The sequence below is a fragment of the Erigeron canadensis genome, chromosome 1 (assembly GCF_010389155.1).
Source record: "Erigeron canadensis isolate Cc75 chromosome 1, C_canadensis_v1, whole genome shotgun sequence".
Lineage (NCBI taxonomy): Eukaryota > Viridiplantae > Streptophyta > Magnoliopsida > Asterales > Asteraceae > Erigeron > Erigeron canadensis.
In genome coordinates this window covers 35,042,437-35,114,525 of record NC_057761.1, presented here as the reverse complement: position 1 = coordinate 35,114,525, position 72,089 = coordinate 35,042,437, and the positions used below count along the sequence as shown (strand labels likewise).

At 32.0% G+C, this 72,089-nt stretch overlaps 7 protein-coding genes, 1 long non-coding RNA gene and 2 pseudogenes across 8 annotated transcripts in view; 7 read left to right on the top strand and 3 right to left on the bottom strand.

Moving 5' to 3' along the window:
• Window positions 1-205, bottom strand: part of LOC122601086 (probable CoA ligase CCL5) — a 5,619-nt gene extending 5,414 nt beyond the window's left edge. Inside the window, exon 1 of the mRNA XM_043773860.1 lies at window positions 1-205. This exon is cut by the window's left edge and continues 1,124 nt beyond it. Within this exon, the coding sequence (XP_043629795.1) occupies window positions 1-107 (107 nt within the window). The 5' untranslated portion in view covers window positions 108-205.
• A 14,370-nt stretch (window positions 206-14,575) lies between these two features.
• LOC122579373 (omega-6 fatty acid desaturase, endoplasmic reticulum-like) lies at window positions 14,576-16,149 on the top strand. Its single transcript, XM_043751542.1, has one exon. The coding sequence runs from the start codon at window positions 14,692-14,694 to the stop codon at window positions 15,823-15,825; it is 1,134 nt and encodes a 377-aa protein (XP_043607477.1). The 5' UTR covers window positions 14,576-14,691; the 3' UTR covers window positions 15,826-16,149.
• A 4,151-nt stretch (window positions 16,150-20,300) lies between these two features.
• Window positions 20,301-22,215, top strand: LOC122590974 (annotated as a pseudogene).
• A 9,514-nt stretch (window positions 22,216-31,729) lies between these two features.
• Window positions 31,730-33,220, top strand: LOC122585710 (omega-6 fatty acid desaturase, endoplasmic reticulum-like). Its single transcript, XM_043757834.1, has one exon. The coding sequence runs from the start codon at window positions 31,783-31,785 to the stop codon at window positions 32,905-32,907; it is 1,125 nt and encodes a 374-aa protein (XP_043613769.1). The 5' UTR covers window positions 31,730-31,782; the 3' UTR covers window positions 32,908-33,220.
• Window positions 33,221-37,564: 4,344 nt separating this feature from the next.
• LOC122590964 lies at window positions 37,565-38,203 on the bottom strand. The gene has a single exon (XM_043763143.1). It carries the CDS (start codon window positions 38,201-38,203, stop codon window positions 37,565-37,567), a length of 639 nt encoding a protein of 212 aa, XP_043619078.1.
• A 2,294-nt stretch (window positions 38,204-40,497) lies between these two features.
• On the top strand, window positions 40,498-46,886 carry LOC122590953 (ATP-dependent zinc metalloprotease FTSH 1, chloroplastic-like). The gene is made up of 5 exons (XM_043763132.1): window positions 40,498-40,651; window positions 40,818-40,955; window positions 41,030-41,213; window positions 45,828-45,999; window positions 46,465-46,886. Exons 1-5 carry the CDS (start codon window positions 40,498-40,500, stop codon window positions 46,684-46,686), a joined length of 870 nt encoding a protein of 289 aa, XP_043619067.1. The 3' UTR covers window positions 46,687-46,886.
• LOC122586092 lies at window positions 41,895-45,157 on the bottom strand. Its single transcript, XR_006321873.1, has 2 exons — window positions 44,844-45,157; window positions 41,895-42,090 (listed from the first exon to the last, which is right to left on the bottom strand). It is a non-coding gene; the product is annotated as an uncharacterized LOC122586092 (long non-coding RNA).
• Window positions 46,887-48,419: 1,533 nt separating the features above from the next.
• Window positions 48,420-50,199, top strand: LOC122585547 (alkane hydroxylase MAH1-like). The gene has a single exon (XM_043757676.1). The coding sequence runs from the start codon at window positions 48,475-48,477 to the stop codon at window positions 50,017-50,019; it is 1,545 nt and encodes a 514-aa protein (XP_043613611.1). The 5' UTR covers window positions 48,420-48,474; the 3' UTR covers window positions 50,020-50,199.
• Window positions 50,200-52,979: 2,780 nt separating this feature from the next.
• LOC122590944 lies at window positions 52,980-54,521 on the top strand (annotated as a pseudogene).
• Window positions 54,522-60,974: 6,453 nt separating this feature from the next.
• Window positions 60,975-64,673, top strand: LOC122585427 (cinnamoyl-CoA reductase 1-like). The gene is made up of 6 exons (XM_043757558.1): window positions 60,975-61,264; window positions 61,730-61,899; window positions 61,979-62,161; window positions 62,727-62,889; window positions 63,093-63,282; window positions 64,185-64,673. The coding sequence occupies exons 1-6, from the start codon at window positions 61,156-61,158 to the stop codon at window positions 64,321-64,323; spliced, it is 954 nt and encodes a 317-aa protein (XP_043613493.1). The 5' UTR covers window positions 60,975-61,155; the 3' UTR covers window positions 64,324-64,673.
• Window positions 64,674-72,089: the final 7,416 nt, after the last annotated feature.

The following is a 72,089-nucleotide window of genomic DNA, read 5'->3' as shown; positions in this document are numbered from 1 at the left end:
TCGTTCGAGGGCAACGGTGGGGGTTTTCGTTTGCTATAAAAGGTAGAGTTTGATTTGTTGTAACCGGATTTTGAGTCGATTTCCGGCATGTTGGTTAAATGTGACATATATATGAAGAGATGCCTTTACAGCAAAAAAGTTATGTATGTGATATGTTTTTTTTTTAATATTTCTTTAAGTTTTAGTGAATGAATGTTGGGACTGTATTTTGACTATTTGGTCAGTATTTATGTATGAATGAAATTTGTTTATAATTATTTTGAAGAACAAGAGATGGGATCGAAACCGTTGATCTGGTATGTGGACCCACACGTTGGTCAAGATGCATTTTTTCGCAACGTGTGTCATGTGTTATTTGTTTTTGTTCTAGCTGCCGTGTTGAAACTTAAAAAAAAGTGTATCTATTTAGCAGTTTTTTTTTTTTTTTTTTTTTCTGAGTGGACGGAGCACCTTGTGAGGGGAGGGTATCAAGCCGGTAAACACCGTCCTGTGTGTCGTTACCGTAATTTGAAGAGGGTGATCTCGTTTTCGTTTTATGACATAAATTGATAAAGATAGTCCCTTAGCAAACATAAGACATAAATTTGTACATTAATCACTCATCTATAATTCTTTTCATTATTTTGTTCGTCAATCTTTGATAGCATTCGTTAATTTTTAATCTTTGTTTGTGTACATTTATGTCGTCTATCGCATTTTCTTTTAGGTAGACATTTTGGGAAAATACTTAAAATCAATATTGAAAATTTAAGTTCAATGTTGAAAATTTATGTAAAATCTGCTTTATAAAATAGTATAGATATAGATTAAATGAGTTTATAGCCGTACTTGCAAGCATAGTTTTGCTTTTGGTTTGGGTGACTTAAAATCTTTTATTTCATCTGTAAGACTGCAAGTCACTAACTTGTAACAACCCATTAGATAAATTTAAAACTCCAGGCCGTGCTAGCCCAGTATTGCTCCAATTAAAAGAAATGGGCCCTTGAAAGCATGTTTTGCTCTGACCCATAAACTATTTTCTATAGTTGACTAGTTGAGTTACGAATTCCTTTGAAATCTAATATCAAAAAGAGTGGATGTTATAGTTTCATTATAACTTGTAACAAACTAAACAATTTATTTTGAAAATAATTATGGGCCTGTTAGACCCCAATTTTGTTCTTACCCATAATAGTTTTCGACCCATTTTCAAAAGATGGTTTCGAAAATATGCATAAGGCTTAGTTAGATTCATTATCTTTCATTCACGAAGCTCCATATGTGTTACACGCTAAATATATGTAACATTTCGAGCATTGTTTGACCCATGATTTTTATGGTTTAAAAAAATATATGTAAGGGGTTTTTTTCACCCAACTTATATGTCTAACAGCCTCATATTTCCTTTCCCCTTTATATAACCATATATATATATATATATACAAGGATGCGAATATAAGGCTGTTAGGTAGCTAAGCTTAAGTGTGGAACACTCATATATTGTTTTTTTTAATTCATAAAAATCATGGGGGTCATTTGATTTAATTAAAATTCAACAAATATTAAAAATTTAGTATGTGAAGGTTCCACACCTAAGCTTAGGTGCCGGACAACCTTATGTTCACTTTTCCCATATACATACATATATATATATATATATATATATATATATATATATATATATATAAACCTTTTGTAAATACCTTTTACTACTTAATATAAAAGTTTTTTTTTAGAATAAATTAAAAACTTCAAATTATTACATTTTTTCTCTTTCAGTTTTAATTGTAATTTAATAAACTTTGATATATTTTCAAAACTTTTTTCCAAAACAATTTTTATGAAAAAACTTTACCATTAAAAATGTCCTTATATAACACATCTATACTATATTATAAAACAAATATGGTTTCAATTTTCAATTTCAACAATGTACACATGATAATACATAATATATCATACATCAATGCCTACAACTTTCTCTCTCCTCCATAAATCATATTATTTCTCTAATTCTTTCAAAATATTTTATCTCAAAAATCGTTCATCGATAAATTATAAAAATTATATGGGTGTTCTTAAAATTTCATGCTCTTTCATTAGAGATGTCATTCGATATACTTTTGACGAATTTTTAAATCCGAAGGCGGAGCCCGTATGGCTAAGACATTTTATGACATATCACCTCTTATAACCTATCATACTGTATGACCTATCACCTTCACCATCTCACCGCCGCAACGCACGAGTACTTGCTCTCGTTATATCTAAATAGTGACAATCATTACATAATTGTAATCTCATTAATGCCAAAGTTTATGAACAGTGCCACGTGCCACGTGCGCGCTGTTCTATTAGTCTCGCATGTACCCCGCGTTTTTCCGAGATTTTGTCATATCGGATTCCGTTAAGGTTATTTTGTGTTCGGTTTTTCTTGGTTTCGTACATATTTTTTTTTGCTTTTGTGTTTTCTTTCTATTGGTCCACCTATACCCCGCGTTTTTTCGGATTTTGCTATATCGAATCCTGTTAAGGTTATTTTTCTTTCGGTTTTTGTTGGTTTATTACATAGTTTTTTTGCTTTTGTATTCTCTTTCTATTGGTTCATCGTATACCCCCCATCACTATTTAGATTTTGCCATTTTGGATCCCGTTTGGGGTTTTTTCTTGGTGTTCATCATAGTTTTTTGGCTTTTGTGTTCTGAATTAATATATTGGAAACTTTTACACAATATTTAATTTTTCCTTTGTTATTTCTATTTTCGTTCGGTTTTTGTTGGTTTATTACATAGTTTTTTTGCTTTTGTGTTCTCTTTCTATTGGTTCATCGTATACCCCCCATCACTATTTAGATTTTGCCATTTTGGATCCCGTTTGGGGTTTTTTCTTGGTGTTCATCATAGTTTTTTGGCTTTTGTGTTCTGAATTAATATATTGGAAACTTTTACACAATATTTAATCTTTCCTTTGTTATTTCTATTTTCGTTAAGTTTATTTATCTTTTGGTTTTTCATGGTTTTTTGATACATTTTTTTTGCTTATATGATCTCTTTTATTGGTTCATCATATACCCCGCATCATTTTTTAGATTCTGACATTACGGATCCCATTTTGAGTTTTTTCTTTCGTTTTTTTTTGGCATGGTTATCAATAGTCACCATGCTTATTAAAACTTGACACGTCGCATCGGTTATAAAGTGACACATCGCACGTTTCCTATAGTTTGGATTTTGACACATTGCATCCTGTTCAGATTTTGTCACGTCTTTTTCTTTTTTAGTTTTGTTTTTCCTTTTCGGATTTTTTATTACGGGTTACTTCTTTTGTTTTTTTCACACTTTTTAATTGTCATTCAACCTTATTGTGATATACCCCGTACCACTACTTGTATTTTGCTATATCGCATCCACCTGATATCTGAACTAATATATTAATATTTTTGTCATATCACATCCCGTTCAGGTTTCTACTACGGGTTACGTTTTGGTTTCTTGCATACTTTTAAACAAACATATTAATGACAAAATTATTTCTATTAAGCTGTCGAAAATTCACAGCATATATACTAAAATAACGAACCGTTTCAACAAAGGAATTGAAACCTCGCAACGCGGGTCCAAAATTTTCTAGTTTTCACTAATAAATAGTGTAAAACGACACTATTCATGGCAAACCGACAATCACCTTTTCATCACAATTGAAGGTATACAATAGATCAATTAGATAGAAATAAAAATAAAATGGTCAGTATAATAGAACTCACTATACATGTATTGATGGTATATCTTATGATTTTCTAGATATAATAATTTTAGCTATCATGTGAACAGTCTTGAAACAGAAATTAGTTAAATTATATTAAAATCACATAAAAAAAATCTACCAATAATTTTTTAAAAAAAGGAATAAAGAATGATGTGTCTATTCATCGACATGTGACGTTTAAAATAAGCAATGTGTATCTTTTAAATATCTATCTTTACAAATTTTATTTTTTAAACTACATAAATAATTAAAAATTCTAATCAATTCATATATATATATATATATATATACCTAATATAATCAAAACTCCTATATTTTTAAACTATATTCATTGCTAACATATATATAAATTTTCATCAATTTAGAAAGTCAAATAACATCTAACGATCCTTAAGACCCGTTAGAGGAAATGATTTAACTCCGTGTTAGAAAAAAGGACTTGATTAGCAACAATATTTGTAACGCCCGTTAAACACCCGAACAAAACTTAATGACCGTCAACTGATGGGGACTACAAGAGAATTAAGTTATAGGGACTATTTTCGTTAAAAACGTTGAAAAATGTGTGCACGGAAATCCATGCACGCCTTTATTATATATCTTATATATATATAGACTATTTTCGTTAAAAACGTTGAAAAATGCGTGCACGGTATATATATTGTAACTTAAAAAATATAAAACCACACTATTAAGGGCAAAACGACAATCACCTTTTATTGAAGGTATGCAATATATAAACTCACAATGCATGGATCATTGGACCATCTTATGACTTTCTAGATGTAAAAAAATTCAAAAGACATAAAAATCTACCAATAATATATTTAAAAAAGGATTGAGGTTCTTTGATCTGACATTTAAAATAAGCCACACCTAGTCATTTTAAACCTATTGTTATAAATTTTAATTTTTAGACAACTTAAATAACTGAAAATTTTAATTAATTAATATATAAAGATCTAATATAACTACAACTCTTATATTATCTGTATTTTAATTAATTAAATTCCTTATATATATTATTTAACTAAAATTAAAATATAAAATTTCATCACCGTTTTTATTTTTGATGGTAATTTTTTTATTTATGGCATATTGTTATATTTATGATAATATAAAAATTAAATTTACTTTAAGTTATATGTTAAAAATGTTAGTAGAGAATACCCCAGTGGTAAGGGTGTTTCACTAAACCTGCTATGCGGGGCCCCGGGGAGTTTATTCAAAGGTTTCAAGTTCGAGACTTGGTAGGTTCTTCTCGACGATATTTTTCAATTAAGGAGATGGTATGGTGAGAAAGAATATTTAAGATCCGCTTAGTGCGGGACTCTTTCGTTGTGCGATTAGCACACATCATACGCGTCTAAAGTAAAATTCACTTGTAAAAAAAAAAAAAGTTTTACAATTTTAACTTATAAATTAATATCATTTTTATGTAGGCAGACTATTATTATACTTATACTCATAAATCACACGAATTATTGAGGTTAAACCTAAGACACTCGAAAGTACATTAATGTTAGATCTTAATTGATATGTTTATGATCTACGTTTTTTACTATCAGATTATTAATTTATTATCGAGAGAGAAAGAACGTGTTCAAACTTCTTTTTTATAATAAATCAATCGTATAACATATATAAATAATTTATATATTATATGGATCATATAATATACAAATAAAATAAGATTTTTACCTTTGGATCATGATAAAATTGATGCACGAAGATTCACGAAATACACATATATATATATATATATATATTGATGCACAATAATTTTTATGATGCATGATGATTTTCAATGAAGAGAAATCTATTGTTTATTTATATTTCGTTAATATTTATTTTATTTTAACTAGAACTTAGATGGATATATTTATACTATATTATAAAAAGAATAACATTTTATTTTTGAAAGTGTTGAAAAATATGTAATATTTTCACTTGATATCTCTTAAAATATTTTCACCTACACTACTCTTCAGAGGCGGTACCAGGAAAAAATCCCACAGAGGACAAAATTAAAAAACTTATATAAAGTAAATCTAAAAGAGAGCAAAATGTTAAAAACCTATAAAAAAATTTAAAAAATCTACAAAAATTTTAAAAATACATGACAAAATTTAAATTTTGAGGGGGGCATTGGACCCCTTGCCCCCCTTTAGAACCGCCTCTGCTACCCTTTAACATTAATGATTAAATCACACTATCAATCCTTATCTTTTTAAAAACATTTTCATTAACATTTTACATCAATTATCTACACCACTCGACCCTTCATCTACCACCAACAGTCGTCCGTACCACCACATCATCGCTGTCACGACCCTCACTGCATTGCGCGGATAACATGCTAGTCTACAATATATATATATATATATATATATATATATATATATATATATATATATATATATATATATATATATATATATAAGGGGGACAATCAAATAAGAACAGTTTTTAAATAAGAACGGTGAGAACACCTTAAAATCATCATTTTGATGCATTAAAAGTCCATAAAACTGACATAGTGCATAACTAATTATCATTATTTAAGTGTTTAACAACACATTGATTTATCAAAAACGAAAAAATCACGTTTTTTGTTGGATGCATCATTCTGATGAATATGCATCCAAGATGGATGCACAAAACAAAAAACATGATTATTTCAATTTTGACGGATGAATGTGTTGTTAATCATTTAAATAATGATAATTAGTTATGCACTATGTTAGTTTTATGGACTTTTAATACATCAAAATGATATTTTTAAGATGTTCTCACCATTCTTATTTTAAGAGTGTTCTCACCGGAATGTTATATATAAAGTAAACGAAAATAACTTTTGCTATATATAGAATATTTTTCTAAAAGCAAGAGAATATTTTACTAGCAACATGTTGAAATATCATAATATACCATATTACCATATGAGTTGGTGCATGGAATTATTTTTTAAAAGACGACAACTAGAGATCGTTTCCTTCTTAATCTTAAACAACCACCTGTCATTCTGTCACAAATCACGTGGGCTTTTATTTCGAGCCAATACGAAGGACTGGCCTAGTAACCAAGCCCAATACTGCAGTTAAAACTTAGAGATTTTTGCATACATCCTCTAAAGTCTAAACTATACGTATTACATATATGGTAATTGTTTATTTGAATCTTTAATTTTTCATGAATCTTAAGAACCAAATCCTAGCTATTTGATCATCTCAATCAATGGCTAGGATTGAAACTTATGCCTTAATTAAAAAAAAAAACATAAAGGGGCAAATATGTAAATTTGCTTAACAAATTTTTTTCCCCTTTCCTCCTCCTGATAAAAACACACAAACAAACAAACAAACAAACACTCTCTCCCTCTTTTCTCCTCCTTGGACGGTGACCACCACCACCACCACAATCTGGATCTTCATCTCAAACACTAGCAACAACAATAACAACAAGTGGAAGATGATGTTTATAATGTTATTAGAGTGATATTTTATGTATTTTATGTTTTTTATATAAAAAATGGATAAACAAACCATTTTTATCCATGATTTGTAGTTCTTTTTTCTCTTATTTTTGTTTTTTATATGATAAGAAGTTGTATCTTTGGTTGTTGTTGTTTAAAATATTTATAATGAGTTTTGCCCACAAAGTGCTTGATGAAATGTCTAAACCAAAATGTATGTACTAAATCAAATTTGATTATATACGTATTTACTGATTGTACAGCCAATCATACTTGATTGTACATCATTCTAAATTTTGAATTTGTTAAATTTGTGTTTTGTAACTTTGTTTGTGCAATCAAATTTGATTATGTATTGAGTTTTTAGTTACCTGTGTGTTTGTGACTATATGTTTATAATCAAATTTGATTATGTGTTGATATTTTAGTGATTTCTATTTTTGCAACTTAATGTCTAGAATCAAATTTGATTATGTATAAAGATTTTAGAGATTTTGATTTTGTAACTTTGTTTGTACAATCAAATTTGATTTTGTATTGAGTTTATAGTTACCTGTGTGTTTGTGACTATATGCCTACAATCAACTTTGATTATGTATTTATGTGTTGATATTTTTAGTGATTTCAGTTTTTACAACTTTATGTATAGAATCAAAGTTGATTATGTATAAAGAATTTAGACAAAACAAATGAGTTCCATATCAAAAACTATTCAAAATCAAATTTGATTTTATGCATATGGTGCAAACTTATACAAAATCAAATTTGATTTTGTGCACACATTGGGACAAAACAAATGAGTAAAAATCAATAAAAATCTTAGGCATACAGTGTAAAAAGCTATACAAAATCAAATTTGATTTTATGCATACATTTTGACAAAAGAAATGAGTTTCGTACCAAGAAACCTACACAAAATCAAATTTGATTTTACCCATACGGTTTCAAAAACCTATACAAAATCATATTTGATTATGTACAAAATCATTTAAAGATTTTGTGTAGCCCATTGAGTCAAACCAAATGGCTTCCATATAAAGATTTTTATGAAATCATATTTAAAAATCATTTATGATTTTGTGTAGCACATTGAGTCAAACCAAATGGCTTCCATATAAAGATTTTTATTCAAAATCATTTTTGATTTTACTCATAAAGTATGAAAACCTATTCAAAATCAACTATTCAAAATCAAAAATGATTTTACGCATACATTGGGGAAAAACTATACAAAATCATATATGATTTTTTATAGCACATTGAGATAAAACCAAGTGAAAGAAAACCATTTAAAATCAAAAAATGATTTTAAGAATATAGTGTGAAAAAACTATACAAAATCATATATGATTTTATTCTTACATCTAGAATCTATAAGCCTATTCAAAATCATACATGATTTAATATCAAATCACATTTGATTGAGTATTGCATAAGGTGTTTGATGAAATGTCTAAATCAATGTTTGATAATATGATTTAATTAACTTTATGATTCTAAATTAAATTTTTTAGTGTATAGGTTTGTGGATATAAACTCCATTTGTTTTATGGGAATGTATGAGTAATATCAAATTCGATTTGTTATCTGTTATTGTTTACTTTTATGTTCATCATCATATTTGATTATGTATAGAGATTATAGAGATTTCTGTTTTTCAAACTGTATGTGTAAAATCATATTTGATTTTGTATATAGATTCTATAAATTTGTGTTTTGTACAATCAAGTTTGATTTTGTATTGAGGTTTTAGTTACTTGTGTTCTTATACCTAGAATCATATTGGATTTTACTCTTACAGTGTGAAAATCTTATATATAATGAACTATTCAAAATCAAAAATGATTATACGCATACATTGTGAAAAATCTATTCAAAATCAACTATTCAAAATCAAAAATGATTTTACGCATATATTGAGGAAAACCTATATAAAATCATATATGATTTTTTATAACACATTGAGACAAAACCAAATGAGTTCCATACAAAGAAAACCATTTAAAATCAAAAATGATTTTGCATAGATTTTTTGGGGTTTTTACATGGTAGCTTAGGGTTTAGGGTGTTTACATTACTTGATCGTTACATAAAGTTAAGTAGCTTACGCTACTTAATCGTTACAAGAATAGGGTTGAGTATCCATTCGTCACAGGTTGGTTGATCATCCCAGATGGAATACTCAATCGACAAACATGGGTCACTCGGGAGATATCATGACTACCCCCTCGTGATCGATTCAGCACACTGATGGTGTGTTTTTATTCTTGTCTTTACATTTATATGTTGTACAAGTAACTATCTAGATTAAACACACGTAACGAGCAGAGAACCGGTCAATGTAGTATAGTCTAGTGATAAGCTACAGGATCGTTCGCAGGGACGCGTTGCTTTACCTAATCTAGTAGTATGTGTAATTCTAGTTGTTTTGGGGGTTTGTCACTAACTCCTAAATAACTAATATTTTAACAGTAAATTAAAATAGCCGCAACCGCTTATTCAGTGAAAGGCTAGTCTGAAAATATTTGGAAAAAACAAATAACAGTACTTAAATTAAAATACTTGTTTGGCATCTCCGATCTCATGGTATGACCAAATACTATCCTACTGGTTTGCTAGTCTGTTGGAAACTTCATCACGACTCAGATTCCCGTTCGATTCACTTAGCCTAATTAATAGTGTTGTCGCTAGACTCACACTACGCTATAAACAAATTCTCGCTAGAAACAAATTCTCGCTAGAATCATTGTTTAAGCATTAATGACCTAAAGTTTGTGTTACTAATTCATCTTTTAATTACCCAGCTCTTAAGCCATGGCTAGATATAACTCTATCTGGTGACCACAGTGCTCATTTCCTAGTCAAAGGATCGCGTCTGACATTGTTAAGCTTCATGTTCAATTCATCCTAGTTACTATGGTTCTGAATCACTCGGTTACACGTGAATCACTTTTTACTTCTAGTTATAGACCGACTAGTCGTTTTCTGTCCTAACATATTAGTGCTAGTGTATGATCATAGACAACCATCAGAATTAAACTAATATGTTCAGATATAAAACCAATAGCAACATGAATTACTAATAAACATGGATCTACGATAACTAGTAAAACACATTCCAACAGAATCTAAACAAACACAGTAAAACAATAAGCTTCTACATGATTACATCAATCCAAACAAGTATTTAGCCTACTAGCCTAACATTATTAAAGGAATAACAAAATTTGAAAAGATGAAAGACATTGTTTGATAATAAAAGTAAATAAAAGATAAAAGATCTACACCAAGAATGAAGATCGGAATGCGTTAGAAGCTATAAAACCTCTTTGGAATATGCAAAATCGATCTAGGGTTGTTGCTGGGCGGCTAGGGCTGCTGAATCGGCTCTCTCTTAGGGTTTTGAGGGTTAGTTCGGCTTAAATAGAGGTGAAAGTCGGTTACTGAACTGGGCCGACCAGTGGCGCTGGTGGGCTCTCCAGCGGCGCTGGTCCTGGACTTGATTGGGCTAGCGGCGCTGGTTGTTGGCTAGCGACGCTGGTGAATCATGCTGCAGCTTTCGCACCTTCGTTCGGCTCTCGAATCACTTCCTTGTGTCTTGTAATCTTCATAGGCTTCGTTCTTGAGTCACTTGATGCCATTTACCCTCTCTCGCATCTTCCGTGAACCTGCATAAACATATAATTCCATTAAGTACCAATAGTTCCGGAATATTAACTCATTTAAGCATTGAAATGAAGCTTTTCGATAGGGTTTTTATCACAAAATGGACGCTCATCACACACTAGCCCCAAACGACTACATGGGTTAAGCTTAACACTTTTCGTCTCAGTTTATACTCGAGTTCGTCTCAGTTCGTCACAATCATCACATATCGTCACATATTATCACATATCATCACATATCAACACATGTCATCTCAAATCGACACAAAAAGTTAATCTTTATTGCATTTCATATCATTATATGATGATTAGCTTATGTCTTTAGACATATCATTAATTCGACATTAGGATATAATGACTTAATTATAGAATTGTTTTAGATATATATAAACAATTCTATGAACAGTGTCAGTGCCACGTGGGACTGTTTCATTGGGCCACCTACTTCCATGTTATACACTCTGGGTTACTACTCGGATTTTACCATATCATACACCGTTTCAGTTTTTTCTTTTTGGTTTTTCTTGATTTTTTGCACACTCTTTTTTTTTGTTCTTGGCTCACACCCTGCGTTACCACTCGGATTTTGCCATATGAGACACGGTTCGAGTTTTTTCCTTTCGATTTTTCTTTGTATTTTGCACAAGTTTTTTTGCTTTTTGTGTTTTCAACTAATATATTGGGCGGTAACACTGTTTTATTGGTTCATTTTACATCTCGCATCGCTATTCGAATTTTGCCATTATTAGATCCCAATTGAATCTTTTTTTCTTTTGTTTTACTTGGCTTTTTACATAGTTTTTTTCTTTTATATTTTTAAATAATATATTGAAAATTTTTATTCAGCATTTTCTTTATCCTTCATTTTTTATTTCAGTTTGCTTGCACAAAAACTGTTTGATATTGCAAAAGCGTTTGTGGTATCGCCTTTTCAACAGATATATTAATAATTTTCGTTTGAATTTTTTTTCGGTTTTTGTTTTCATGCATATATGTATTTGACGTTGTACATATTTTAATGTGTTTGTGGTATTGCTCCTAAACAGTTATATATTTTTTATATCCATGGCAAAATGGTTTTTAATTAGATCGTTATAGGTTCAACGCAAGTACACTAACACATCAAAACCGTATTAACATTAAAAATTCCCCACGCTATTAAAACCCGGATCGCGGGGACAAACACACTAGTTAAATAACATTATTTTGATATATATTAGAAATGGATTAACTTATATATTGGTATACATGATAATAGTATAATGATAATAATTTGATTGTATTGGGTACACTAGTAACTAATTAATATAATAGTTTTAATTATACATATTATTTAAAAAAATATTTTTTGATTGTATAACAGAAAAGAATACGTGTTGATTAAATATTAGATTACGTGTTGATTAAAAGATGTTTTAATCATGTTTTAATATATTTTTGTTTTAATATATTCTTAGATTTGCTAACTCTTATCAAACTCCTTAACTTAAAATAAAAAAAAATGTTTTCCACTAAAAATAAAATATTACTAAATTTTTTTAATTTAACAGATAAAGGGAACCAAAAATTTCGAAAAATAAGTAATTCCATAGACTTTAAACAAACACGGTACCCGTGTAATGGAAGTAACAGATGGTAATGAGTGGCAATATCAAATGATGTAAGTAATTAATTGATATAATTGTGTTTGATTTTAAGGGGATAGTGAAGATATTTTATAATTTAATATTAAGTGTTGGTAGAGATTTAATTCATTAAGAATAGTTTATTCAATTTACATGTTTTTTTTATTAAGTAGTGTTAGTGATTTAATTCGTTAAAGATAGTTTGGCCAATTTACATGTTTTTTTTAAACTTTCAATATAAAGCTATAATTTTTTATATAACTAGCATTTTTACGTGTGCAATACGGCAATGGTGGTGGTAGCAGCGGTGTGGTGATGGCGGCGTGACGGGTGGTGGCGGGGTGGTTATTATTGTAAAAATAATTAATGTAAAAAGGGTAGTGTAATTATTTTAGGAGTTGACGGATCTATGTTGTAAATTATTCCGTATTTCATTAAGGGGATTATAGGTATTTTAAGTAAATTTGTTTTAATTAACAAATAAAAAAGAGAGAATTAATTAAATCATTAACGCTAAAATAGTTGTTTTGCATGAGGACATTTTTATGAGACATAGTGTTGAAAGTGTTAGGAGAGGGAGTGCGATAATTTTTAGAGTTAAATGCAAAAATGGTCCCTATGGTTCGTTCGTTTTTGCAAAGGCAATACCTCTCTTGAATTTTTAGCAACGATAGTCCCTGAAGACATGTTTCAGTTGCAATGGCAGTCCCTTTCTAACAGATCCGTTAGATGATGTCGTTAAGTTTTCATGTGAGTAGCACATGAGGGGTATTAATGTCTTTCAACCTACACAAATCTAAGGATGTTCAAAACTATCTATATATGAACTTATGATCCGAAAATCTGATCCGGTTTTCTTCAAAACTTTGGATAGTGATTTTTGAAAAAGTTTAAGAATTTCAATCTTTTATTTTTCTTAAATCCGAAAATATACGAGAATGTCAAAAAATCGAAAAAGATTATTTTCAATATTCGAAAATATTCTAAACTTTACGAAAATATTTGAAACTTAGTCTAAATACAAAAATATTTAGGATATTTTTTTTCTTTCTAAAATTCTGATACTTCGGATATCCTAAAACTTCGAATATCCGAAATTTGGGGGGGGGGGGTATTCAAGTTTCAACTATCCGATTTTTGGATAACCGAACTTTCTCATAGTGAATTTCAATATCCAAACTTTTCAAATATTATTGGAGATATTCGAATGTCCGAGATTTTCAAAAATCATTACCCGGATCCGAAATTCAGGATATCCGAAGTTCTAATATCCGACTTTTTTTAGATAAAATGAGATCGGATTTTCAGGGGTCGGATACGAATACTTTTGAACACTCTATGTTTGTGTAGGTAAAATGACATTAATACCCCTCACGTGCTACACACGTGACAAACTTAACGGCACTAATTAACAGATTCGTTAGAGAGGGACTGCCATTGCAACTGAAACATGTCTTTAGGGACCACCGTTGCTAAAAAATCAAGAGAGAGACTATCGTTGTAAAAAGCGACAAACCACAAGGAGTGTTTGCATTTAACTCTAACTTTTATAAAATAGTAGAGATAATATTGATATATACAGAGTTTTCAAATGAAATTTACACAAAACAACACTATTGTGCGCATAAACGGGGACCAAGACCTTTCGGTCCCAACAAAGATCCACCCGGCATCCAATTCAAAATATGTCTATATCTATGTCGTCGTTTGTTGAAAATTAATAACTTTGGTTGGTTGTCTAACAACGAAAGTAAGTACTGAGGTATCTAATTAAACATCCAAAAATATTAAATGAAGTATATTAGTTAATATATTAATGTTTTTAGTCGTTGCAAATTTAATAACTTAAGTTGACTTGTCAACAACAAAAAAGTTAAAACAGAGGTAGTTCATCGATCAACTCCAAAAATATATGTGTCTTAATTAGTTTTAAATTAGCAGATAACTTAGGCTGACTAGTCAACAACTAAAAGTTAAAACTGAGGTAGTTCGATGTTGATTGGAAAATTCTCGTTTTCACTATATAAATGAGCCATACACACCCCACACTTGGGACAACACTCAAACTCAAACTATATCTTGCAGCTATATATATACATATAATATATCTAGCTGTTTTGCCTTTAACATCCAATAAAATAAAACTAATCACTCTTCTTTTGCGTTTAAAGACGAAGAGAAAATGGGAGCAGGTGGAAGGATGAAGGATGGCAACAGTAACGATGATGTTTGTAAACGTGTTCCTATCGAAAAGCCACCATTCGAGTTTAGTGATCTAAAGAAAGCGATACCGCCACATTGTTTCAAGCGAGATCTCTTACGCTCGTCTTACTACTTATTTCGTGATTTGATCATAATTTTTGGTTTATACTATTTTGCAGAATATTACATACCTCTTTTGCCTAAACCCCTTGCTTACATAGCATGGCCCATGTACTGGTTCTGTCAAGGAACAATGTTCATGGGCCTATGGACTCTGGCCCATGATTTGGGCCATCATAGCTTTAGCGATTATCAATGGCTTGATGACACAATTGGTTTCCTCATCCATTCCTCGTTCCTCACTCCATACTTTTCTTTCAAATACAGTCACCGTAGGCACCATGCCCACGCGGGTTCAATAGAATACGACGAGGTTTTTATCCCCAAACGAAAGGCGGATTGGTTATATTCTGAATTTCTCAACAATCCGATAGGCAACTTATTCTTCACTTTAGTCAAAGAACTTATCGGTCTTCCTTTGTACCTTCTCGTTAATGTTCATGGAAGGAAATACGATAGGTTGTTTGCAAGTCACTTTAACCCGCTCGGTCCTATTTTCAACGATAGCGAACGCGGTCAAATTTGGCTCTCGATTGGAGGTGTTTTTGTAGTTGCCTATACACTATACCAAGCTGCATTAACCAATGGTACAAACTGGTTAATTTGCATCTATGGCATGCCTTATTTGGTTTTCAACATTCATTTCATGATGGTCACTTTTCTAAATCACACTCATCCTGCCCTTCCTCACTATGATTCAAAATCATGGGACTGGATGAGAAGTGCCTTAGCCACAGTTGATAGAGATTATGGAATCTTAAATGATATCTTCAAAAGTGTCACAAATGCTCATGTGATACATCATTTTGTCACAACTATGCCACATTATCACATGGTAGAAGCCACCAATGCTATCAAGCCAATATTGGGTGAATATTACAAATATGATGATACCCCAATCCTTAAGGCTTTTTGGAGAGAATCCAAGGAATGCATCTATGCCGAACCAGATGAAGGCGCCGAGGATAGCGGGGTATACTGGTACCGGAGGTAGATAGTCGATCCACGGATCGTGACATGATCATGCCTCTTATGATTAACCATCTATATATGCATTTGGGTTGCTGCATATTATTTTCTATATATGAATTTTGTATAATAATTAAGCATATGACTTGTATAATAAGGATGCATGGTCGATCAACATACAAGCAGTTTGTTATAGTTGTATACCCGGATCGACCCGTTCTGGAATTTGTCAAGTCCGGATTTCATCTATCTGTCGACCATGTGTGTGTGTGTGTGCAAAGTCTCTCACTTTCTCCTTTTTTCTTTTTTTGTTTATAAGAATAGAGAACACAACTTTATGTTACCAACATATCATGCTAGCTAAAAGTTACAAAAATATATAATACGAGTATAAGTTATATGTATAATCTGGGTGCATACACGCATCATAATTTTTTTCCCGGATATGGATCGATCAAATATATATCAGAACGGAAGATGTAACATGTTGTTTCAAAATTAATGGGACAACAACATGCATGCATCATAAAATGAGTCATAATATTTTATAATTAATTATCAAAATCAATTGGTATACAATATATATATTATATTATATTATCTATCTATCAATATATTAAAATAGAATCGAAACGATTTTAAAACAAAACGTAAGATGATATTAAAACGTCACGCGTATTATAGTTAATCTCTTTTTCAAAAATAAGTGTATCTTTCAGTCTAAATAATAAATTTTATAGTTACTTTATCTTATTGAAATTCTTAAATCATAGTTACCATATAATTATTATAACCAGAAGATAGTCTTTAGCTTTACATGGATGTCTGGATGTCTTTCTGAAGAATTCGGTTGCATCTTTTATCGATATACGCCGGCATGGTGACAGCCTTATCTCGGATGTATTCAAAAATACAATAATAAAACACCAATTAATTGACCACCTGACATTTAGTGTGTTAAGTACAAAAGTTAGTGTATTATACTTGGTAATAGTTTTAGGAAAATACTAAATAAAGCCTTTATGGTTTCACTTAACGTGCATAAAAAAAAGTTGTACGTTTCATATCAAAAGTCCACCCCTGAATTTTATAATAAGTGTACAACTATTTAATGCATCTTAACGAAAGCCTTATGACTTTGTTTAGCAAAACCCATATAAATCAAGAATATATATATATATATATATATATATATATATATATATATATATATATGCAGTATGTCAATGTGTCTTTTCAGTTTATATTAATAATATAAATCTTATATTTTAGATGCTACAAATAATGAAAATTATTATTTGATTTGTTAGACAAATACATATATAGGTAATATAGAAAAACTCTTCTTTAATTGCAGGATTCTTCTCCATAATTTGTTCATTTTCATAGTCTACATCCATCTTCAAGAGTTTTAGTGGAATGGGTTTTAAATACTCAGCTGGTTGCAAGTTATAAATCTTAAGAGAGATATAAACCATAAAAATGAAAATATCACTGGGATGTAACTCACAAAAAAACTGACGACATCAGAAATGTAACTTGCAACAAAAACATAGTATATATTTTGGATCTATTAGACTAAAAATCTTTAAGAGAAATGTAAACTACGAAATGAAAAAAAAAAAAAAAAAAACAAGGATGAATTCTACAATTAACTTAAAATATGTTTATTCTTTAGTCTAAACCTTGAATTTGATTGATACATTTATGTGTATCCCATAAATCTCGATGCGCAAAGAGTCTCATATCTTTTTAATACAAAAGCATGTAAAAGTTTAAAATTGCTAAGGATTGAAATTCAAAGATACAATGCTCCTTATCTCACTATATTTTGTTGTGGAAAGAGCCCAATATTTTTGAAAAGAAAAAACATGCAAAAGTTTAAAAGATAATGTTTGTTATCCTTTAAAGATTTTATCATGTAATATTGGGGATATAAGGCACGTATACCGTTAAGTAAAAGATACCATGGAATATTGAAATGCATAGAAAAGTTAAAAACTGAGGTAGTTCAGTATCCAGCTTCTCATTTTCACTATAAATGAGCCATAGCTACCCCTACCCCAAGTTAGGTCCCTCATTATAACACCCAATTTATAACTCATTTCTAACATTATTTATCCGTTTTTATCTCTTCTAGACACGCTAAAAACACTCCTTCTTATAACCTCCACTTCTTTCACTCTTCATCAATTATTTTATCATTTACTTATATTTTACAAAAAAAATTAAATGAAATACTTTTTATTAACAAAACATTACATTCATTATAGATAAAACAATAAAGAGAAAATTACAATTTTGTTCCCTTAAGTTGACAAGATTTTCAGTTATTGCCCTTAAGTGAATTAATTACAGAAAAAACCCAAAACTTGGTCAAATTTTTCACTTTTAACTTTGTGACTAAAACCATCTATTAGGTCCGTTAAGTGAATGACAAATTCGTTATTTCACTTTGATCCCTTCTTTTCACACTCAAACACAAACCATATTCGTTAAATTTTGCTGAAAACGAAATGTCCACTGAACTCACGACGACCGGAAATTTGAAAATCATAATCGAAAAATTAAAATCTAGATTTATCTCTTATTAGCTCCTAATCAGAACACGAAACATGTTGCAATGGACTCGGAAATCAATCGCGAATGAACCCTAGCCAAAATAAATCCGATTTAGACTTTGTCAGAAAAACTTTGACTCGCGGAAAAACTTGTTTGAATTGAAAAGAAAGCCAAAACAAAGCAATTTCACTTCAAATCCAACCAAATCTAGCTAAAACCGATCCCGATCCAAGCAATTCCGAATCCAAAAACCCTTATTTCCGATCTCAGATGTGTGTGTGCCAAGTGTGTGTTTGTGTGCTCGGTGTGTTTTTTTCAATTAACATTTTGTTTTTCGGCCATTGTAATTTTCAAATTTTGGGTTTGTGTTTGAGTTTGGAAGAATAAAAAGAAGGGATCATGGTGAATTGACGAATCTGCCCCTCACTTAACGGAGCAAATAGACGGTTGTTAGTCAGAGAGTGAAAAGTGAAAAATTTGACCAACTTCATGGTTTTTTCTGTAATTAATTCACTTAAGTTCAATAACTGAAAATTCTGCCAACTTAAGGGACCAAAAATGTAATTTTCTCAACAATAAAATAGAAACTAAAACATTATAGGGGTTAAACTGAAACATTTTAAAACTTGTAAAATGATTTTATAAATTTATTAATACTTTAGGGGCTAAATTGTAAATAAATTATTTATATATTATAGTTTTCTTTTCTGTGGTCCCGCCTTATCTTCTTCAATGTATCTCCCCTAAAAATATATATACATATAGATAACGTGTGTGTATATATATATATATATGGTAAAGTTATTTTGGTAAACCATTTTTTTTGCGAGAACCTTTGAGAACTTTTCAAATTAAGCCCAACCAATGATTATTTTTTACATGAAAATTGTTTTTTTATTGTATTCTGAATAACTTATGTATAATTTTGAAATTTATAATTGTTTAGAGGCATGTATTATCATCCGTTATACAATTATGTGGAGATTTGGATTCTTGATCACATGTGCACGAATATTGCTATGATTACATGTGATCGACTTGCATACATGTGATCATAGCAATATTCGTGCACATGTGATCAAGAATCTAAATCTCCACATAATTGTATAACGGATGATAATACATGCCTCCAAACAATTATAAACTTCAAAATTACACATAAGTTATTCAGAAAACAATCAAAAAACAGTTTTCATGTAAAGAATAATTATCGGCTGGGCTTGATTTGAAAAGTTCTCAAAGGTTCTCGCAAAAAAAAGGTTCTCAAAATAACTTTTCATTATATATATATATATACATGAATAGAGTTTTCTTATTTTGAGAACCATTTTTTTTTGTAACAAACATGAGAACTTTTAAATTATACATTTTTTTTCCATTCACATGTGAAATGATATAAAAGTATATGTTGTAGAAGAAACTATTTGAAAAAGCCTTCAAATTAGCCTTTTATGAACTTGTGAATAAATTTGTTCACGTTTTTTTGTTCATATGTGACAAACGGCTATATATAAGGTTTCGAAAAAAATTTTCTTCAACAACATATGTTTTTACAATATTTCATATGTGAATGACAAAAAAAACATGTGTTCCAATATAAACTTTAGAAGTTCTCACAGTTCTTACAAAAAAATGGGTTCTCAAAATAAGGGTCCTCTATATGAATATATATGATAAACCATTTTTTTTTTACTTTGCATTGATCTAAAAATGATTTGGGCCTTACAAACACCATTAGTCGCTCGTCTAAGTTTGGAGCAAACCCCTCGGACGCGGGCCTTGGACACGGCAGTGCTACTAGCGTCTTTCTTTTTTGGAGCGTCGGACGCGGGAGGACGCTCCTATAAGGAAAGGCCTTATATGCACAGTCCCGTACACTTGGAACAAAAGTTAAATCTCAAACTCTCTTCTTCTCTCGTGTTTGAAGAAGAAGAGAAAATGGGAGCAGGTGGAAGGATGAACGATGGCAACAGTACCGATGATGTCTGTAAACGCATTCCAATAAAAAAAACCACCATTCGAAATTAGTGATATAAAGAAAGTGATACCGCCACATTGTTTCACACGACCTCTCATTCGCTCATTATGCTACTTATTCCGTGACTTGATCATGGTTTATGGTCTTTACTACATTGCATCAAATTACATACCTCTTTTGTCTAATAAATGTTGGAAATTTTATGTATATAACATAAAATATTCAAGTGAATAGATATGTTAAAATGAAGTTGAAAATGTGTTTAACTAATGTGAGTTTGTCCCACATTGGTAAAAGTATAAAAATTAAGTGTGTTTATAAAAAGGAGTGTTTGAAAAATAATAATTCCTTATAAAGAGCTACACCCCAAGTGGGCAAGGAGGGAGCAGAGAACCCAACGTGGCCGCGCTTGGGACCGAGGTCGTGGGCGATGAGGCGTAATGTGGCGCACTTCGATTACGGCTTCCATGGCTTAGTATGACTCAAGTGGGTTTAGTTGTTATGGTTTAAGCGGGTGCAAACCTGGAACAACACTTGCATCACTTTAGCAAGTGACACATGTTGATTAACCTTCTAAGTTTAACAAATGTTTTCCACTTAAAAATCTGATATACATATATCTCATTTTGGAATATCAGAATAATAACAACAACAACACTTCATCCTAGATCATCAACCAAACTCTTTCTCTTTCACTTCTCTTCTAGCTGTTCTTGAAGGTAAATTCTGGGTTGTCGTTAACTCCGGCAGTAAATCTGCTTTGGCTGTTGTACCTTAGGTTGTCCGAAATCAGTTTTAAGGGACCTTGGTTTAACTATATCCTCAGCCTGTTTTGTCTTCTTCTTTTTGTTTTTGTTTTATCTGATTTCTTGTATTGATTACTTAGTTGTTAAATTAGTAATATTGATTACTTAGTTGTTAAATTAGTAATATTATGTTGTCATTCGAATGTATATCAATAAAATGCTATTTTCTTGAATGGTGTTTTTACAATAAATACCTTGTTAACATAGTATGGCCCATATATTAGTTTTCTAAAGAACCATTTTCATGGGCCTATGGACTCTGGCCCATGATATGGGCCATCATAGCTTTAGTGATTATGAGTGGCTTGATGCATGTCACAATTGGTTTCATCGTCCATTCCTCATTACTTACTCCGTACTTCTCTTTCAAATATAGTCACCGTAGGCACCATGCCCACGCGGGTTCGATAGAATACGACGAGGTTTTCATCCCAAAAAGAAAGGCGGATAAATTGTATTCTGAAATCCTCAACAATCCTCTAGCTAGGCAACTTATTTTTCACTTTAGTTAAAGAACTTATCGGATTTCCTTTGTACCTTCTAGTTAACGTTCATGGTAGGAAATATGATAGGTTGTTTGCAAGTCACTTTAACCCACTTGGTCCTATTTTTAACAATAGCGAACGCAGTCAAGTTTGGCTCTCGATTGGAGGTGTTTTTCTAATTGATTATGCACTTCATCAAGTTGCATTAACTGCTGGGGTAAAATGGTTATTTTGCATCTATGGAGCTCCTTATACGAGTAGTTTTCAACTTTCATTTCATGATGGTCACTTTTTTAAATCATACTCATCCTTCCATTCCTCACTATGATTCAAGATCATGGGATTGGATGAGAAGTGCTTTAGCCACAATCGATAGAGATTACGGAATCTTTAATGGTATTTTTAGAAGTGTAGGTCACAAATGCTCATATGATACATCATTTTGTCACAACTATGCCATATTATCACATGGTAGAAGCCACCAATGCGATCAAGCCAATATTGGGTGAGTATCTACGGAATGCATCTACGCCGAACCAGATGAAGGCGTCGAGGATAGCAGTGTATACTGGTACCGCAAGTAGTTGCAAAACTAGTGATTACTCGATCGATCCACGGTTCGTGACATAATGGCACGTTTGTGAACAACCATCTATATGCATTAGGGTTTTAAAAAAAAAGGTAAATACCTAGGAACCTTTTTAAAGAGATGAAAACTTTATTGGTCATCTAGATGTGGAAATGTGAAATGGCAAGTAAGTTTAGTGTAATGTAATGAAAGATTTAATATAAGAGATGTATTAATTTTAATTTTTAATATTAACAGGTGTGTACGTAGGGATAAAGCAACAAGTTACGGATACAATTAACATTGGACTATAATTAACAAGAGGAGCACCAAATAAACTATACACTAATTAAACACATATACATGTAACATTAAGATTTCTCAAATCATGCATGCCAATTAAGTTAGCTCTAGATTTAATCCACAAAAATCTCAGGTTCTGGATCGACTCCATTCACAACATATATATATTATATAGCTCCTATTCACTGCTTTCTTTTCAAAAAAGTAGCCAATTTCCTGCTAACGAAATGGCCGCGAGAATATCACCATGTAGGAGCTATTACGCTATCTTATTGAACCATGCCAGACAAATTAAAGTAAAGACAAATTAGGCATAATACACAATGGTTGTGCTAGCTTCTGTATTATATAGTTTCCTCCGGTCGATTCGATTATCTTTTATTATACTAAAACACAGTTGCTCTAATAACTTATCGACCAATCACAACTTTCGATTTTTTAAAGTTGACCATTGTTTTCAATTTTAACTTTAATTTACATTTTTTTTTGTTTTCCATCACAAATTTACACTTTTTACCCAATAGTTTTAATATATTAAATAAATAATAATTGTTAATATATATCTAATAAAATAATAGTTAATATTTATCCAATAAAATAAGAACTAATATATACCCAATTGAACAATATTATATATTATAATTTAGCTTCGATTATCGATTACTTTAACCACAAGTTATTTCGTACTCACGAATTATGTATGAGGCATATTCAAATTTCTTTAATGTACAATCTATATAGTTACCATACAACGTACGGGTATTAGGGCTAGTTAATCATAAATCTCGATGTGGAAAGAGCCCCATATTTTTGAAAAATAAAAGACGCCTGTAAAGGTCTAGAAGAGTAGTAATGTCTCATATTTTTCAGATATTTTTATCATGCCATATTATGGGATAAGACAGTTTATCTTTACCTAAAAATACAAAGAATTGAAATTCAAAAATAAAATGCTCCTTGTCACACTATATTTTTGATGTAAAAAGAGCCCAATATTTTTGAAACGAAAAAACATGTACGGAGTAAAAGAATAAAAAATAATCTTTAATATCTTTTAAATATTTTATCATGCAACATTGTCCAAAATAAATTTATACTGATTGTATGAACCGAAAATTTATAACTTCAATTTGAGCTATATAGATTCGTAAAATACTTACACATGTTTGATAAAGAACTACCCAAAAAATTCCCAAAGAGATCCAACATCAGAATATCTCTAATACACGAGCTTATGAATATTGTCTATGTTTGAATTAATTAGGGTGAATCAAGATGAATGAATCATTAATGATGATGATTGGTGAATTGAGGAGACTCATTTATATGATTTTGCCTCTCATCTGGGACAATGAAGAAAAAGGATACAATACTTTTGATCGAATTGTGCATTATAATACCTTTCCAACAATCCTAGACAAATGTGAACATCATACTGAAATCACATATTCTTGAAACAAGACAACATCGACTGCTACCATGTCTTACTCCCAATCTCGATTTCATATGTACGTACACCCAATTACTCATTCATTAAAGGAAAAGAACCCATTATGACTGAAATATTCATTTCATATAGTATCTTTTTAGATCCAAATCTCATATATTCTATCACGTCAAGATTGAATATCACCGTCGTTCAACTGTCTAGGGTTCCATCGAAGGATGTAGTCCCACAACTTCTCTTGCAAGCTTAATCAAAACATTAACGATTATTTTTTAAACGAATGTTGAAATTCCTTTTTGACGCCCTAAAACATATATATTTCTAAGAATTTGTCAAAATAAAATCCATATTCTCTTTTATTTATATTATAGATAAATAAATTAAAAGAACACGTGTCGATTAAGGATTCGTTTCAAGAATATCTCAATCCTGTTTTACTTTATTGGTAGATAATCTTTAAGTGTTGAAATATATATCTTTTAAAAATTAAATATCTACCAATAAACTAAAACATGATTGCAACCTTTTTTGATCAACATGTGGCGTATAAAACGACAAGTGTCTTTTTACTCTTAATCATATTGTTATAATAACCTATCTAACTTATTTTAATTTCGATCACCCATAATTAAACTAGGATATCTATAACTTAAAATTTTTATTATTTTATTAATTAAAAGATATATTAAACGTATATAGTTCAAATTAAATATGGTATCTGTAATGAGTCTTAATTCTTAGGTTCTACGAATCCTTTTTTGTTCCAAAAGATACAATTTTATAACCCAAGTGATTTCTAATAAACCATAAATATAACTTTTATACCGGCAATTAAAAGTTTGAGCTTATTTACATTCAAGAACTCAACTACAATACCTTACGGTAAGGTCGTATAAGTTTTTGTTCTTTCACATTTCATTAATTATTTTCTTTTTTTTTATCCAAGACTTTATATTCCTCCCTATATGTTAAAAATTTATTCAAGTTGGGTTTGTTTTTCTTCTTCAATTCAATTAGTGACACTCTTACAGACAAAATAGTTTTGGTCTTTTTCTTCTCAATCTAACTAAAACCTATAGCTAAATTCTTTTGGAAAAAGATCCAATATTTGATAACGTGATATAGGATGAGTTATTTGTAATTTTTAATAATTTTGTGTAGGGGATATATTAAATATTTCAAAATAATAATTTTCTTCTTCAAGTTTATTTTAATTATATGCTTTCGTGCTTTCTTTTTTTTTTAATTATAATTATAATTTTTGTTACTACTAATTAGACATAATGGTTATTTTTGAAGGCACCCTATCTATTACCGATTTGGTGGTAGAGTATATTACTCTGGAAACAATTGACCATTCTTTTTTTTTCATAAATGAAATATAAATATAAATATGATGAGTCATCCGTGCATCATGCATGGATATTAGTGTTAGTTATAAAATAAATAATAATTAATAATACAGACACATTAGGAGTTTGCTAATTTAACTATGATATAACGTAGATTAAAAAGGAGTTTGACCATATCTAAGATTCTATAATAGTATGGTAAAAATTAAAATTAAAATATTTATCAATCTATCAATATACTAAAACATGATTGATTTATTATTTAATCGACACATGACATATTACTTAAACGACAAATATCCTTTTTAATATACTTAATTAAATCGAATTATAATTCTTATTTAATTTATACTTACCTTATTCCTATTTAATTTCTACTTGCTTTATATAACTATTAAATATATGTGTCAGTGTATAACCGCTTACTATATTAAATCAAGTTAATTGTAATTCCAAATAAAAGTGTGCCGCTTGAAACTTCTTGCAAATTCTCACCGAAAAATAAATCATGATCATGTACTTTTCATATATATTTGGAACAAAAACATATATTAATTATTTAAATCTATTTAAATTTCAATATGTACCTACTGCAAAAAAAAAAAAAAATTTTTTTTATATAACATGGAATTATAATCGATACCATAAACATGAAACTTTTTGTGTTATAATTTTTTCCAATAAATTGAAAATTGTTAATATTTCATCACTTATTAACTCAATGTAAATTTTTTTTCTTTTAAAACGGGATTCTAATCTACTCCTACTCTTAAATTACACGGATATTTGAAATGAAACTTAGAACTTTCGAAAAATCTCTATTAATCCACTCCCACAAATGTGAGAAGTGTGACTCGAACCCGGATGGGTCCCCCAAGGACAAAGACCTTACCAATGGGTCACCAACCTAATTGGCAACCAATGTAAATTAACTTACAGATATATGATAACGTAACAAAAAATATTGTATCTAATTATATGTCATTTACCATTTATTTTTTTATTATTATCAATATTTATGTGAAATCCATTAAAAATTTCTTTATTACTATATACGGAGTATTTGTTTACAAGATATTTTTTTTGTATATTTATCATCTATCGTTTATACATATCCTTCTTCAATTCAATTTTTTCATAATCTTAATTTCTTTTTATTCTTATCCTTCTCGTACTCTTTCTTTTCCTTATTTTCATTAACAAACCTGTATATATACTTTTAAGATGTACAATTTTTCCATCAAATTCGAAATGCTTTTTATGCATTCAATTGTCTATGCATTAAATAGACATATAAAGTTTGTTATAGATAAAATGAAATATAAATATACAAAATTATAGTCGACCGTGCAACACGCACGAGTATTAGTACTAGTAATATAACTAAAAGAGGAGGTTGGGGTACACTTGACACCCCTTATCCTCCTCCTTTAGCCTAATATTCCAACCTTATTAATCCTTTATTTTTTAATATTTATTTAATAAATAATAGCCGACCTTTATTAAAAAAATCTTTATTATTATTATTACTATCTATATATATACCACCTAGAAAAAACCCTCACATATTCTCAAAAAAAGAAACTTTACGACAAAAAAAACCCTACCAAAAGGGTTTTTATTTATTTATACTCTTTGTTCATATTTAATCATTATCATTATTATTTAACATTGAATTCTTATGTTATTGTTATTATTATCTCTTTTAATTTAGTTTGTTGTCTATTATATATAGGTTCATTATGACTTCTTCTTCAACAACAAAATATAAGACCATATTAGTTCATCTTGAAAATCTTAAGTCAACACATGTTAACCATCATCTACGACTCCGTGTTGTGCGTGTATGGAGTGTTTCGGAGTGGAACAATCCGAAGAAAATCAAAACGTTTGAGATGGTCTTTGTTGATGAATTGGTATGTATTTTTCAAATTATATATTGTACACTTTTTGTATATCTTTTTATTTAACTAAAGTTGAAAAAAAAAGTAAACTGGAATCAATATTTATATGCAGTTAATTTTCATATGTTTATTCTTTAGTTTTCGTATTGATTAAGTTGTGATATTGGTCATACTGATGGTTTCTCGAATCATACCATTACTGTGTAAACTTTTAATTCATCTATAATCAGGAATCTCTTTTCTTCATCTTGTTTCTTTCCCAAAACGGCATGAAAGAGAAAAACACCTTAGTACCATCTTGGTACAAGGTCACATGTAATCTATCTGCTTGATCAACACGTGTCCTTGGGAACCAGTCTTCTTATCTTTATATTCCTGCCTATATTTGACTTACAAATGTTGGTGGTGAGTTATTGAACTTATCTTTAACTCGAAGATAAATATGGTGGCTGAGGGCTCGCTGAAAGAGCCTCTCGCTGAGTCTTTCAGTGAGTACATAACTCAGCAAGTCTTCAACAAATCCATGACTCAACATAAAATAATTAAAACAAAACAAAATAGATAAAAGATAATTATAATTATATTAGAATCCAAGTTAAATATCTAAAGTTAATTCAAACTAAAATTTTGTTAAGAATACTAATAATCGTAACTTTGTGATGAAGAAATCCATATTAATAAGTCTAAAGGGATGGTTTAATTTTTTTAATTATTAATTAATGATGATTAGGATAATTAATTAGGAATAATTTAAATGACATAAAATGCTTAAAATTAGGAAATTAATGGAAATATGACACATAATGAAAAATCCTACATGACATTCTCTCATAATTGCCAACTAAGCAAAAAACTATCTACTCTTAGTTATATAGAGAGAAGTTGCCATCAAGAATCAATTTACTAAGAATATATATAGAGATTTATGAAGTAGAAACTTACACATCAAGAATTTGTACTTGATCTTCGTACGCAATGCAACTTCTTTAATTTTTAATTGGGGGTGAGCAAAAACTAAACTGAAAACCGAAAAAAGCATGAAAACCGGAAAAACCAAAAACCATTGGTTTTGGTTTTCAAAAAACTGAAAGTTATGGTTCGGTTTTGGTTTCTAATGAAAAACCGAACCACAAAAACTGAACCGAACCAAAAATATATATTGTTTACTTTTTTTTTAATATATGTATCATTTTATTATTAATTTTTGGTAAATATGTTAATATATTTGCATTTTTAGATGTATATAATAATATTATTTATATGTTTTAAGTGGAAAATACACAAAAATATTGATTTGCTTTATATATTATAAAATTTTACAACGCGTAAAACATATAAATAGTTATATATAAAATTCGTTTCAAGTTTGTACAACTTACTTTTATGGATTTGTTGTCATTGTTATAGTGTTATTGTTAATAATATTGTTTTGAAAACTTATTGAAATTAATTATGGTGTAAATAATTTAATTAGATACTCTCTAATTTAAATATTTTACTAGTGAGCCATCATTGATGATACTAATGATTTTTTGACGTTAATGTTTCATTTGGTTTCATAGATAGTTTAATAGTCAGAAGATAATATAATTCTAAAAAACTTATTCTATATTAATTTAACTTATGAATTTTTTTAAGAATGTTTGAGAGAATTTCGTTTTTTTATTAGAACGACAGATTTTTTTGAAAGTTTCATATATAGTTAAATCGATCTTTAAAGAATCTTAATCTTAATATATACTATAAGACATTTGAACTAATTATTTATTAACCAATCAAATTGTTTAATTTTATCAAATTGACTTTTGCTTATGTCATCATTTAGATTAAATATAAATTAAAAATCTTAATAATCATTATCCAAATATATTATTATATTAATATTTATATTAATTTGTAGAAAAAAGTCTCATTAATTTACATAAATAATTTATACTTTTGAGCCATGAAAATTCAACTTATATACATTTTTAACCATCAACTTGAGAAGTTTATATATATATATATATATTTATTTTTAATAATCAACATGATAATTTTTTTTTAGAACGACAATATTTATATATTTAGTTTTTTAAAGTTATAATTGTCACTCAAATCAACAGTTCTAATTGTTATCAAAGAATATGAAAACAATCCTAATTGTTATCTAATTATCATAGGACATGTGATTGAAAATAGACCTATTTGTGTTATGTCCTGCATCATGATCAAATACATATACTTGAATTTTAAGTACATGATCACAAGTATATTTACATTTTAACTGTGATTATTGTACTACAATTTACAAAGTATAACACTTAGAATCTTATTTCTCAAAATTATAAGCTATTATGAACTAAATGTATTGATTATATCGTAAACCCCGTATCCAGTGTTAGACACGGGTCTAAAATCTAGTATATCCTATAACACGTGCGAATAGGACAAGTTAATTACATAAATGAAAAGATTAATTTAGTAAGACAAGCAAATTTATTCATAAGTTGTAAATTTAGGGTTTTTTTTTTGTTTTTTTCAGTAAAAGGTTACCCCGATGACTTTTATAACAACAAAATCATAAAGTTTAGAACAAATGGTATGGTAGAGTACCAACCAATTAATATATACGACATGCCGTATATATGTTAAACAAGCACAACTAATCTATCTATCACTACATATCAAAGAAATTTAAAATATGTAGTAACCAACGAATAAATCATCCAGCATCTGTGCCCTAAACTGCATTCATGTCAGATGCCCCAGGTAGTTTCCATTGTTCCAACAAACCACGAGTCTGATGTGTGTATTTGAATCTTACAGTAGCCATCTTAAGTTGAACAGTTGACACTATTGTATTTGTAATCTGAGTGACTGTTCAAACTTTAGGGGTAAATAATCTATTATTATGTTCCTGCCAAATGAGATAAGCACTAGCAGCTACCACCAATCTTCCCACAATATGCAATGCTAACTTCGATCTTAATCTTGCAATAAGCCATTCTAAAATATCTTCTAGTTTTGCCGATACAGTATCCATACCAGCAAGGGCCTTCACCTAAGACCAGACCTCGGAAGAGAAACTACATTCAAAAAATAAATGCTCGTGTGAATTTGGACCAGATTTACATAACGAGCGGCATTGAAGGTTCAAATTCATGTTTCCATTAACATTCCATTGACAAAGTTTATCTTGTGTCTTCAGCTTTCTATGAGCAATAAGCCACAATAAGGACGCATGTCTCGGTATACAATGGGGGGGGGGGGACCAAATAACATGTACCCATGGGACTTCATTTTGTTTAGTCCTTATCGTTTCCCAGATAATACATGAAGAAATTCGCGCTCTTTGCCCTTGTCATCCTTCCAAAATAGTGAATCCAAGATTCTATTTTGCAGGTGGACCATAGGAACATTAATAAGAACGGGGAAAAGATCATACCAGGCTAACGGCCACTTCCACATGCCATTCCTTATCAAATCGGCTACATTAGATCTTAAAGTAAAACCAGCATGCATTATCTCTCTTGGGGTGACAGTGTTGTGCAATGGACATAGATCACACCATTTATCAAACCAAGCAGAAGTAGAAGTACCATTTCCTACCTTAGACCAAATATGTGAACGCACAATTGGTCTTAATTGGAGAATTTTCCTCCAGCTCAAACTAGAATTTGCGGGAACACTAACTTCACAAAAACTTCGTTGCTTAAGCCTATATGCCTGTATCCACTTCACCCATAATGACTCTCTATGGGTAACGATACTCCAAATATGTGACACCATTAAGGATTGATTAACTTCAATAATTATTTATCTAATGCCCAAACCACCTTCCCATTTGGGAAGACAAATTGATTTCCACGAGACTTTAGCCTTGCCTCTTTTCATAGGCCCCTAACACCATAAGAAAGCTCTCATTTTCTAGTCAAGTTCATGTATGATACTCACGTACCCAATATCTAGTAAGAGAAAACCCATATTAATTCGCCAAAGACAACAATGAATAGGGGTAAACTTTGCCTATCAGTACCTTTTTTTTTTTTGTATAATAGTGATGATTGGACTTAGAGGTATTCTTGAATTTAAGTTTTTTTGTATTTGGTATTTCATGTATATAAAATTTAAACAATTCAACAACTTTAGACAAATTTCTATAGCAAGCATAATATTAACTTCAAGAATAAATAGTTTTCTATGAGTAAAAATATAAATAACTATAGCATAAAGATATACGTATTAGATTTAATATGAAATGTTTATTTATAATGGTTTAAAATTTAGTCAATTAGTAATAAAAAAAGTTGAAATTTATAGTTCAAAGTAATAATATAATCTACCATGCCCTTCCCGATTCATTTGTTTTTAAATAACAAAATATTTCAAGTAAAAATAATCATTTAGCCAGAATAACAATAAATAAAATAACAGTAACATACCGTACAAGTTTACAAAAAATTAAAGGTATCCAGCAACTATAAAAGGAACCATGCATGAGTTCTTGTAGACATGCAGCAAAAGAATTCCATGTTTCAAACGACATAATTAAACTAATTTATTTCTTCAATTCTTTTGCAGGTTCTACTGTCGAGATGAATGGTGGTAACACTACTAATGATGATGTCTGTAAACGAGTTCCTATCGAGAACCCACCGTTCGAATACAGTGATCTAAAGAAAGCGATACCACCACATTGTTTCAAGCGATCTCTCATTCGGTCGTCCTACTATTTATTATGTGACTTGATCATGGTTTATGGCCTTTACTACATTGCATCAAATTACATACCTCTTTTGCCTAAACCGCCTCTACTTGCTTACATGGCATGGCCCATATATTGGTTCTGTCAAGGAACCCTTTTTATGGGCCTATGGACTACAGGCCATGATTTGGGGCATAATAGCTTTAGCGAATATCCGTGGCTTGATGACACAATTGGTTTCATCATCCATTCCTCATTCCTCACTCCATACTTTTCTTTCAAATACAGTCACCGTAGGCACCATGCTCACTCTGGTTCAATGGAGTACGACGAGGTTTGGATCCCAAAAAAGAAGTCGGATAAGCTGTATTCTGAAATCCTTAACAACCCGCTAGGAAACCTCTTCATTATGCTAACCGGGGAACTCATTGGATTCCCATTGTATTTTGTAATGAATGTTCATGGCAGGGATTATGATAAATTCGCAAGTCATTTTAATCCAAATAGTCCCATGTTCAATGACGGCGAGCGCAGTCTAATTTGGCTCTCGATTGGAGGTGTTTTTGTAACCGCCTATGCACTTTACCAAGTTGCCTTAACCGCTGGGGTAAAATGGTTATTTTGCATCTACGGAGGCCCATATTTAGTTTTCAACATTCATTTCATGATGATCACTTTTTTAAACCATACTCATCCTTCCATGCCTCACTATGATTCAAAAGCATGGAACTGGAAGAGAAGTGCCTTGGCGACGGTCGATAGAGATTATTATGGAATTCTCAACGGCGTGTTTAAACATTTAACCAACGCCCACACCATACATCACTTTTTCTCAACCATACCACAATATCACATGGTAGAGGCCACCAACGCGATCAAGCCAATACTAGGCGAGTATTATAAATACGATGACACGCCCTACCTAAAGGCATTCTGGAGGGATACAAAGGAATGCATATATGCCAAACCAGATGAAGGTCAAGAGGATAGTGGTATTTATTGGTTTTGCAAATAGATTATATGGGGTGCGCGCGTCACGTACACTACTTATACCATCAGATTGGATTTTGTTTGATAAAGTTGTTAATTTTTATCAGTCTGTTTTTTTTTTTTTTTTTCTTTTTTTGGTGAAGAGGACCTTCACCCAGCTGGAAACTGTTTAATAAGTTATTTGTCTGTTTGTTATTAATTGGTGTATAAAACTCATTCAGACCAGCAGCTAGCTTTTCTGAATCAGTTGATGGTAACCTGTTTTGTAGAGTTTTCTTTTTAATAAATGTCATGTTCTGTGAAGTTTTAATCAGTTTGAATAAGCTTTGGATAATAGCGAACCCATGCATTTGTTAGATAACGCTACTCATTGAATTTTTCTTCTTGTCTTAATTGCTCCCGGCCTCAAACCACATGAAAAAAAAAGTATATTTACTTTTTCAAAGGATTTATTGTGACTTTTTTATTCTCTTGTCCTTTTCAATATTATGAATTTATGATAATATGAAAAGAGAAAAATGAGTATGAGGCTGTTATGCACTTAATTTGAGTGAAAAATTTTTACATACCAATATTTTAATATTTTAAATAAATGTTTGTCACTCATGATTTTTATGGGTAAAAAAATGGTATGTGAGGGGTTTTCACCCAACTTAGGCTATGAATTTATGATAATATGAAAAGAGAAAAATGAGTATGAGGTTGTTATGCACCTAATTTGGGTGAAAAACTTCTCACATACCAATATTTTAATAATTTAAATAAATGCTTGGCCACCCATGATTTTTATGAGTAAAAAAGGGTATGTGAAGGGTTTTTCACCCAACCTAAGTGCCTAATAACCTTGTATTCCCTTCCCCATATGAAAAATAACCTATTTAAAAGAACAGCTTATATGAGATTAATTATTTTATGGGTTTCTTTAAACGTTACCCTAAAACAATTTTTTATCATACATTTATGGATATAATTCTTCAGCACTAATTATCAGTTGATTTACCAATTCGAATGCCGAACATTTAAACGTTAATTTTTAGAATTTGCTTATGGCAATGTTGGAGGCATTTAGAATGAGCACAAATTAAATGGCATAATAGGCTAAAGTTGCAAAACTAATTGATTAACACAAGTTACACAATGTAAGTAATTAGACTTGAAACGTACATCCACTCCAATATATTGAGCTATATTTTATTCAAATCATATATTCTCCATCAAATTGATCATTCCAAATAGAAAAATGATTTTTTTAGGCATAGTTTTGTAGAAAATATGTGCCTTTTCAAATTAGAAAAAGTTTGCTGAACAAAAGTTCATAATAATGAACTAAATTTTATCGCCTTCCTCAATCAGAGACTTGTTCAAATTTAAATTAGTAATTACTATTTAACTTTGCCAATAGAAATTCATAAAAACATATAATACTAAATACATAGTAGTATATAAATGAATACTTATGAGTCATTAAATATCGTTTCAAAGAATTAAATAATCAAGAAGAGGGTTACTCATAGACAATGAATGTTATATTGTGAAATATGAATACATATGATTATATGGCGTCTTTCTTTAGTACATGTTCATTCGAAATGTAATATGAAAAATATTTCTATCTTTTTTGACAAGGAGAATACGTATACTAGTTAAAGAAAGGGAAATACAAATTGTATGATACTTGACATTACAATAAATGTCAAGTTTTGAGAGTTTTATTCAAATTAAATTAAATGTTGTGTTTTTTGACGTTTAGTTAGGAGTTTCTCATTTTACATGATATTAAGAGTGAGGGGACTCATTAATAGCGTGGATCTCATTAAAACAATGTAATCTAGATATCTATTGCGAGCAAATGATCCACACCTTTTTAAAAAAATAATCTGATCGATCACATGCTTAACTATCTTATAAGTTAGAGTCATTTCAATGGGTAAATTAATGTTGAAAATACTTAGACAACTAAAAGATATAAAAATTATTTATATGTTAGGAGTTTTATTACAGTATTAAATAAGAAATAACATCCATAGATAGAAAGGTAAATGTTGAGTCAAGGATTAGTTGACCGGACTTGGTTGCTGAGAAGTCACATCAGCGAGCCATCAGTGAGTCCAGTACTGACTCTTTGCCAACAATGTATTCTTATCCAATTTGTTTGTCAAAGCGGGAAGAATTCAAACAAGAAGAAGACAAGAGTCACATGCATGATAGTTGTTTCAACTGTAATGTACTTCTTATGGCAAAGTTGCAGTTGAATCCAAAAGAGTAGGGTTTCTCTCTTATACCCGATTTGGTAAAGAAGACAAAGGCTTCTAATGCAAGTACTTCGAGCCAATGACATCTCGACAACCATCATCCCATCACTATCAAGACAAGGCTGTGTTGCCCTAATTGTCTCCTATATAAAGCAACACAGCCGCACACAAGTATTTGTGTTTGTCACCACAATTGTCTGTTCATTTACTTTCTTATAAGTCAAGTTGTAATATCAACCATACATTCACTATTTAATCAATAATACATATGATTAGATTTGCATAAATTCTTGTATTTGAATTCTACTCCTGTTCTTGTTCTTTATTTTCTGTTCTTTATATTCTTGTCTAGATAATTAATATAAATTAAACAAACAAATGGACTGTCAGTAAAATATTGCCTCCAGCTAGGCAATGTTTAAAAAACCCCTCATATTATTCAAAAACTTTATACTAATTAAGTTCAAGCTTTTTTAAACTTCATAAAGCCTTATAGTAATAGTACCAACTATTCTATTTTTGGCAAGTATCGATCCTTAACGTTATATTCTATTCGATTTGATTTGGTTGTCATGTTTTGACTCAATACGTTGGTATTACCAATAATTTCCAATAAAAAGAAATCATTGGGTATAAAAACCCCCAAATAAAAATAAAAGAAATCCCTATAGAAAATATCATTCAAAATTACACTATGCAAAGAAAAAATAGATATCGAACCTGAACCTTTGTATGGAATTATTGCAATTTGAATCTACAAGCACAAAAAGCAAAGTAGGAGATGGAGCCTAGACTTTGAGTGGAGATAGAGAGATACATTGATTGTTTTTATTTTAAACCTAAGAAAGACATGTTAACCTGTAAAATCCAGTAAAACACCAGGTGGCAAACATGGATAAATAACAAGTATTTTACATATTTCAAGGCGTAAAAAGGCAGGAATGATAATCAACCAATCGAAAGCCTCATTTGTTTCATAAAAGATAATCTGTATATTAGTAGTGCTTAATAACAATTACTGTTCATAAGCACTACCGTTAATGATATTATATAGGGATTAGTTCCCTGGAATGTAAGAACTTTGAACGAATGACTATAATAGAAAATAACTAAAGTTGTGTGTATTGTATGTAAACAACTCGAAATAATGTTTATTGTATGTAAGAATTTTATTTCAACCAATTAAAATCTGACAAGTGACACCTGTATATGGTTGCCACGTATGTTTTGTTACATACAATAAACATTTTTTCAAGTTGCTTACATACAATACACACAACTTTAGTTTTTTCCTACTATAGACATTCCAGAAAACTAATCCCTATGAGTGGCCGGTGATGAATTCACACTAGCTTTAATTTATCCAATCATTATATAACCATACTGCAGCGGGATACCATGGTAAAGGATTCTCATGTCGTGATTAACAAATAAAAGTAAGCGTAGACAATCAATTAAACAATAGCATACGATAAATAACGTAGCTGCAACAACGGCCAAAATGAGCCACATGAGGGGATGGCTAGACAGGTGGTGGAGAAGGTGCAACGAGGGGGGTCAACGCGTTATTGGTTGCAGCGGCATTGGGGGCTGCAGAAGGCGAGATTGGAGCCTGTCCATTGAACTCATTGATGGAATTAGCAGGCTTTTGGGGCTATGTGTGTGAGCGTCGACGATGTTTCCTTTTGCGTGATGAAGAAGCATCGATAGATGGACTTGTGTTAGCCATTTGAGGACACAATGTAAAGATCAAAAGGTTTGTTGTTAGACTGGTAGTATGAAAGTTTTGTGTGGAATAAAAGGTATTTATATATATTCATGATTGAGCATGTTAATTATGGAAACTATTATGAAATAATTAAAAGATTGTTGATAAAGTTTTGGAAAGTTTGAAAATATGTATTGATTGTGGTGTGGGATTTGTCATCATAATTGGAAAGTTTTAATTGATAAAAATGAATTAATAATTACCATAATTAGAAAAATACTTTGATAAGAATGCATTGATTTTGTGCAAATGGGGTGGTACTTAATTGATGTAGGCAGCAATCGTTAGAAGTTTTGTAAGTAAATTGTGTTGTTTGGTGAAAGTATAATAGACATTTCGCTCTTGTAACTTTTAACAGGGACTGTCGTCTTTAATAAGTAGTATAGATAATGCAACAGTTGATATGCATGGATAAAAACACACACTCAAATTTTTCACCATATTTCCAATATATATAATTAGAGTTGCCAGCTTTAGACTCCAATATATAAAAAAATATGTATACATCCAAAAAGCCACATGATCGAACAATAAATTAGTTACCATTGCATTCACGTACAACCACCTTCCTATTTATAACAGTTGTTTGTTTACAAGGGATCGATCTCAAAATTACTAGTAATAATTGTAAATTTTGAGCACGTACATAATAAACTTAATTTCTAGTTTGTGAGTATATTGAGCAACAAAACTCTTGTCCTCATCAACCTCTTAAAAATGCACCCTAATTCAACTTCTAGATCTTCCATCGCACTTTCCACAGCTTCTAGTCTCTCTATTGCACTTTGGATTGTTTGCACATCATCACAATCCTCCCATTGGCTTAAGCTATTCACCCTCGTAAACTTCACCTTTGCCGCGAAAGCCCCATTACAATTAATCACCTTCTTCGTCGTTTTAAGGCTAGGATTAGGCATGGACATGAGCAACATAATTGACTCCAACAATATAACAACCGTTTTTCTAACTTGTTTCATCACATTACCCACAACCATGAGGTTATCATCGATTGGGGTCTCATCAAGACCCCCAGTGCACGTGTTCACCTTTTTAAGGGAGTTTAGCCTCTTCAGCATCTGTTTTCTCATTTCTTTTCTTTGAAAACAATATGCTGTGAGTTTTCTCTCTGATTCGCCGAGACTGGCTCGGCGAAATGTGGACTGGAGTTCTTGAATGTGACCCTTGACTAGACATAGTATGTCTTTAATTGTACCACATGAATCTAACATCTTTAAAGATGATTCCGACACCTTTTGAACCCATTCTTGGTCATGTTTGTCTTGGTAAAGAATTTGCTTCATGTCTGGCGAATGAAGTAAATTGTTCACCGAGTCATGCAAGTCTTTCAAGGATTCAAAACTGGAGGACGACATAACTAGCTAATTTAACTCGGAATGATTAGTAGTACTACTAGATAGACTATAGTAGTGTGTAGAAATAATGCAAGTAAAGTTGGATTATTTTTGGATTAGATCTAGCAGGCAAGGGGGTACGAATTTACGTACAGAGTGCGTACGGATATAACTTTAAGGCAACAGCTAGATTTAGGAAAATAGTGTCGCTACGAACTTTCCTAGAAATTGCATGGCGGCAGGGCCGCTGGGAGACATATTGATCGAGTATTAAAATAAGATGCATAATTAATTATTGGTCTATTTTTTGATTACAAGTGTCCTCGCCGTACGTTGTTCTTATATATGACGATAAACCATTCCGGTACAACAAGCTAAAGCGGATTAAAACAAGTACGTGTTGTTCAGCTTAATATAGGATATGATTATTACAGGTAGAAATTTAACACAAGCACTATTTTTGTTTTATATAGCTAGAGTAGATATATGACGAATACTACTATATTATTAGACAAAGTGTCTAGTATAATTCCAAAAAATAAACTTATAGTCAAAATATTACTATTACTATATTACTATTAAGTATAAGTATTAACACCTTATATAAGAGCTAAAATTGTGATCGTTTCATGCGCATATGACATTCATTCTTATATTAGCTCTTTGAATGAAATCCCTTACAATTAAACCCTACTTGAAACTTGAGCTGAAATCAATCCGATAAAAAAGCATGCAAGAACTGTAATTAAAATCTTGACCCGTCAACTCACTTATATGCAAACCTATACTAACTTGATTGTTTTCTGGATAGGTTTGGGTTGACCCCTCTAGTTAACAGTTTGACCCGCCGCAACCGAATAATATATTAAGTTTATATAATTTTTTTTAATATGTCAACCCGTCGAATCATTTGAATTGCCAACCTATGACCCATTTAACATAAAATCAACCCACCACCTCGTCAATTCAACAACCCACAATTCGTATGACTTGTTTAACCTGAAATCAGCCAACCAACCCACAACTCGTATAACAGTTTGACCTAAGATCAACCCATCAACCTACCAATCCATTTGACTTGTCAACCCGAAACACGACCCGCCAACCCACCAACCCACCAACCTGAAACATGACCCATCAACCCGATTTTTTAGGTTAACAGGTTCGTTAAGTTGACAGGTTATAAGTTAGGGTTTGGACCTGGAACTTTTATTGGGTCGGGTTAGGACCAGAATTTTTCGACCCGTCAATCCGAATTCTAACCCATTGACACTCATACTTACAATCACATCTATATATCGATCTTTGGATCGATAATGATGATTGTTTTTGTAGGAGGTTAAGTAAAAGTAATGATTTCAAAGATTTCCCATTTGGGGGAGAAGAGCCAGTTGAGAAAGATAGGTCTTATGAAAGACCCAAAATATTATTTTATCTTTTTTTTTATAAAGTGAGTTTCGATTTAGGCGTGTTGGAGACAATTTTAACTAGAGATTTTTTAGACTTTCAACCCCCTCCTTATGGAAAATTCTTTTGAGATGAGAATTCTAAAACTCGAACTTGAGACCTTGGGTAAACTCACCCCCGGGGCCCACATAGTAGATTTAGAAGATACCCCTGGCCACTAGGGTTTAAGCCTCATGTTTCTGTATATAAATTAAAGCTTAGTAAGTAATATATATAAATATTTATAAGGTAAGAAAAGTCAATTTTTGATAATGAGTTTAAATAATATTTATAACATTATATAAACTTTAAGTATAAAGTCCAATTTTAAGTAATTTGTATTTAAATTATTAATATTAATAAATTATAGATATCTTTTAAATTAAATAAAAAAAAATTCACTTTTGAATAAAGTAAACCTAATTGTTTAATTAAAAACTTAAAACTTATTATTGAATAATATTTTTTTTTTAGTATATTACGATGATACGAGTAATTACTACCAAAATCCATAGTATTATTGATGCTTTGCTTGAACTTGTAAATAACATGGAATCAATGTAAATATGTAATCCACTTTGGATATAAAATAAAAAATAAATATGAAAAGTGAAATGAGATAGGCTAATACGTAGATGCATCGGAATCCAATCAAGATTCACATCCTATGACATTACTTGTTTCATGAAAATTGATATTCCTTAATTCTTTTCACTAAATTCCCAACAATTATATCTTCTTTTTGATTGATTTCAAGAAAACAGAACAAAAGAAAAAAAGCTTAAAAACTTTCATCAATGGCTTCCACTAGCAACATTATTCTATTTTCAAATTTCATTGGCTCAAATGTGTTGTTCTCATTTCCAAATGCTAAAACAAACATAATCACAAGAAACAAATTCATAATCCCAAAATCAAGTGTTTTGAAAGATTTGAATTCTCAGTCAAAAGGTACTTTAGTTGCTCTGTTTTTTCTTCTATTGCAACATCACAAGCACTAGCTTTAGATACTAATTCACCACCACCACCACCCAAAGAAAACCCACTTCAGACTCAACTAGTTGAACAAAACCCATCAAAAAAATCTTATCTTTATTCACAAGATAATGTCTAGCAGCCATTCTTGCAGCTAGACGCGAACTCAAGGAAATAAGCAAAGATGAGATAGCAGATGCTTTAGAAAGAATCATTGCTGGGCCTGAAAAGAAAAATGTTGTTGTTTCAGAAGAGAAAAAGAGGCTTGTCGCCTATCATGGTTAGATAATCTTATTTTTGGTGCATTATGGAATCATATTGATGATGAAACTTTGTTGTTTTCAATATTTGCAGAAGCTGGGAATGCACTAGTTGGTGCATTGATGCCCGAGTATGACCCTGTAGCCAAGATATCCATCATTCCTCGTGGTCAAGCCGGTGGTCTGACATTTTTTGCACCAAGCGAAGAACGTCTCGAGTCTGGTTTGTACAGTAGAAGCTACCTTGAAAACCAAATGGCGGTTGCACTTGGTGGAAGGTATTACACATTTGTTCATCTAAATGAAGTCGCACTTCCTTTGATATGTTCTGAAATTTTCATGATTTGTCAAGGTGAAAAGTTTGACCCATTTAGTAACAAATGGGTTAATTGGGTTGTGATTAAACTCAAAAAGGTCAATTGAGAAATTTTAGCTAAAAAGGAAACGGGTCAAGTGAGTTGAGAGTGGTCAAGAATCTAGTTTCATGCATACAATTTCATAAATCGCTTTTTCAAAATTCTATATTACTCAATCGTATCAAGTAATGTTTTTGTAATAGCAAATAACATTAATCTGTCTAGGCTACAATTTCAAATGGACAATGAATTCACTTTATCAAACTTTTAGATTAAATTATTTTTTTGTTATAGTAAATGACACAAAGCGTCTAGGCTATCATTCAAACTGGATAGTGAAATGTTTGTGCATCAACCAGGCCCGACACATATAGACCCAAACAAAAAAACAGGTTTTAACCCAAACCCAGTTTGAGCCATTATTAAACCTGCCAGGTAATCCATCTTTCCAGCTCTAACAAAAATTCTAGAAATGAATATGAATGTAGGCATATTGTTGAATTGCTGATTTTTAATTTGTTACACTTATGATCGTGTTGTGATATGTAACACCCCGACTATGACGGAAACACGAGATGCTACAGAACGACATGGTACAAAAGATTAAATGGAAAACATCATAATTAAAGTCTTAAAATCATCCCAATCAAGAGGTTACATAGTTCAAATTAAATTGTCGATAAACCATTACATAATCCAAATCCAAATTTAAAAGATAATTGTTTGCATTACAAGCCATCAAGCAACAAACAAATGCAACATCCAGAGGCGGTCCATTAGCTAACTTACGGCTCTAAACCTGAAAAGCATGAAGAAAAAAAAATGTCAACTACGAGAGTTGAGTGAGTTCATGGGTTTTTAACTAATAACATAAAGTATATATATCCATCATAACCAAAAATTTTGAGAGTCACCAAACTTCCATGTATACCTCCAATATATCATTTGAAAAGTGTATGTTCAATTTACTATAATCAACCATAGTAAAATCGTTATCATATAACCACAAGGGTATAATTCAATTAACTTAGATGAGTAAATGCTTGAGCCACTACTACTACCATTTTTTCAAAGTCCAATAATAAATAATACAAATCTTGCACAAGCTGTCAATCAAGTGCAGTAATAATAATAATAATAATAATAATAATAATAATAATAATAATAATAATAATAATAATAATAATAATAATGGGTCGTGCCATGGAGACGACCTAAGTAAGGTAGCTAGAACACCTGTGGTCGGACTGGAAGTGGAGGTTGTCACAAAGGCAACCAACCTTCCACCGTTACACTAATGGGTGGGTGGACGAAACCTAGTTGCGCAACTCTCTAACTACAGGCCTCCACTTTCGGAGTAAATAGTAGTGTACCGAAAGAAAACGGGTTGACAGAACTCAAGCTCATTATAAAACATTTATCACATTGAACATACGAAACAACTTCATTTCATAATCATATTATCAAAAATCATTATATATATATGTATATAAAAGCAATTTCATTTATATATCATGCTTTTCACCCCGATAGTTAAACACATAAAATAGTTTGAAAGGGGGCTATGACTCACTTGATTGGAGAGTATTAGGGGCTGATCAAGTATGTGAAGTGCTCCTAGTGGTGTCGTCCCTCAAGCAAGCCTAAACCATGGTATTCAAAATATACACAACGTAAGTGTGTGTTACATGAACTAGTAAACTAGATCATGAGACGTATGCTAGTAGGCTTGCCTATCTTTGGTTGTTACTTAATTATGGAATCAAAGTGCATTATGATGTTCAAAATGTTTGGTTAAGTTAGAATTGGTGATAAGAGTAGTTTTCGTGTTATACGTTTTTGCGCGTTTATTGGAATTTCGGTAGTTTGGCTTTGATACGCATGATTTCTTTTGTACACTTAGCTTTGTAATATTATTTGACATTAGTACTGTAACATTATGGATATTAAAATATATTTTTTGATTTATATTAATTTCCTTGATTTCTTATTATTTAATTAATTATTTATTCCATATATTCATTAATTAATTAAATAATTCCTTATAATTATTTTTAAGTTCTTAAATTGCCTTTAAAATTCATGGATCATTATATTTTGGTTACCTACTGATTTTCAAGCTTTTAAATTTGTAATATTATGATTTATGTATCTATTTAAGCTTTATTATTAATTTATTTAATAATAGTGATTAATTAGTGATTTTAACTTAGTTATTCATTCTTGAAGCATATAAAACTTGGTTCTTTTCTTGTGATTGATTTTCTCCAGTATGTTTGAGATATTTTTATCATTGGTTATGTGAATTTGGCCAAGTCCATGATTTATATAATTTATTATTGATTTAATTATCCTTTAAATCCCATTTAAATTCATTAAATCATAAAAACACTTGGAAATCACCACAAGAGTCTTTGTCCAAAAATCCCAGGCCTCTCTAGGCACCTTTTATCAATAAAAATTTATAACCATTCAACCTCTCTTGTGTCTTTATAATTTGAGGACTTTTAAACATGAAAATCGTTTACCGAAATAATGATTTTTGCCTCATTTCTCAAGCAAATTAAGTGCTTCAAAAGGGATTTTTGTTCTTGTTTCATTTTGTCCAGAAAATTCATCATATTTTGGTGTTCCAAGTCGTGATTGTGGTGGTGGTGTGATATGTGCAATTTTGTGCCTTCGGTTAGTGATTATTTGACCCGAAAAAGTGATTTTTGAGCTTATTATTGTCTTGAACCAAGCAAGTTGAGTTTTGTAATATTAATATCAATTTTTCACAGTAACTTTGTGATATTTTCTTGGTCATTTGATTTTGGTGCAAGTGTGTGCTAAAAGTGCATTTTTACAAGCTTTCGGTTTTCGATTTCAAGCCTATTTTGACTTGTTTAGTTCCATACTTGTATTTTTGACATATTAATAATTTTTCCAGAATATTAGCAATAATATTAACATATTTTTCACTTATGACAAGTCTAGCTTCATCTCATAATCCAACAACAAATCCAACCATCTTAAGTCTAGCATGCATGTAACTATCTCATTATTTTTAACAACAAATCTTTACCATACTTTTATTTGAAAACATAAAAATATTATTTTTGTTAATATTTCCAGAAAAATATATATAAAAATCATATCAAAACATATTCATCTTTTCAAACAAAAAGCCTCTTTGCAAACTATCAACACATATCCAACATTTTGATGCTAACTTTTATAGATCTAACTTTCCAACAACATAATCCATATTTTTATAAAATTTCCAGAAATTAAACCTTTATAATATATATAAATATCACCATTTTTCAAAGGAAAAATCACATCAAGAACTATTAAACATATATCCACACTTTTGGGTCTTAAACTAGTTGAATCATTAGATTTTTCTTCATAGATCCAACATGCATGAGCATGAGAAGGAAGATCCTATCAACTTTGCCCTCATTAAGTGTATATTTGAAATAAAACATAAAGAAAACATAATCTTTTGATGAAACCTTTTTAATATGAACATAAACAAGATTAAACAAGTATAGAGATGAAGATATATACCCTTGAAGAACAAGTTTTTGTTGAAGAAAAAGTGCAGATTTTCGTGACCCAAAAAACCTCCAATAACCCTCGTTTCAACCTCAAAACAACCCTTAAACCTTAGCCTAATCAAACCCTTGCTTCACCTAACTTAAACCCTTATTATTAACAAGTGTTTAGATGGATTTTAGCTTTGTTTCACCCTTGTTCTTGGCTGGCCGAATTGAAGAAAGAAAGAGGGAGAAAAAGAGTTTTTCTTGAGAGAATAATGACTAGTGTGTGAAGGGTATGTGAAGAGTGTGTTTTGTGTGAGTTTCAAGAGAGACTTTAGTGTAATGTGAATTTGAAATTGTGGGTGTGTGAGGGGTAAAAGGGGCTGGCCATAAGGAGTGGGAAAAGGAAAAGACACACATTTTTTTTAATAAAATTTTGTTGTATAAGTATAAGTGTAGGTATATGTTAAGTGTGGATTTAATTTGTAAGTGTTTTGTTAGTAAAATGTAAGTAATTGGTTGTTTTAGTTAGGAATATATTCATGTATGTATAAGTCATGTATATATACATGTATGGATATATTTTTATATTTTTAGTTGGTTACATAAGCTATTGGTTGTAAACTTGTATTTATTTTTAAGCATATATACTTACTTATTAAGGTTTCGACGCGTTTACGCACATATAACTTCCAATTATATTTTTAGTTGGAAATTTTATTTATCATGATCATATTTACTTGATTTGGTTTAATTTTTGATTGGTGTCTCAACTTGTGAGACTTACGTTATTATTATTGTCACTCGCTTGATCATCTCTAAAATTTTTGTTCTAAGGTATTTTATTAAATTTGATTTAGAACTAAATAATAGCTTAAGATTGCTAATTAGGGGCATTATTCACTAGCTTCTCATATAACTAAGGCTCATGGGATCACAATTAACACAACTAGCACATATATAATATTATAAAAATGAGGGTTGTTACATGATAAATCTTAATGTCTTGTAGGGTTGCTGAAGAGGTTATTTTTGGGGGTGAAAATGTTACAACAGGCGCATCTAATGACTTTATGCAAGTTTCCCGGGTGGCAAGGCAGATGGTAGAGAGGTTAGGATTCAGCAAGAAAATTGGCCAAGTTGCTATAGGTGGAGGCGGTGGAAATCCTTTCTTAGGCCAACAGGTACACCAAACTTGAGCTTATTTAATGAAATTTATGAGAATAATGCAACATAATTACATGGTCATTAATTCATGAATCTTTAGGGTCGCAAAAAAAAAACAGTGAGCCCCTAACTGATGAACCCGGCTTATAAAAACACTAAATTGGAATAATAAAACGAGCTAGAAACACAAAACGGGTCAAGTTGGATTGTGCTCTTAGGCACCATGAGCCCTGACACAAAGAGGGAAGGCGAGAAAAAGTATGACTTTTTTCCTCCCATCCTACATTCAAAATTGAAAATTAATAAACTTAGCTTAATTATATAGAAAAAATGGAAAGAAAAAACATAAAAACCCCAACATTATCAACACTAGCATCATTTTCCCTATCCTAAGATGATCAAATCAGTAGCACTGCTGCTAAAATACTTTCCATATTATGTCTCAGCATTGTGTTCATATCGATCGGTTTGATATATTGTAGATGTCATCTCAAAAGGATTACTCAATGGCAACGGCCGATATAGTCGATGCTGAGGTGAGGGAGCTAGTAGAAAAGGCATACGACAGAGCTACACAGATCATTACTACACATATTGACATCTTACACAAACTCGCTCAACTTCTTATCGAGAAAGAGACCGTAGACGGGGAAGAATTTATGAGCCTCTTCATTGATGGCAAGGCGGAACTTTATCTTGCATAGGTTCAAAATTCATGCATGTAAAAAAATTAAATCAAACATTTTATAGCATACGATGGATAGGAAGATATATTGCCATAGTTTGTAACTGTAATACGTTGGATTTGTTGGACGAGGTGTGTCTGGTGTGACCAAAGAGAGACCAACTTTGAATACTTTAGATTTTCCATGGGGACATAAATGGACTAAACAAAATTGAGAAATTGAGTAGGGTTTGTTGATGTTTTGTTTGTATAAGTTCCAAGGGGGCATAAACGGGACTAAACAAAATTGAGAAATTGAGTAGGGTTTTGTTGATGTTTGTTTGTTTAAGACCGGAGAAACAAAGATAAGTAAAAAGAAAAGATATCCTCGATCATCCCTGTCGATGAAGAATGTTTTGAAAGCAGCCTAAAAGCCTTGTTGGGTTAGTTTCATTTTCCTTGACCTTAAAGAGGGACCACAATAGAGCCATTATTCTCGGCTGGGAAGTCGGAATAGGAGAGCACTCATCTTGGAGTGGGCTTACTACTTGCTACTTTTTTTTTTTTTTTTTAAAATACGAATGTAAAAAAGAATGTTATTCTCACAGCCAATCCCAAGAGGTAATGGCAGAATTCCGCTCCCCAAGGCGATAGGATATGACAAGGCCAACTCTCCAACACAAACATGATCCTTTAGCAAAAGGTTCGACTGTCATGATCATGGAGACTGGCTTGTTGTCGATACAAAAAAACTGCTTACTTATGTCATGATGTGAGACAAATGTTAGGAATCCACTTGTGTAAATGAAACTTAGTATAGAAGTATAGAGCAATGGCTTGTTAGTATCTTTGGTAGTTCATATTCAAGTTGGTTCAGTGAGGGTGACCGCGAAAGTCAACGATTAAAATAAGGTAAAGCTTGAAGATAAGTTTTGTACTCTATTAATTTCTAAGTCCCTCTAGTCGGATGGGCTTTTTTGAGTAAGGTAAGGGATACAGAATCGTCCTCCTGTCACAGCTTGCAATAGAGAGCCTCAACAACATCCCTTAACTTACACTTTTTGCTAGTAAATTGGGTTGGAAGGTAAATAAGTCTTGGCCATAACATAAGAAAGTCTTGGAGTGCATAAGCTTTATTATTGTTTTAAAAGAATTTTCGAAGAATTAAACGTTTCTCTTTAATATTTTCTTTCTAGGGCTGTTCGCAATTTTTGACTTTCTCAAATAACATCGTCCTAATTGATGAATTATCTAGCTTATTCGGTTAATCCTATAAAGTTAGTAACGAATTCCTTTCAAAATAGAAACAAGTTAGTTACAAAAATTTTATTCTCATTTTCATAACTTTATACCAGTTTCATTTATTTTATAGTAAAATTCCTAAATATAGGCTTTGTTCGGCTGATCTAGTGATCTTATTCAATTACTTGCATAAACAGTAAGCAGAATACATTTTTCATTAGCTAGAATTAATGTCACCTATACTACTAAATGGATAAAATGATATTTTGAAAACCCTCTAGAACTACTTCGGGTTATGCATATTAAAAGTAAGATCGGTCGATAAGAATCCTTTTAAGGGACAGTTATATATCCATAAATAATCCACTTTTACAAGAAGCAACTATACTTTTTAATTTTCATAGGGATATAGATGATATATAGTTGCTTAATTTCTTTGGGGGTTAGGTACCTAAGGCACCAAATTAAAGGATGCATCATATATAGAACTACTTGGGGACATGAACTTATTCACATAATTCTATCAAGGTCCTTAAATCCCTAATTTCTCTATGTGTCTCAAGTAGCTTAACTTTGAATAATTTCCATGGCTTTCATTGTCTACTACTTGTTCATTCTCCTTCCATTATTCTTCTTCCTCTATTTTCTGCTTACTTTACATATATCTCGAAATGAGAATCACGTAATCCCTAGAAGATGGCCATTACTTGGAATGTTACCAAAGTCCCTTGTACACTCACACCGTGTCCACGACTACATCTCTGATATACTAGCATGTACTAACGGAACATTCTTGTTTAACGGCAGTTCAATACTCCGAGGGGATAGGCTTTTTACTGCAAATCCGTTAGACGTCCATCACATTTTGAGCAAAAACTTCAATAACTATCCGAGAGGTGATGCCTTTCGTAAGATCTTTGATGTTCTTGGAGACGGATTTTCAAATACGGATGGAGAAATATGGGATTTCCACCATAAAACAATATTGTCGCTTCTAAAGTCTCCTTGTTTTCAAAACCTATTAGAAGAAACCATTTGGAACAAAGTAGAAATTGGGTTACTTCCTGTACTTGAATACGCTTCAAACCAAGAGGTAGAGATGGATTTGCAAGATATATTTCAAAGGTTCTCATTTGACACTATATGCAAATTGATCTTCAATATTGATCCTAAAAGTATGTCCCTTGATTTTCCTCACATTCCATGTGACAAAGCTTTGTCGGAGATGGAAGAAGCAATTATGCTAAGGTATATCGTGCCCCCAAAATTTTCAAGAATCCAAGAACTACTTCAAATTGGGAATGAGAAGAAAATGAGTAATGCATGGAAAACTGTTGATGAATTTATATACAAATGTTTAGCTCAAAATCAAAGTGAAGAAGTAAACTATGAACTTCAAGAGGATAAGTTCAAGTTATCAACATCTCTATTGAGAGAGTATAAAGACCAAGGTGGGAGTTCTGGTGATCGAAACAAGTTTTTTAGAGACACGTTACTTAATCTGATGGTGGCAGGAAGAGATACCACTAGTAGCGCTCTCACTTGGCTCTTTTATCTTCTTTCCAAAAACCCAAGGGTAGAAGATTTGATTCGCAAAGAGCTTCAAACGCAACTAGAGAAGACGGAAAAGGATGTGAACTTAAAAGATTTTCAGGCACTAAAGTTGAACAAACTAGTTTATCTTCATGGTGCATTATCTGAGGCCTTAAGGCTTTTCCCTCCTGTTCCATTTCAAGCCAAAAGTCCATCACAACCGGATATCCTTCCAAGTGGACATCAAGTTGATAAAGACACCACAATTATACTATCTTTTTATAGCATGGGAAGGATGAAATCGATTTGGGGAGAAGATTGTATGGATTTTAAGCCAGAAAGGTGGATTAATTCGGTGAGTGGAGAGATCATACATCAACCATCATACAAGTTCCCCACGTTTAATGCTGGACCAAGAACATGTTTGGGTAAAAACATGAGTTTCACTCAGATGAAGATAGTGGCGGCTACAATCATATACCATTACCATGTAGATGCCGTCAAAGGGCAGGGCGTGTTTCCAAGTGCCTCCATTTTACTCAAGATGAAGGATGGTTTAAAAGTAAAGTTCACTAAAAGAAGTGAAGTAAAAGATTGAGTGATCATGAATGTTTGTTATATTATGAACCAATTGTGGTTAGTCTTATATTTTTACTTATATATGAACTTAGAAATTTAAATAAATCCATAGACATCAAAGAATTTATGGTTTATACCATTATAAATAAGGTGCTTATATGCAAATGTAAATTATGGTAGCATTATGGAAGAGTCATGCAACATTTCACTGGAGGATGAATGATCATATATTTATATATGTTTGATATATATATACATCGCTTATCATCTTTAATTTCTACGTGGGTGTAGCCTTTCTGGTTTGGGAAGTTAACGAGAAGTTACTTTTTTCAAATGGCTATTTGGTTCAAAGAATTTAAAACAATTTGTTGGAAAGGAATGTGTAGAGTTATGTTTTAAAGTTAAGAGTTTAATTAATGTATTGAAGCTATGGAAACGTAAAGTAAAACTAGTCTTACCTTACGAAAAGTAATTGTGGAACTTATTGTAATGTCATATTGTGTTTTAAAAGAAACCTCACATAATGAATATAAAGTCATGTTTATGTTTCTATCTGTTTGCCGTAAAAGACATCTTTATCTGCTAAAAAAAATACCGTACAAGACATTTTTAAAGCTCTTATATATACCTACTACAAATTAAAGGCTTATCGATTTGAAATTCTATTTCGGATTGTGCTCCAAGTGTTGGGTCGGGTCATAATTACCGAAGTAACTTTTCATACTAAACCTTTTACTAGTTGTTAAATGCCTAATTGCCTAAACCTTAATATTTGGATTCAAACTGATATGCCCAGGCTAAGAAGCCCATTGATTAAGCTCAGCCTAAGAAGCCCATTCCTCTTGTAGGACCTGTTCAAACGTTGATGTAAGCTAGGGCTGTCAATGTGCTTAATCAAGCTAGAACTTGATGGGCTTAAACGCGTTTAGATAAAGTTTTGCTAAGTTTGGATCAATAGCCCAACGAGTCTCATGATGAAAGCTTGAATTCAACAGAAACAAGATTTGTAAGAGGCTCGAGTTCGACAACAAGAAGCTCGAGAAATTCTTAGATACGAGTAAATAATGATTCAAATATTTAGAATGGAGTATAAAACAGGACTGATCTGAACTGGATTCCAAGCTCGAAAATTTTGATAAAAGTTTGACTGGTTAACAACCCACTTAGAATGTATAGTTTGATTCATAAAACGAGATATAGTACCCATGTGTTGCGGCTGTGAGATGGTGGGTGATAGGTTCATAAAGTGTGATAGCCAAATGTCTTATCCGTACGTGCTCCACCATCGGATTTAAAAGTTAGTCGAAAGTAAAGTATATCGAATGACATCTCTAATTAAAAAGCATGAAATTTTAAGGAAATCCATGCAATTTTTGTAATTTATCAATATATTGTTTTTTAGATAAAAGATTTTAAATGAATTAGAGGAATAAAATGATTAATGAAGGAGTGAGAAAAAAAATGAATGGTTAAAATTTGAGTAAAGAGAAAAATGAGTGGTTGAGATTTAAGGGTATTATAGGTATATTAGGTAGAGATGTTTGAATTAGTGAATAAAGAAGAGAGTTATTTTTGTCGGTTCAAATCATTTTTTCTTAAAAAAAAATGGTGCTCCTCTTTTATAAGATAACGAGAGATAGTACTCGCGCATTGCGACGGTGAGATGGTGGGGGTGATAGGTCATAGGAGGTGATAAGTCATAGACTGTGATAGCCAAATGTCTTAGCCATACGGGCTCCGCCATTAGATTTAAAAATTCGTCGAAAGTATATCAAATGACATCTCTAATGAAAGAGCATGAAATTTTAAGAACACTCATACAATTTTTAATTTTTTTATAATTTATCGATATATGGTTTTTGAGATAAAAGATTTTGAATGAATTAGAGGTATGTAATGATTTATGGAGGTGAGGGAAAAAAATGAGTGATTGAGATTTGAGGAGAGAAATAAAAATGAGTGGTTGAGATCTAAGGATATATTAGGTAGATTAGGTAGAAATATTTAAATTAGTGAATAAAGAAGAAGAGTAATTCATGTAGTTCAAATCATCTTTTCTTTTAAAAAAAATTCCTCTATAACAAGATAATAATTATAATATATATATATATATATATATATATATATATATATATATATATATATATATATATATATATAATTATATATATGTGTGCTTTGTTTTTCTTTTCCAAAGCCCAGTTAGATACTCTGGGCCAGGCCCATGAATGCCTATACATTAATGACGTATTGACGTACACTGCTTAGGGATAGGGAACAATCAACAATATAGTAGCTAAGCTAACTAGCTTAGTAAGGATCATAAGAGACCTCTAAAACGTGAAAGATGAAAAATAACATGTATACGAAAAGTCCTCTGTAGGAAAAATTAGGTACGGCAGTAATGAAGAAACCATGTTCAGTGATTAACGAAAAATAACTAAATAAGTTTGACATTGACATTTTAACTAATATCTTGACACTAACTAAACACTTAAATGGCCGGCTACCGGAATTACAGTAATTACCTAGTTGATTCATTTCAACAAGTATGTGATGCAAATATTGTGTAACAAGAGTTATAGTTTATGTTAGTTATTCAAAGTTACAAGGTTATACACAGTGACAGAGTTAGGATTTGACATTAAAAATAATCGGTTGCTTTATTAGGATAAGCTGATTAGAGAAAATAATGTTGATTTAATTTTTAGATTGAAAAACTAAGTAGAAGCTGTATTGGTTGAGACACTAGAAATGTAGAGCACTATGCAAATACTTCAAGATTCGAAGTTCGGAATTTTTAACAATTTTGCACTTGTCAATTTCAAATTGGAACTTAGATATAAAAATTGTGGCCAGATCGCTTGCTTTGTTGTATTACGTTTACGTGCATCTACTTAAAGGACAATCGAGCATATCACAACTAGCCACTATTATCATTCATAAACTCATCTTTATCGATCTCTCACTTCTCTTCTCATGGCTTTCCTTGAAAGCACATCTATTCTCTTTCTCTCTTTATGTTGTATTCTCCTGTCAATTGTAATATGCATATGTATACTTCAAAAACAAAGAAGAAGTGTTATCCCTACAAATTGGCCACTTCTTGGCATGATGCCAGGGGTCGTCCACAATGCTCACAGAATCCATGACTACATGGTCGATGTTTCAAGACACATGACCGATGATGGCACGTTCATGTGGAAAGGCCCATGTTTCACCCGATTGGGTATGCTCTTTACGGCGAATCCTTTAGACATCCATCATATTCTAAGTAAAAACTTCGGTAATTATCCTAAAGGTGACAAATTTCATAAAATCTTTGATATCCTAGGAGATGGAATTCTCAATTCTGATGGAGAGTTATGGGAAATCAACCGTAAAGTTATCATGTCTATACTCAAACATCCTGGATTTCAAAACATGTTGGAAACAATAATTTGGGACAAAGTAGAGAACGAGCTTTTACCCGTTTTGGAGTCCATTTGTGGACATGGTGTAAAGATAGATTTGCAAGATATATTTCAGAGGTTCACTTTTGACACTATATGCAAAGTGCTCTTTGATGATGACCCTAAAAGCTTGTCTCTCAATTTTCCTAACATCCCAAGTCATAATGCCTTGTCGATATTTGAAGAAGCTGTCTTTTTTAGACACATTACGCCTCCTTGCCTATGGAAATTACAACAATTTCTTAGAGTTGGGAAAGAGAAGCGGTTTAATGAGGCGCGGGAAATCCTTGATAAATTCATATACAAATGCATTTTCCAAAAACAGAACGAGTACAATAGCATGAACCATGAAATCCAAGAAAAAAAGTTTGTGTTATTAACAACACTCATGAATGATATCAAAGATCATGGTTGTGCTTCAAGGGATCCCACAAAACATCTTAGAGATATCTTACTAGATCTAATGGTTGCAGGAAAAGATACCACAAGTAGCGCGCTCTCTTGGTTTTTTTATAATCTTGCAAAAAACCCGAGAGTCATAGATAAAATTCTTGAAGAGATTCACAAACATTTGGATGTCAACAAGAGATAAAACGCCAAAGAGCTAGGCGAAATGGTCTACCTTCATGGAGCTTTATGTGAATCCTTACGACTTTTTCCTCCTGTTCCATTCAATCATAAATCTCCACTAAGACCGGAAAACCTTCCAAGTGGTCAGCACATTGATCAAAATACAAGAATTATTCTACCTTTATATACCATGGGAAGGATGAAATCCATATGGGGTGAGGATTGTATGGAGTTTAACCCCGAAAGGTGGATTTCTAAGACAGGATGAATTAAACACGAACCGTCTTACAAGTTCGTGACATTTGGTGCTGGCCCAAGATCTTGTGTGGGTAAGGATATGGCCTTGTGTCAACTTAAGATTGTGGCCGCAACAATCATTTGTCACTACCACGTAGAGTTAGTTGAAGGTTATCCAGTGGTTCCAGCAAATGCTATCATACTTCATATGAAGCATGGTCTAAAGGTGAGATTAACTAGAAAAAGTGATCAGTTGAACTAATTAAGTTCATGTACAACATCATCTGTTTTTAATTCTCTGTGTTTTTATTTTGTTCTTGTGTTTAATAATTCATAACAAGATCCTAATGAACACCCATGTAGAATAGGTGTGGATGTAACAATTGATCTTGTATCTTGTCTTAATAATATGATATTCATACTAGGAATTAATTGATGAAGTAATCTTATACGGAGTATAAAAGTTTTCAAAGTAATACTATATTGACTATATAAAGCAGATAACATTATTTATCCTAAATCACGTGGGGATTAATTCTATAACATGAACACATTGAAAAACTTCTACTGCAATACTAAATGGTGTGATGTATATATGGAATACAACAATCAAAATCTAAAAAAACAAAAAAATAATTCCTAACAAATTATATTTTTTGGTTTTGAATAAATGTTGTAATTCATATTTTATAACCTCGGCTTCTCCCAGTGTATTGGAAGCTTACGATTTCATGTTCTAAATACACTCCCCGATAAGGGTTCTATTCACCCTTCCCTCAAAGCATCATCGTTCACTCATGAGTATTTAACCTTACAAGCCGTATTGACGTATCATTGCTACTTTGTTAATTAACGACCATGGTAACCACGCAATGTGACGGCGGTGGTGGGGAAAGTGGTCTAGTGATGTCGGTGATGGTACCATTGGTGGTGGTGGTGGTGGTGTTAAGTGGTGTAGGTTGATGTAATTGTGATAGTGGAAACTTTTAGAAGATAAGGGTTTAAAGTGTTAATTATTAAAATAAATGTTTAGAGTGTAAATTATAATTCATTAATGGTAAAACATAAAAAGTCAAGAGCAATTCTGTTAATTTAAAGGTAGAATATTACCTAAAATAATTGCTTTATAAGTGAGTAAAGATAATGGCTAAGCTTTTTGGTAACCCAAACTTTCCTTAACCAGTTGATGTTGGCTTTATTTAGTAACTTTAAATATTTTATAAATTAGTGTGTGATAAGTATATCAATATTTATATACGAATATCCCTTTCCATATTATTACATTAAAAGGATAGATGTACAATACGATAATGGCGGCGTTGGTTGCGGCGTGATAATTAATGTAAAAGTAATTGATGTGTATGGGTTAGTGTAGTTATTTGAAGAGTTTAAAGATGTATATTGTAAATAATTTCATTAAGGGTATGATAAATATATTAGGCGGAAATGTATAAATTATTGAATAAAAGATAATAGTAGTTTGGATAAATAGTGTAACATCCGTGAATTTTGACCCTTTGACTTCAATGAAAAATGCTTATTAAATTGAATTAATGATGGGTTTAGCTCCTTTGAGATTAAATGATGGGCAAAACGCTTAACGGGTCACGTGACTATGTGTTGGACAATACGTTATTAGATTACTTACGACGACGATTTAATTAAGCTAGTAATGTGTGAAGCGGGTCAACCCATGACCCATGACCCAACCCCACCCCCCTTATCCTCATCTCCTCCCTCCCACCCACTCATTCTTCATCTCCTTTCTCTCTCTAACTCTCTTCCAAGAACACACACACACTTCTCTCTCTCTCTAGATTTCTATCACTTTTATAAAAACTTAAGCAAGATTAAGAACTAGAATAATAATCAACATCATCTTCTTAGCATCATATCAAAAATTCGGGTTTTGAAGTCCAAGGTGCAAGAAAACATCCCATACGGGTCAAGATTCGGGTTTGAGTGCTAGGTGAAGATTTGGTAAGCTAAACTTGTTCCATAACCTTTATTTTATCTTGGTTTACTTGTTTCTAGTTGATGTCGAGTGGATTCGGGTCTTGAATCAAGTCGAAAAGCTTGCAAGTGTCATTTAGGGTTTTAGGAAGTTAATTCAAGAATTTGAGTTTGATTTGAGTTATGGAATGGAGTTGTAAGGTGGGTTATGTTTATTTATGTTAAGGTATGTTTAATTATGCTTCAAAATGAGTCTCGAAGCCTCCTAAATCGATTTCTAGGTCAAAAATTGAGTTTGGGTCGAGTTTGGTTCGTGTTTGGATGATCTGGAACTGAACTGGGCATAAGTGCGTCGCACCACCTCTCTGGTGCGTCGCACCAGGGTCTAAGTGAGTTTTCTGAACAAAAAATGCGTCGCACCACCCTTCTGGTGCGCCGCACCTGACCCCTGAACATCGCAAACTCACTTGTTCTTAAAATAGTCGTATCTCTCAAACCGTAAGCCCAATCGAGACGTGTGACCTACCGTTGGATTCGTGAAAGAGTCTAGTTTCTTGTAATAACCCTCATTTGGGATGAGACCTCCCCCATTTCTAAAAATGTCGAGTCTAAGTGTCTTATTTACACCCGAGAAGGTTGTTTAAGCGTTAGTGGGGTTGTGACTCAACTTGAACTTGCTAGACCAACTTGTTAAGGTTATAAAAGTTGGAATTGATTGTAATGTGATGTACATTGATAGGTTGTGGACACGTGGCGATCGTTGAACGTTTATAACCCAAATTTAACTTGTCATTTTGATTGGAAACCAAGGTGAGTTCCGTAGTTCCCTACTCGCTTGAGATTCGGGCTGGAAAGTGCACCCATACGTGTTTGTTTGTTTGATTGATTTATAAATGGTTTGATGGTTTCTAATTAATTTATTTGCACTTGTTATGATTAAATATTGTGTGATTAAATGTTGATTGAATTGTGGATTGAATTATGGATTGTTTGATGAATTGATTGATTGATTATGCATATGTTTGGATTATAGTAGTTATTAGGATAGTTGTGCATACATGGATGTCGATTATACGTTCAAAGAGTTTGGTATGTGGTGGGAAGGCTACGGGTGACCCTATATATAAGCATCGAGAACTCGTTGGAAGTAGAATCCTCCTAAGTGTATGTACGCATGGTTTCGGTTGGTTGGATTGATGGATGATTATTGATGGAATTGTGATAGAGGCAACACACTTAAGCTTCGATATGGATATTGGCTAGTTTGTGGAACTTTGTGGTAAACCAAGGTTTGGGGCGGTTTGGGGAAATGCATTTGGGATGCATTGGTTGGTTGTTAATGGTTCTAAAGGCAGGTTGTTGAACCGTAAGGCCACTCTACGAGTAATGGTTCTAAAGGCAGGTTGTTGAACCGTAAGGCCACTCTACGAGTACTTTGGATTTTGGCATGCATATCATACGCATTCGACATTGGCATGCATATCATACACATTATGACTTTGACTTGCATACAATTCCTATTTGGCATTGGCATATTATGTGTTTACCATCACACGCTTGTTTATATTGTGAAATCATGATGGGTTGATAGTGTGGTACGTGAAGGCTACTTGTATGCTGGATCTTCCTTATATGTATTGTGATTATTGTCGATGGCTCCTTGTGATCAATCACTACGAACTCACCAACCTAGTGTTGACTTTGTTTAGTGCACTTTTCAGGTATTCATGTGAAGTTGGAGTATTGATTGGCTACTTGTCGTTTCTGCTAGAGCTTGGATTGGGACTCCCATGGATCCGTGATCCGTTGTCCATTTAGGTTTATGCTTGGTACTTATGAAATTAGTTGTAATGACCCGTTTATTTCTCATTCATGACTTCTTGTTTACTTTGTATCTTGCACCTTAAATGTTGGTTTGGATTCACCGAATCCTTTATTTTCATGTAGTTTATGTTCTACGATAATTCCACTGTGTGCTATATAATCTCCGTAGTATTTCGAGCCCTAGCTCGGGGTGTTACAAATAGGATTAAAAAATACTTTGGGTGTGACTTGAGAAATTATTAAAAATTATTAGGTAATTTAAGTATCATAGAAGTTCAAAAATCAAATAAGGTAGAAGGTGATCTGTTTTATTTTTACTCGTATATAAAACAAACTACTTCACCCGTTTTAAGAAATTCAAACTTTAAAATAACCATGTTATTTTTCGTTTTTATTCAATATTAAGTAATCATATTATACCCTATTTACATCAATTAATGTTATGTTAATATGCCAACATCGACACCGCCGCTATAATTATCGTAGTCACCACACCACCACCAATACTATTATCGTCGTTGTATTGCACAATAAAGTTTAGGACAAAAAGATTGGGGATAACATCTATGCAGTGCATAAAATAGTCTATTCAATTACAAAAAGTTTTGAGTTAATTATGGAAATTGTCCCTGTTGTGGACCTTTACTTGCAGATTTCGTCCATAAGTTTAATAAATTATAGTTTTAGTCCAAAAACTTTGCTCCATCAACACTTTTGGTCCTGACTATAAACGTCTGTTAAAACTTAAAAGGAGGTAATGTGTCTGACACGTGATGGGTAATCTCGTAATTTGGCTTCGAGATCGTCCCTATCGTGAACCACCACTTTCAGCTTTAGTCCCTAACTTTTAATAATTAATTTTAAGCCAAATTAGTTAATCTAAATATAAAAACCTAAAAATCTTATCAACATATATAAAATTAAATCTTATATACAAACTTCTAGAAATAATATATATACAAACTTTTAATAAATCACACAAATTTTTAATAAATTAAAGTTACCGGGTTTGGATGGGAATGAGGAGTTACCGGGTTTGGATGGGAAGGAGGAGTTACCGGGTTTGGAGTCACCAGAGTTGACGATGGTTGTGAGTCACCGGACTCTGTCGTAGCTTCCATAGTAACCTCATCACTCACTTGAATCCGATTTCGAAGTTATTAGGAAACGCGGGCTTCAATTTGTATCATGCTTTCCCAATTTCCTCACGTACACATGTATTTATAGTTTAATATATGTTGATAAGATTTTAGATTTTTAGATTTAGTTTAACTAATTTGGTTTAAAATTAATTATTAAAAACTAGGGAACGAAGCTGAAAGTGGTGGTTCACGATAGGGACAATTTCTGTAAATAACTCGAAGCCAAATTACGAGGTTACCCATCACGTGTCAGACACGTGACCTCCTTTTAACGGGCGTTCATGGTCAGGACCAAAAGTGTTAACAGAACAAAGTTTTTTAAACTAAAATTGTAATTTATTAAACTTAGAGACGAAAACTGTAAGTAGAAGTCCACGACAGGGATGATTTCTGTAATTAACTCAAAAGTTTTTAAAAAATAATTTTCATATTAATTATTCAAGTTTTAAAATGTACATAAATATCCCTGTATAACAATATAAGTGCAGCTAATATCCCTATAGTTAACTATGGGGATGATTTTCCCATATTTTGACTAGGGGTACTTAGTTCACAAAGAAGAAAAGGTAAGGGAAAGGGAATATTATCATTATAGGGTGGGGTATTATAAATTTGAAAATCCCTCATAAAGACTAGAAAAAGTCGTAATCTTCTTCTTCTATTACCAAAACCTACTTGTGAAACAATGAAGTCCCTTGAATATAGAGACAAGTTTGATATAATTATAATTATAAATAACAAAAAACAAAACAAAACATAATAAAGTCTCAAAACAAAACAAAAAAGTGATCGACTTTCACTCTCTCTCTCTCTCTAACAATACATATTTTCAACCATCACCACCCGCCAGAAGTTGTCTCTGGCCACCATCACCATATCCAATCTCCCTCTTCTCTCTCTAATAAAACATATCTTCAACAACCACCACCACCCACCGGAAGTCGTCTCCGACCATCTTCACCGTATTCCCTCCGATCAGCACACACACACACAAACACATATATATATCTATATATATCTATATATATATATATATATATATATATATATATATATATATATATATATATATATATATATACGGAGATAACACTCCGGTGAGAACACTTTTAAAATAAGAACGGTGAGAACACTTAAAAACATCATTTTGATGCATTAAAAGTCCATAAAACTAACATAGTGCTTAACTAATTATTATCATTTAAGTGTTTAACAACACATTGATCCGTCAAAATCAAAAAAATCACGTTTTTTGTTTTGTGCATCCATCTTTGATGTATATTCATCAAAATGATGTATCCAACAAAAAATGTGATTTTTTCGATTTTGACGGATCAATGTGTTGTTAAACACTTAAATAATGATAATTAGTTATGCACTCTGTCAGTTTTATGGACTTTTAATGCATCAAAATGTAGTTTTTTAGTGTTATCATTTGTTCTCATTTGATTGTCACCATATATACGGCATGACAGAAGTATATATATATATATACAAAAAAATCACACCAAGGAGTAGTCGTGGCTCTTGTTTCGGAAGGATGTCGGATGGTGGTTTTTGGTGGTGGCGACTGTCGGATGGAGGTTGTTGGAGGTGAAGTCAGATGGTGATGTCGGGTGGCAGTTTTGAACCAAATCAGTCGTAGCTGAAGAATGGAAAAGGAAAGAAGAAAGATTTGTAAAGAATGATTACTTTACCCCTTAATTTGTTAAGTAATGCTCTATTACCCAGTATTAATTATCTTTGCTTATCCGTATCAAGCATTGTTATTTATTCCCTTACCCATTCCTGGATACCCCAACCAGACACCCCCTCAAATGTTGACAATCATAAAAGTTCTACTTTCAAAAGAAAAGGAGTAGAAAAGTCAAACTACACCGATAACTAGATTAGCGACACCTACGTTAGTAAAGTAGTATATCCAGTCTACTAGTAGAGTCTACGCCTCCCTCCCTACAAAGAAAACTTAATTTAATTATGGCAGGAAGTGTATGTGTAACAGGTGCTGGTGGTTTTATAGGATCTTGGTTGGTTAAGCTTTTGCTTTCTAAAAGTTATATTGTTCATGCCACTCTCAGAAACCCATGTATGTCATTCTTAAACTTTACTTACTTTGGTTTTCCCACTAGTTATTGTCACTTTGTTTAATCTCGATGTTTTAAGTGATTTATACGAAACCGTGAATACAATATGATAGGAGGACTAGAAATCGGTTCCACCCGTAGACCCAACTAGAGAACTTTTTTTGATTTTGATACGGTTTTACATTTATTATTTTAGGTTCTAATTAACTATCTCTGAAGTGACTTAGGGCCGTTTTTTTAGTCATTAAGTATTGAGTTTATTGAATGGCTGAATAAATTACCACCGACCTAAACTTTGGGCGTACAAATTCTGTAAAGTTTTGACCCGTAATTCTGATTTTTCTTCCGTTAGGCGGCTCCCTTGGACCCCTTTAGGTAGGCACGACTGGGTCATCTTTGCGAAAAAAGATAAAAAATATTGCTAGTAGTTTGGTTTGAGGAACTTATTCTAATACAATTTCTTTTAGTGGATGAGAAAAACGCACATTTGAAAAGACTTGAGAATGCGTCTGAGAACTTGAAGCTCTTTAAGGCCGACCTTCTTGACTACGAGTCTGTTCGTGGAGCCATTGCGGGATGTGATGGTGTGTTTCATACTGCAAGTCCAGTTCCATCTGGTTCTGTACCAAACCCTGAGGCAAGTTGACTTGCATATGACTTTGACTTTTCACTTTTGACAAATCAGAATCGTTGAAAGATAAATATTCTTACTGCAGGTAGAACTGATTGAGCCAGCCGTTAATGGTACACTCAATGTACTGAAGGCTTGTTGTGAAGTAAATGTCAAGAAAGTTGTGTATGTATCATCTGTAGCTGCTGTTGCAGTCCTACCTAATCGACCAGATCGGCCTCTGGATGAGACTTTTTGGTCTGACCAAGATTTCTGCAGATCAAATAATGTATGTAATCGACTGAACTATTTTTCAATTTGAGCTTTCGCTCTTCACTGCAAACAATTGATCATTCACCCAAAATGCTAAACGAATAGTATGCTTGGCTGAGATGAAGTGCATTGGACCAAAAGTGTAGTATGCAACGAGATTTTGGCTGTTCTTTCCACTGTCATACTTTGGGTACAGGCCGGTTTGGATCATGTTGAAACACTTCCATCCAAATAATCTAACCTTTTCATAAACAGTAAGTTGTATGAAAATCGTCTAAAAAGGACTACACTTTGGGCACGGGCCAGAAAACTTGCTGGGTAAAATAATTATGAAGTTTTTATTCTAAAATTACACTTTGGGTGACTTCTGATCCATTCAGTACTTTTGCTTTCTAGACTTTTTCTTTTACTTGTTTGACCCGCTATTGATAAAACATAACCCAAATTGCAGACTATTGTGTTTTTCTGCCTTTTTTTTTTATCATAATGATGGGCCAAGTACAAATGTACAACGGTTCAGAAGTCGTTTCCACGTGACCATTACATTAAATCTCTATATCTAATTATGCTGGTTTATACAGGATTGGTATTGTCTTTCTAAGACAAAAGCAGAGAGGGAGGCCTGGGAATTCTCAAAAACAAATGGTATTGATTTTAAGTCTGTTTGCCCAACTCTTGTCATAGGGCCTATGCTGCAGAGCTCAATGAATGCTAGTAGTTTGGCTCTTATCAAGTATCTTAGAGGTCAGTACTTTTATGATGCCGATATGCCATATTTTGTTCTTTGTGGTTTACATTTTCCATGCTACATTGTACATGTATACATCTTGACATATGTTCTCCAAAAGTGTTCAAACACATATATATGCTGTTGCAATGTTAACAAATATCAAGAATTTTTTTGAATATCAAGTGCTATTTTTTGTTGCATTTCTGTGTCTATGCAGATGGAAATGAGGAAGTAGAGAACAGGCTCCGGCTGTTTGTAGATGTACGCGATCTAGCCAAAGCACTTCTTTTAGCATATGAAAAGCCAGAGGCTAATGGGAGATACATATGCACATCTCATGAGATCAGGGCAAAGGAATTGGTAGAAATGCTGAAGAAATACTATCCTGACTACAAGTATCCAACTAAGTGAGTTTCTTTTTCTTAAACTCCCCCCATACTTAAAATAATTCTCTCATCTCCCTAGTTTAGAAAGATTCCTAGTTGATTTGCATATCTGCATTAATCTTATTCTTGAAACTCATTATCATTTAAAAGATCTACATACTCCTGTTTTTTATTTTTTTTCATGTGGGTTTTTAAGGTACAAACTACTCTCGCAAATAAAACTATTAGAAATTTCTACTTAAAACTATTAGAGACTTGATTGCGCGGGTGGTAATAATCAATGATATCGCAAATAAAATCCTGAATCAAATTATTTTGTTATTTACACTTTATGAATATAGTAGCTTGTAGGCTGTAGACCCTCCAATTGTCTTATGTTGCATGAAATCTACTCTCGGATGATTCTGAAACACACTCGCATTATAGGCAAGCCAATGATAGCAAAATAAAAAATGGAATTGTTCAAGAAGTGTTTGTGATACCAAATCCCCTGCTATAAATAGAAAAGTTGGTTGTTTGAACATTTGAGAGTTGTGGGAAAAGGTGGCAGCTGTTTATTTTGGTAGGAAATTCGTTTTGATTTCTTATAAGACTAGCGAAAGGGGAATTGCCCCCTTGACCCCTGTCATTTTGTCTGTCCTGTAATTCGATCCTCCTAACCCATATAGCCATATAGGAGCTTAACCTGAAAGGCTGAAATCCATTCAGTCTCGTGTTAATCTCAGTTACATGTAACAACTAATGACACTAGAATCACAAAAAAAGATGTCTGTAATATGCGGACTGTCAAATGTTGATTTGGAAGTTGAATCTTAAAAACTATAAATTGTCCTAAATGTTGTACCATTTATATACATTTCTATATTAGCTTTGTTATATTTATAGCTTTTTGCCCTTACTAACTTAGCTTGACCTTAATGCAGATATACCGAGCCAAAAGGAGTATTTTCAGCTTCTTCTGAGAAACTACAGAAGCTGGGCTGGAGTTACAGACCACTTGAAGAAACTCTTGTTGACTCCGTTGAGAATTATTCCCAAAACGGTCTTTTGGGTAACAAATAGATCTTCTCTGCAGCTCACTCATCATGAAATGTTTTGTATCGACGTCTTCCCCCTTTTTGCTCGTCGCTGATTAAGTCTTTCATGAATTCAGTTTGTACTCAGTGTGATTGTGTGTTAGTCTAATAAGTTCTTTAATTAGATGAAATTTGTTGCTTTTAGCATGGAGTATTTGTTTCACTCCTAGCAGAATAAGTCTAAACACCGCAACAATTACCAAAAACCTTTAGAAGTTGTCAAAAAGCCCACAGAACCATTATAATTTGCCTGATACTGCCGTTTTATGCGTGTACAAGGCTACTAGCTCATAAATGATATAGTTACATAATGGATAATTGTACAGTTGTAATTCATATGATCAGTTTTTAATGTGCAATATGTACTCATTTGTTGTTCTTGAATATATCGTCATGGGCGGTTCCTTTAGAAATAAAGTGGGTAATATGAAATTGGAAAATGATAAAGACAGCCCTAGGGGCTGTTACTAACAACTTATTACATGTTTAAAAACTTGTACATTATATATTAAAAACTGCCCCCCTGATTTTCCTAACAGCAATGTACAAATTTTTATGCACCCAATTAATTTTTACTGACAACCTTAAGGGCAGTCATTAACAAAACCCTATGAAATTTAACATATAACTAATAAATTACCCGCACTTAACGGACATAACGTATTGTAAATGGGCTTTGTTAAATTAGAAGTCATGTAATGGTCGTTATTAGAGAGAATGACCTCAGCAGATTTTGTTACTATACATAACGCCCATTTAAGCTTTATTTATTCTATTTTATCTATCTACCAATAATTATAAAAGAGGGTATGAAGATATTTGAACGAAATGCATTTTTGGTCCCTGTGTTATCATACCATTTGCAATCTTGGTCCAAACATTTGCAAAGTGGCGATTCTGGTGCCACAAATGAAAAAGTTTCACAATTTTGGTCCATTTTTAACTTTTCGTCCATTTGCCTCCGTTATTAGCCCCATGTGCGTGTCACGTGAGGGGCAATATTGTCTTTTCATATAAAACGAGGACTATTCTTACAACTCACCCAAATAGATATATCATCATCAAACACAATCTATGAAATATATCTTCTGAAAAATCTTAACACAAATTTATTAGATACTAAAAAAATTTTACCTGCCGTATGAAATATATTCCGTTTACTCCAATCCATCATCATCATACAATACAATCAAAGAAAAAACATAAAGTACCACATTCGCTTTGCCTAAAAATCTTAATCTATTCATCCACCTATTTTTCCCCAAATTGAAAGAAATAATACTGAAATCAATAATTTAAAAACTCCCATAAAATACCAAAACCCATCTATGGAGTTGTTAGAAGCTACAATGGTGTTTTTTACCCGTCAGCCGCCACATGAACCACCACCACAACCGTCAGCCCCCACGCGAACCATCACCACAACCGCCAACAACACACGTCAATATTACTCTCCTTCCTTCTCTCCGTCACTGTTGTCTTATATACTTGCTCCTTTTACTCCTATTTATATCACATACAAGATCTAAAATGTGTACTCAATCTCACCATAGCACCACCACCAAATAAACACCAGATCTAATTCATAAACAAAAAAACTTGCAAAAGTCTTGAAATCAAGACCGACAACAACCACTTGTTGATGCTAAAGTAATGGCTATTGATGATGATAGTGGTAATCTCTTTTATTTTTAATAATCAACTTTCGGCAACGCGCTTACCGTGATGGATAGATCTATGCATGAATGGCCCACTTATTGATGCTTGAACATGTATTGGGGTTAAGGTTTGTGAATTTGAGGTTTTTGTTATCTGTTGTTGTTTTGGATTAAGATTTGATGATAAATTTAAATTGGTGAATTTGTTTTAGATATTTATGTTAGATGTGATTTTTTGCTTTGACAAAGGATGCTTATTGATGAGTATTATTTTCTGTTTAAAGTTAAAGAAAAAAAACCAAATTTATTAAAAGAAATGTATATGAGCATTATGATGATGGTTGTTGTTTATAATGAATGGATGATTTTGGAGATGATGAAGATCGACAGTTACTGGAAAAGTAAAATAAATAGGTTGAGAAGAGAGATAAACAAAGTGTGAGAATTAGTTTTTGTTATGTTTTTGCATAAATGGTCCTTTGGGTATTAAATGGACAAATATACCCCGCATGTGACAAGCACATAGGGCCAATAATGGAGGCAAATGGACAGAAAGTTAAAAATGAACCAAAATTGCGAAACTTTTCCATTTGTGGCACCAGAATCGCCACTTTGCAAATGTTTGGACCAAGATTGTAAATGGTATGATAACACAGGGACCAAAAATGCATTTCGTTCAAAATATTTTTTGAAAAAACTAAACCCTTGAATGAAATAAAATATTAAATTGTGACCTTAACTCAAATGGGTGACATCATCTACCTTATTTAGAATCAAAATATATTAATATTTAATTAATATTAATACCGTATATAAAAGTTATTTATTATATGTGGTATTTTAATTTATTATTGTGATTCTAAATTAAAAGATAAGTTTTACTTTTAATACTTTTTGGTAGATATTTAATAAATTTAAAAATACATTCATTTAATAAATTATTTATAACTAATAAATGATTATATGACATTTTTTTTAGATCTATTATACATAAATAACTATCAAAATACATATGATAAATATCACATTAATTATAGTCCATATGAATAAATAATCATTGTATATAAGAAAAGTAGGAGAAGTAATATAGCATAAAAAAAAAGTATATCAAAATATATCACTAACAAGTATTTACTATGATATACTTCGTCCACATCATACTTTTTTTTAAATGAATTTCGCTTGAAATTTTGTGTCGTGATTCAACAGCGGGAGGTCTAGCATACGTTGATTTAACTGGGTCCGCGTTAGAGATCTTTTTCGAAGTAGAAATGCCTATATCAAATACCCGATGAGAGGAAAACCTCACATTAATCCGCCCGAAGGCACAACGATTAAAAGAGGTAACCCTTGCCCAGTGACGGAACTTGAGCTATTATATTGAAGGGGCTAAAATATACAAATTTTTATTTGAAGGGGTTAAAGCTAAGTTTATATTACAATATTATAGTATAAATTATAAACTTGTAAATAAATTTAGACATAATAAACTAAATTTTGGAGGGGCTACAACCCCCCTTGGTCTTAATGAAGTTCCGTCCATGCCCTTGCCTCCTCCAAGATTCGAACCTGGGGTTACCATACCCAAATCCCTTCATTAAAGAATTGCGTTGCCACCGAGGTTTCACCCGTATAAATCATCTATTTTAATGCAAATTACAAGATACAAGACAATACAATTCCTTACACATGTATAATTTTATTTTTTTTATTTTCATGTGTGTATATATCTTACAAATATGTAGGGTATTCAATTTACACATGTATAATGTGTATAACTAAACATGTACGTATTTTTACTATTTTCTTTAGATAAAAAATTTTATTAAAAATAAAAGATGCAATAATAATAATAATAATAATAATAATAAGGTGAAAAAATTTATAAACTATTTTTTAAAATTTTTTTCTTTAAGTCAATTTCTCATTTGAACATTACCCTATATGTAAGGTTAAAATCTTGCACGCTTCAGTTATACTTTAGCATGTCTTTTCTCTATAATTCTAATTATGTTATTACGAAAACTTAGTACGTTCATCTCGCGTATAACGCGGGAAAATAATCTAGTGTGATATATAGTTGTACCTCAAACTATACTATTAAATACAGTTAAAGTTATGTCAAGTAATATAACGGCCATCAACGACCATTAGATAAAAAGACATGTTTGCAGCAAATTTTTTGTGACTACACTTAACGATCGTTAAAGTTATGTAATGTTTTTGTTGTCTACACATTACATAGTTGTATCTAAAAAAATAAAATCTATACTATTATCTACAGTTAAAGTTGTGTCACGTAATCTAACGGCTATCAGTTATCGTTAGACAAAAGGATCTTTTTTGCAACAGATTTTGTGACTACATTTAACGACTGTTAAAACTATTTATCGTTTTTGTTGTATTCATGCAATCCAATGTTGTACTTTCTATGTATAGATAACTTGTGAAAGCATATAGCTTTTTAGTATAGTCATAAATAATAGTTTTTAAAGCCGTCAAACATCAAAACTCTCATTTATAATATGCTATGTTGCCCTCCACGAGCCTTTAATCCATAAAATATAAAATGTTGTAGTAATAATGTTGGTTAATTTGTCAAATTGATGCTTTTTCTATCTGCTACTTATAAAACTTTTATTTATAATATGCTATGTTGCCCTCCACGAGCCTTTAATCCATAAAATATAAAATGTTGTAGTAATAATGTTGTTTAATTTGTCAAATTGATGCTTTTTCTATCTATCTGCAGCTTATATATAATTAATTTTGGATGTTGACATGTTTTTTAGAATATTCTATTTATACTTTATTTATTTATACATTTTTATTTATTTATACTTTATTATTATTATTTGTTATATATATATAATGAAAAAACAAGTAAATACGTATGAACCCTCTGGTCTCATGTACCGTTTTGATACCCAGAGCACATATCACATAGAATCCATGGCCAAAGTTATCATTCTCATACATGGATCACAAAATATAGTTTTTCTACTTATTGTTTGGAAAAATTTCTTATATATTATGTTGATATAAAGTTCAAGGCAGGGGCGGAACTATACGGAGGGCTAGCGGGTGCTCGGTCCCCCAAACTAGTGTAGAGGTACAAGTTTTTGCCATAAATTGATGTCTCCATTCATTGCAAGTTTGGAAAGTCAACGTATAAATGCTCTGTGAGACACCAGATTTATAAATCCTGATGATCGAATTTTATCTTTTTGTAAAGGTTGGATTTGGTTTTAATGGTGGAATCTATAAAAGCAGAGGTAGAGCCAGGATTTCATATTGAGGGGGTCTCAACCATATTTCTTTCTTGATCGGTGTACACAATGTAATGTGAAAGACATAACAATTTAATAAAATGTTAGGAAAATAGAATTTTATTATGATGGTTTACTTTTATGGACCAAATATAAAGGTTTTACTTGAACAAGTCGTAGCTAGAAATCAAACATTTATAGATTAGGGGTGACTTGCTTCAAAAAGACCTTGGTATTAGTTGGCTATGAACTAGTGATGAGCGTCCATTTTGTGATAAAAACCCCTAAAGAAAGGCTTCATTTCTATGCTTAAATGAGTTATTATTCCGGAACTATTGGTACTTAATGAATGATGTGATTATGCAGGTTCCCGGAAGATGCGAAAGAGGGTAAATGACATCATGTGACTCAAGAAGGAAGCCTATGAAGTTACAAGACACAAGGAAGTGGTTTGGGAGCCAAACGAAGACACAAACGCAAGACAGCAGCCACCAGCGGCCGCTGGCCACCTAACCAGCGTCGCTGGTACTCGCCAGTGTCCGCTCCCCAGCCAACCAGAGCTGCTACTCGTTCACCAACGGCCGCTCCTCGACCAACCAGCGCCGCTAGCCCAAGGAAGCCCAGGACCAGCGTCGTTGGTCGGCCCACCAGCGCCGCTGGTCAGCCCAGATCTGAAACCGACTTTAACACCTATTTAAGTTGAACTAACCCTCAAAACTTGAAGAGAGAGCCGATTCAGCAGCCCTAGCCGCCCAGGAATAACCCTAGATCGAAATTGCAGATTCCAAGAAGGTTTTGGAGCATCTAAACACCTTCCGATCTTCACTCTTGGTCTAGATCTTTCATCTTTATTTACTCTTTGTTATTGAACTATGTCTTTTATCTTCTCAGACTTTGTTATTCCTTTAATAATGCTAGGCTAGTAGGCTGAATACTTGTTTGGATCAATGTGATCATGTAGACGCTTATTGTTTTACTGTGTTTGTTTAGATTCTGTTGGAGTGTACTTTACTGTTTATCGTAGATCCATGTTTATTAGTAATTCATGTTGCTATTGGTTTTATATCTGAACATATTAGTTTAATTCTAATGGTTGTCTATGATCATGCACTAGGACTAATATGCTAGGACAGAAAACAACTAGTCGGTCTATAACTAGAAGTAAAAAGTGATTCACTTGTAACCGAGGGCTCCAGAACCATAGTAACTAAGATGAATTGAACATGAAGCTTAACAATACCAGACGCGATCCTTTGACTTGGAAACGAGCACTGTGGTCACCGGAGGGAATTATACCTGGTCATGGCTTAAGAGCCAGGTAATTAAAAGATGAATTAGTAACACAAACTTTAGGTCATAATACTTAAAACAATGAATCTAGCGAGAATTTGTTTTAATGGGTAGTGTGAGCCTAGCGACAGTACTACTAACTAGCTGGTAAAATGAATCTAACGAGAATCTGAACCGTGATTAAGTTTCTAACAGGCTAACAAACCAGTAAGATAATATTTGGTCGCACCATGAGATCGGAGATGCCAAACAAGTATTTTAATTTAATTGCTGTTATTTGCTTTTTCCAAACTATTATCAGATTAGCCTCTCGCTGCAAAGCGCGTGGTTAGATTTTATTTATTTTACTGTCAAAAGTATTAGTTTATTAGGAGTTAGTGACAAACCCCCAAACAAACTAGAATTACACGTACTACTAGATTAGGTAACGCAACGCGTCCCTACGAACGATCCTGTAACTTATCACTAGGCTATATTGCATTGACCGAGTTCTCTACTCGTTAAAGTGTGTGTTAGTTTAGATAGTTACTTGTACAACATAAATTTAAAGACGAGAATAAAACACCACCATTAACTAGCCTTGCAATGGAAAACATGAATGGTTGACGGGGGTTAAGCACCCTCAAGTCCCCCTACTAGCTCCAACCCTGTATAAAAGCTACTCGTATAAAGGAAGAAGACGATAAACAAAAACTTTGGTGGTGTCGTACAATTTAATATCCAATTTAACTATTCAGAATGTTAGTCTAGCCCCCTATATTTATTTTGAGTATTTTTACAGCAAAAGCCCCTACCTTTCTAACTTTATTTAAATTTATCTTTTCTTTCGTTTGAATTTAGGCCCCTGTAATCCTATTCTTGGTCAACAGTGATCCTCTTGTGTTTTAAACTTTTAATTACTGTGTGTTAAAAATGTTAGATCAATAATTTTTCTTCACTCGGCTCCTATCAACCGTAAATCCTGGCTTCGCTCCTGGTTCAAGGTTATTTAAATTGGGATATTATTCGATCAAGAAGACTCTAGTACAGATCTTTATGCTAGCTAGACATTTGTGAATAATCCGCACCCCTAAAAAATCGTGAAGGGAAATTCAATATAAGTTGTCATAGTCATAGTGTCGACTCGTAACTTTTGACTTGACTCGAAAATATGATTTTTTGACTTGTGACTCCAAACGTGACTCGACTGATAAGAGTCATGGCATTTTTAAATATTACATAATATAGCATAGTTATATCCACGTGACGTCTTTATAAACAAAATATAACTTCATTATCTCAATAGATACTAAAATATTACAAGTTCAGTATTTTTGAGTAATTAACTTACAACTTATTTTCATATTCGCAATAAAATGATCAAAACTATATTGATAACACACAAAATTAATAACGTAGCAATAAATATAATATACAGTATAATATATAACCATAATATATCAAATTACAACATTTATAAGTTTGTGACTTGTAACCTAGCGACTCGTAAGAGCCTGAATAAAAACGAATCACCTAGCGAGTCGACTCGTTTTTGG

What these genes read in the sequence shown, in the direction of transcription:
- LOC122579373 (XM_043751542.1), top strand. Translation starts at nt 14,692, where the DNA reads ATGGGAGCAGGTGGAAGGATGAAGGATGGCAACAGTAACGATGATGTT.
- LOC122585710 (XM_043757834.1), top strand. Translation starts at nt 31,783, where the DNA reads ATGAATGGTGGTAACACTACTAATGATGATGTCTGTAAACGAGTTCCT.
- LOC122590964 (XM_043763143.1), bottom strand. Translation starts at nt 38,203, where the DNA reads ATGAAGCAAATTCTTTACCAAGACAAACATGACCAAGAATGGGTTCAA.
- LOC122590953 (XM_043763132.1), top strand. Translation starts at nt 40,498, where the DNA reads ATGGCTTCCACTAGCAACATTATTCTATTTTCAAATTTCATTGGCTCA. An exon ending in GAGGCTTGTCGCCTATCATG is followed by an intron (nt 40,956 to 41,029) that starts GTTAGATAATCT and finishes CAATATTTGCAG; the next exon opens with AAGCTGGGAATGCACTAGTT. An exon ending in GCGGTTGCACTTGGTGGAAG is followed by an intron (nt 41,214 to 45,827) that starts GTATTACACATT and finishes AATGTCTTGTAG; the next exon opens with GGTTGCTGAAGAGGTTATTT.
- LOC122585547 (XM_043757676.1), top strand. Translation starts at nt 48,475, where the DNA reads ATGGCTTTCATTGTCTACTACTTGTTCATTCTCCTTCCATTATTCTTC.
- LOC122585427 (XM_043757558.1), top strand. Translation starts at nt 61,156, where the DNA reads ATGGCAGGAAGTGTATGTGTAACAGGTGCTGGTGGTTTTATAGGATCT. An exon ending in GTTCTGTACCAAACCCTGAG is followed by an intron (nt 61,900 to 61,978) that starts GCAAGTTGACTT and finishes TTCTTACTGCAG; the next exon opens with GTAGAACTGATTGAGCCAGC. An exon ending in ATTTCTGCAGATCAAATAAT is followed by an intron (nt 62,162 to 62,726) that starts GTATGTAATCGA and finishes TGGTTTATACAG; the next exon opens with GATTGGTATTGTCTTTCTAA.